The following is a 72,089-nucleotide window of genomic DNA, read 5'->3' on the forward strand; positions in this document are numbered from 1 at the left end:
AGTGACTTTCTGGAGGGACATTCTGTAGTGACATGGAGGTATCGACATGGAGGAGTGACAAGGAGGAGTGATATGGAGGATTAACATAGAGGATTGACATGGAGGAGGGACATGGAGGAGTGACGTTCTGGAATTAAATTCTGGAGAACCATTCTGGAGTGACATGGAGGAGCAGCATTCTGGGGTGACATGGAGGAGATACATGGAGGAGTGATATGGAGGAGCAGGGATGAGAGACCTAGAGGATCGACATGGAATAGTCACATGGAGGAGCAAAATGGACGAGTGACATGGAACACATGGTGGAGTGACATTGAGGATCGACATTGAGGATCGAAATGGAGGATTTACATGAAACAGTGACATGGAGGAGTGAAATGGAAGTGTGACATGGGTTAGGGTTAGGTGACATGGAGGAGCTCCATGGCGGATTGACATGGAGGAGAGACATGGCGGAGTGACATGGAGGAGTAACATGGAGGATTGACGTGTAAGACAGGAGTGACATGGAGGAGGGAAATAGAGGATCAACATGGAGGAGTGGCATTCTGGAGTGACATTCTTGAGGGACATTCTGGAGTGACATGGAGGAGCGACATGGAGGAGGAACATGGAGGAGTAACATTCTGGAGTGAAATTCTGGAGTGACATTTTGGAGTGACATGGAGGAGCGACATTCTGGAAGGACATGTAGGAGCGACCTAGAAGATCGACAAGGAGGAGTAATATGTTGGATCCACATGGAGGAATGACATGGAGGATCGACATGGAGGAGCGACATTGAGGATCGACAATGAGGAGCGACATTGAGGAGCTACAAGAAGGAGCGACATCACGGAGCGACATGGAAGTCTGACAACGAATGGGTACATTCTGGAGGTACAGGGTGGAGCGACATTTTGGAGTGACATGGAGGAGCGACATTCTGGATTGACATGGAAGATCGACATGGAGGAGTAACATGTAGGATCTAAATGGAGGAGTGACATGGAGGATTGACATGGAGGAGGAATATGGAGGAGTATCATGGAGGAGCGACATTGAGGAGTGACAAGAAGAAGTGACATGGAGGAGTGACATGGAGGAGTGACATTGAGGAGTGACAAGAAGAAGTGACATGGAGGAGTGACATGTAGGATCGACATGGAGGAGTGACATGGAGGAGTGACATGGAGGAGTGTCATGGAAGACATGGAGTAGTGACATGGAGGAGTTACATTGAGGAGTCACAGGAAGGAGGTACATAGAGGAGCGACATTCTGGAGTGACATTCTGGTGTGACATGGAGAAGCGATATGGAGGATCGATATGGAGCATTGATATGAAGGAGTGACATGGAGGAGCGTCTTGGAGGAGTGACATTTAGGACTGACATGGAGAAGTGACATGGAGGATCGATATGGAGCATTGATATGAAGGAGTGACATGGAGGAGCGACTTGGAGGAGTGACATGTAGGATCGACATGCAGGAGTGACATGGAGGAGTGTCATGGAAGACATGGAGTAGTGACACGGAGGAGTTACATTGAGGAGTCACAGGAAGGAGGGACATGGAGGAGCGACATTCTGGGTTGACATGGAGGAGTGACATGGAGGAGCAAGGATGAGGGACATGGTGGATCGACATGGAGGAGTGACATGGAGTATTAACTTGGAGGAGTGACATGGAGAATCGACATGAAGGAGCGACATGGAGGAGTGACATGTAGGATCGACATGCAGGAGTGACATGGAGGAGTGACATGGAGGAGTGTCATGGAAGACATGGAGTAGTGACATGGAGGAGTTGAATTGAGGAGTCACAGGAAGGAGGAACATAGAGGAGCAACCTTCTGGGGTGACATGGAGGAGTGACATGGAGGAGCAAGGATGAGCGACATGGAGGATCGACATGGAGTAGAGACATGGAGTAGCAAGTTGGAGGAGCAACATCTAGGATCTACATGGTGGATCGACATGGAGGAGAGACGTGGAGTAGCAACTTGGAGGAGTGACATGAAGGAGGGACATGGAGGAGCTACATTCTGGTTGACATTCTGGAATAACATTCTGGAGTGACATGTTGGAGTGACATTCTGGAGTGACATGGAGGAGTGACATGGAGGAGCAACTTGGTGGAGTGACATGGAGGATCTACATGGAGAAGCGACATGGAGGAGCGACATCTAGGATCTACATGGAGGAGCAACATGGAGGAGTGACATGGAGGAGTTACATGCAGGATCGACATGGAGTAGTGACATGGAGAATCGACATGGAGGACTGACATGGAGCAGTGATATGAAGGAGTGGAATGGAGGAGTGACATGGAGGAGCGACATGGAGGATAGACATGGAAGATTGACATGGAGGAACAACATGGAGGAGTGACATGTAGGATCGACATGCAGGAGTGACATGGAGGTGTGACATGGAAGAGTAACATGGAGGAGTAAGGATGAGCGACATGGACAATCGAAATGGAGGAGTGACATGGAGCAGTGACATGGAGGATCGACATGGAGCAGTGATATGAAGGAGTGGCATTGAGGAGCGACATGGAGGATTGACATGGAGGAACAACATGGAGGAGTGACATGTAGGATCGACATGCAGGAGTGACATGGAGTGACAGGAGGAGTGTCATGGAAGACACAGGAAGGAGGGACATGGCGGAGCAACATTCTGGGTTTACATTCTGGAGTGACATTCTGGAGTGACATGGAGGAGCGACATTCTGGAGTGACATAGAGGAGCGACATGGAGGAGTGACATTGAGCAGTGACATTGAGCAGTGACATGTCGGCGTGACATGGAGGATTGACATAGAGGATCGACATGGAGGATCGACATGGAGGAGTGACATGAAGGATCAACATGGAGGATCGAGATGGAGGAGTGACATGGAGGAGGGACAAGGAGGAGGGACATACTGGAGTGACATCCTTGAGTGACATCCTTGAGTGACATTATATATATATATTCTGGAGTGACATGGAGGATTGACATGGAGGAGCATGGAGGATCGACATGGAGCAGTGATACGAAGGAGTGACACGGAGGAGTGACATGGAGGAGTGTCATGGAGGAGTGACATGTAGGATCGACATGCAGGAGTGACATGGACGAGTGACATGGAGTAGTGACATGGAGGAGTGTCATGGAAGACATGGAGTAGTGACATGGAGGAGTTGAATTGAGGAGTCACAGGAAGGTGGAACATAGAGGAGCAACCTTCTGGAGTGACATGGAGGAGTGACATGGAGGAGCAAGGATGAGCGACATGGAGGATCGACATGGAGTAGAGACATGGAGTAGCAAGTTGGAGGAGCAACATCTAGGATCTACATGGTGGATCGACATGGAGGAGAGACATGGAGTAGCAACTTGGAGGAGTGACATGAAGGAGGGACATGGAGGAGCTACATTCTGGTTGACATTGTGGAATAACATTCTGGAGTGACATGTTGGAGTGACATTCTGGAGTGACATGTTGGAGTGACATTCTGGAGTGACATGGAGGAGTGACATGGAGGAGCAACTTGGTGGAGTGACATGGAGGATCTACATGGAGAAGCGACATGGAGGAGCGACATCTAGGATCTACATGGAGGAGCAACATGGAGGAGTGACATGGAGGAGTTACATGCAGGATCGACATGGAGTAGTGACATGGAAATCGACATGGAGGACTGACATGGAGCAGTGATATGAAGGAGTGGCATGGAGGAGTGACATGGAGGAGCGACATGGAGGATAGACATGGAAGATTGACATGGAGGAACAACATGGAGGAGTGACATGTAGGATCGACATGCAGGAGTGACATGGAGGTGTGACATGGAAGAGTAACATGGAGGAGTAAGGATGAACGACATGGACAATCGAAATGGAGGAGTGACATGGAGCAGTGACATGGAGGATCGACATGGAGCAGTGATATGAAGGAGTGGCATTGAGGAGCGACATGGAGGATTGACATGGAGGAACAACATCTAGGAGTGACATGTAGGATCGACATGCAGGAGTGACATGGAGTGACAGGAGGAGTGTCATGGAAGACACAGGATGGAGGGACATGGCGGAGCAACATTCTGGGTTTACATTCTGGAGTGACATTCTGGAGTGACATGGAGGAGCGACATTCTGGAGTGACATAGAGGATCAACATGGAGGAGTGATATTGAGGAGTGACATGGAGGAGGGACAAGGAGGAGTAACAAGGAAGACATGGAGGAGTGACATGTAAGATCGACATAGAGGATCGACATGGAGGATCGACATGGAGGAGTGACATGAAGGATCAACATGGAGGATCGAGATGGAGGAGTGACATGGAGGAGGGACAAGGAGGAGGGACATACTGGAGTGACATCCTTGAGTGACATCCTTGAGTGACATTATATATATATATTCTGGAGTGACATGGAGGATTGACATGGAGGAGTGACAAGGAGGATCGACATGCAGGAGTGACATGGAGGAGTGACATGGAAGAGTAACATGGAGGAGTGACATGGAGGAATTACATGGAGGAGTCACAGGAAGGAGGGACATGGGAAGGAGGGACTCCTCCATGTTGTTCCTCCATGTCAATCCTCCATGTCGATCCTCCATGTCACTGCTCCATGTCACTCCTCCATTTCGATTGTCCATGTCGTTCATCCTTACTCCTCCATGTCACTCTTCCAAGTATCAAATCTTCATTCTGAGCTCAATTCTATGCAAAACTCTTGTTTTAATCACTAAACTCGCTTAATATGTCTTTCTCATCCAAAACCACTCAGGAACGCATTTCTCCTCAAGAAACACTGAAACGTGCATTTATATGAAGAATATGTGATTTATTTACAGAAACACATCTGTTATACTGGAAACATACAAAAAAGAGACAGAATATGAAAAGAAACATTGTTTTCTCAAATTTTACATTAGAATTCGCTTCCCATCATCAAATCTTCATTCTGAGCTCAATTCTATGCAAAACTCTTGTTTTCATCACTAAACTCAGTTAATATCGCTTTCTCTCAAAAAAAACAAAAAAGAAAAAAAAGAAAAACATTTCTCCTCAAGAAACACTGAAAAGTGCATTTATATGAAAATGATGTGATTTCTTCAGAAAAGAAATCTCTTTTATTGGAAACATACAAAAGAGGATGAAAATGAAAGGGAATATATTTTTACAATTTTTTTACATAATAGTTGGCCTTTCTGCATCAAACCTTCACACTGACCTCAATTCCATGTAAAACTTCCACTTTCATACCTTCCACTGCCCGTACTTTGTGGAGGCAATGAGTCTGAATCATTGGCAAAAAAAAAGTCAATAGAAGTTTTTTCAGACTTCTGTGTCCGACATTTTTCAGATTTTTTTTCCCGACTTTTTTTGTCCGACATTCTTCAGATCTTTTTTTTCAGATCTTTTTTTTCAGATATTTTCAGATCATTTTTTTCGGACAGTTTTTTCAGACTTCTTTTGTACGACATTTTTCAGAATTTTTTTGTCCGACATTTTACATATCTTTTTTTCAGATCTTTTTTTTCAGACTTTTTTTTCCGACATTTTCAGATCTTTTTTTTCGGACAGTTTTTTCAGACTTCTTTTGTCCGAAATTTTTCAGATATTTTTTCAAGACTTTTTTTGTCCTACAATTTTCAGATCTTTTTTTTCAGACTTTTTTTTCATACATTTTCAGATCTTTTTTATCGGACAGTTATTTCAGACTTCTTTTGTCCGACATTTTCAGATTTTTTTTTCAGACTTTTTTTGTCCGACATTTTTCAGATATTCTTTCCAGACTTATTTGGTCCGACATTTTTCAGATCTTTTTTTTCAGACTTTTTTTATCCGACATTTTTCAGATATTTTTTTCAGACTTTTTTTTTCTGACATTTTTCAGACTTTTTTTTCAGACATTTTCAGATCTTTTTTTTCGGACAGTTTTTTCAGACTTCTTTTGTCCGACATTTTTCAGATATTCTTTCCAGACTTTTTTTGTCCGACATTTTCAGATCTTTTTTTTCAGACTTTTTTTTCATACATTTTCAGATCTTTTTTTTCGGACAGTTTTTTCAGACTTCTTTTGTCCGACATTTTTCAGATATTTTTTTCAGATCTTTTTTTTCAGACTTTTTTTTCAGACATTTTCAGATCTTTTTTTTCGGACAGTTTGGCGACATGGTATATATATGGAGGATCAAGGAGGAGCCACATGGAGGATCGACATGTGTCGACATGGAAGACATGGAGGAGTGACATGGAGGATCGACATGGAGGATCGACATGGAGCAGCGACATGGAGGAGTGACATGGAGAAGCAACATGGAGAATCGACATGGCGGAATTACATGCAGGACTGACATGGAAGACAGGGAGGAGTGACATGGAGGGGCGACATGGAGGTGTGAAATAGAGGATCGACATGGAGGAGGTATATGGAGGAGTGACATTCTGGAGTTACTTTCCTGAGGGACATTCTGGAGTGACATGGAGGTATCGACATGGAGGAGTGACAAGGAGGAGTGATATGGAGGATCAACATAGAGGATTGACATGGAAGCGGGACATGGAGGAGTGACGTTCTGGAGTTAAATTCTGGAGAGACATTCTGGAGTGACATGGAGGAGTGGCATTCTGGGGTGACATGGAGGAGATACATGGAGGAGTGATATGGAGGTGCAGGGACGAGAGACATAGAGGATGGACATGGAATAGTCACATGGAGGAGCAACACGAGGAGTGACATGGAACACATGGTGGAGTGACATTGAGGATCGACATGAAACAGTGACATGGAGGAGTGACATGGAAGTGTGTCATGGAGGAGTGACATGGAGGATCGACATGAAGGAGTGACATGGAGGAGCGACATGGCACAGTGACACGGAGGAGCGACATGGCGGAGTGACATGGAGGAGTAACATGGAGGAGTAACATGGAACATGGAGGATTGACGTAGAAGACAGGGAGGAGACACATGGAGGAGTGAAATAGAGGAATAAAGGGGTAACATTGAAGATCGAAATGGAGGAGTAACATATTGGATCCACATGGAGGAATGACATGGAGGATCGACATGGAGGAGCAACATTGAGGATCGACAATGAGGAGCTACATGGAGGAGCTACGTGGAGGAGTGACATGGAGGTCTGACAATGAGGAGGTACATTCTGGAAAGACAGGGTGGAGCGACATTCTGGAGTGACATGGAGGAGCGACATTCTGGATTGACATGGAGGAGCGATATGGAGGATCGACAAGGAGGAGCAACATTTAGGAGCAACATGGAGGACTGACATGGAGGAGTGATATGGAAGACAGAGAGGAGTGACATGGAGGGTCGACATGGAGGAGTGACATGGAGGAGGAATATGGAGGAGTGACATTCTGGAGTGACTTTCAGGAGGGACATTCTGGAGTGACATGGAGGTATCGACATTGAGTAGTGACATGGAGGAGTGACAAGAAGGAGCGACACGGAGCAGTGACATGGAGGAGTAACATGGAGGATTGACAAAGAGGTGTAATATGAAGGATCTGCATGAAGGAGCTACATGGAGGAGGTACATGGGGGAGTGAAATGGAAAACATAGAGTAGTGACATGGTGGAGCAACTTGGAGGATCGAAATGGAGGCTCGACATGGAGCAGTGACATGGAGGATTGACATGGAAGTGTGACATGGAGGAGTGACATGGAGGATCGACATGGAGGAGTGACTTTCAGGAGGGACATTCTGGAGTGACATGGAGATATCGACATTGAGTAGTGACATGGAGGAGTGACAAGAAGGAGCGATACGGAGGTGTAACATGAAGGATCTGCATGGAGGAGCTACATGGAGGAGGTACATGGGGGAATGAAATGGAAGACATGGAGGAGTGACATGGTGGAGTGACATGGAAGACATGGAGTAGTGACATGGTGGAGCAACATGGAGGATCGAAATGGAGGATCGACATGGAGCAGTGGTATGGAAGTGTGACATGGAGGAGTGACATGGAGGATCAACATGGATGAGTGACATGGAGGAGCAACATGGTGGAGTGACATGGAGGAGTGACATGTAGAATTGACATGGAGGAGTTACATGGAGGAGTGACATGGTGGAGAGACATGGAGGATCGACATGGAGGAGTGACATGGAGGAGCGACATGGAAGAGCGACATGGAGGAGTGACATGGAAGACATGGAGTAGTGACATGGTGGAGCAACATGGAGGATCGAAATGGAGGATTGACATGGAGCAGTGACATAGAGGAGTGACACGTAATTGTTACATGGAGGAGTGACATGGAGGATCGACATGGAGGAGTGACATGGAGGAGCGACATGGTGGAGTGACATGGAGGAGTGAAATGTAGGATTGACATGGAGGAGTTACATAGAGGAGTGACGTGGAAGACAGGGAGGAATGACATGGAGGAGCACAATTGATGATCGACATGGAGCAGTGACATGGAGGAAGGACATGGAGGAGTGACATGGAAGAGCGACATGGAGGAGTAACATGTAGGATCGACATGCAGGATTGACATGGAGGAGTGACATGGAGGAGTGTCATGGAAGACATGGAGGAGTGACATGGAGGAATTACTTGGAGAAGTCACAGGAAGGAGGGACATGGAGGAGCGACATTCTGGGTTGACATTCTGGAGTGACATGGAGGATAAATATTCTGGAGTAACATGGAGGAGTGACATGGAGGCACAAGGATGTGCGACATGGTGGATCGACATGGAGCAGTGACATGGAGGATTGATATGGAGGAGTGACATGGAGTAGCAAGTTGGAGGAGTGACATGGATGATCGACATGGAGGAGCGACATGGAGGAGGGACATGGAGGAGCTACATTCTGGGTTGACATTCTGGAGTGACATTCTGGAGTGACATGTAGTAGTGACATTCTGGAGTGACATGGAGGAGTGACATTCTGGAGTGACATGGAGGATTGACATGGAGGAACAAGGATGAGCGACATGGTGGGTCAACATGGAGGTGTGACATGGAGTAGCAACTTGTAGGAGTGACATGGAGGATCGACATGGAGGAGTGACATTGAGGCACTCCTCAATGTCGACATTAAGGAGTGACATGTCCCTCCTCCAAGTCTCTACTTGGAGGAGGGACATGGAGGAGGGAAATTTTGGAGTGACGAGGAGGAGCGACATGGAGGAGTGACATGGAGGAGCAAGGATGAGCGACATGGAGGATCAACATGGAGTAGAGACATGGAGGAGCGGCATAAAGCAGTGACATGGAGGAGTGACATGGAGGAGCGACATGCAGGATCAACATGGAGGAGTTACATGGAGCAGTGACTCACAGGATAAACATGAAGGAGTGACATGGACGATCAACATGGAGGAGCAACATGGAGGAGCGAAATGGAAGAGTGACATGGAGGATCAACATGGAGGAGCGACATGGAGGAGTGACATGGATGATCGACATGGAAGAGCGACATGGAGGATTGATATGGAGTAGTGACATGGAGGAGCGACATGGAGGAGTATCATGGAGGAGCGACATTGAGGAGTGACAAGAAGAAGTGACATGGAGGAGTGACATGGAGGAGTGACATTGAGGAGTGACAAGAAGAAGTGACATGGAGGAGTGACATGTAGGATCGACATGGAGGAGTGACATGGAGGAGTGACATGGAGGAGTGTCATGGAAGACATGGAGAAGTGACATGGAGGAGTTACATTGAGGAGTCACAGGAAGGAGGTACATAGAGGAGCGACATTCTGGAGTGACATTCTGGTGTGACATGGAGAAGCGATATGGAAGAGTAACATGGAGGAGTAAGAATGAGCGACATGGACGATCGACATGGAGGAGTGACATTTAGGACTGACATGGAGAAGTGACATGGAGGATCGATATGGAGCATTGATATGAAGGAGTGACATGGAGGAGCGACATGGAGGAGTGACATGTAGGATCGACATGCAGGAGTGACATGGAGTGTCATGGAAGACATGGAGTAGTGACACGGAGGAGTTACATTGAGGAGTCACAGGAAGGAGGGACATGGAGGAGCGACATTCTGGGTTGACATGGAGGAGTGACATGGAGGAGCAAGGATGAGGGACATGGTGGATCGACATGGAGGAGTGACATGGAGTATTAACTTGGAGGAGTGACATGGAGAATCGACATGGAGGAGTGACATGGAGGAGTGACTATGAGGAGTGACAAGAAGAACTGACATGGAGTATTGACATGGAGGATTGACATGGAGGAGTGACATGGAGGAGTGACATGTAGGATCGACATGGAGGAGTGACATGGAGGAGTGTCATGGAAGACATGGAGTAGTGACATGGAGGAGTTGAATTGAGGAGTCACAGGAAGGTGGAACATAGAGGAGCAACCTTCTGGAGTGACATGGAGGAGTGACATGGAGGAGCAAGGATGAGCGACATGGAGGATCGACATGGAGTAGAGACATGGAGTAGCAAGTTGGAGGAGCAACATCTAGGATCTACATGGTGGATCGATATGGAGGAGAGACATGGAGTAGCAACTTGGAGGAGTGACATGAAGGAGGGACATGGAGGAGCTACATTCTGGTTGACATTGTGGAATAACATTCTGGAGTGACATGGAGGAGTGACATGGAGGAGCAACTTGGTGGAGTGACATGGAGGATCTACATGGAGAAGCGACATGGAGGAGCGACATCTAGGATCTACATGGAGGAGCAACATGGAGGAGTGACATGGAGGAGTTACATGCAGGATCGACATGGAGTAGTGACATGGAAATCGACATGGAGGACTGACATGGAGCAGTGATATGAAGGAGTGGCATGGAGGAGTGACATGGAGGAGCGACATGGAAGAGTTACATGGAGGAGTAAGGATGAACGACATGGACAATCGAAATGGAGGAGTGACATGGAGCAGTGACATGGAGGATCGACATGGAGGATAGACATGGAAGATTGACATGGAGGAACAACATGGAGGAGTGACATGTAGGATCGACATGCAGGAGTGACATGGAGTGACAGGAGGAGTGTCATGGAAGACACAGGAAGGAGGGACATTGCGGAGCAACATTCTGGGTTTACATTATGGAGTGACATTCTGGAGTGACATGGAGGAGCGACATTCTGGAGTGACATAGAGGAGCGACATGGAGGAGTGACATTGAGCAGTGACATTGAGCAGTGACATGTCGGCGTGACATGGAGGATTGACATGGAAGATCGACATGGAGGAGTAACAAGGAAGACATGGAGGAGCGACATGTAAGATCGACATAGAGGATCGACATGGAGGATCGACATGGAGGAGTGACATGGAGGAGGGACAAGGAGGAGGGACATACTGGAGTGACATCCTTGAGTGACATCCTTGAGTGACATTATATATTATATATTATATATTCTGGAGTGACATGGAGGATTGACATGGAGGATCGACATGGAGCAGTGATACGAAGGAGTGACATGGAGGAGTGACATGGAGGAACGACATGGAGGAGTGACATATAGGATCGACATGCAGGAGTGACATGGAGGAGTGACATGGAAGAGTAACATGGAGGAGTGACATGGAGGAATTACATGGAGGAGTCACAGGAAGGAGGGACATGGGAAGGAGGGACTCCTCCATGTTGTTCCTCCATGTCAATCCTTCATGTCGATCCTCCATGTCACTGATCCATGTCACTCCTCCATTTCGATTGTCCATGTCGTTCATCCTTACTCCTCCATGTTACTCTTCCAAGTATCAAATCTTCATTCTGAGCTCAATTCTATGCAAAACTCTTGTTTTAATCACTAAACTCGCTTAATATGTCTTTCTCATCCAAAACCACTCAGGAACGCATTTCTCCTCAAGAAACACTGAAACGTGCATTTATATGAAGAATATGTGATTTATTTACAGAAACACATCTGTTATACTGGAAACATACAAAAAAGAGACAGAATATGAAAAGAAACATTGTTTTCTCAAACTTTACATTAGAATTCACTTCCAAGTATCAAATCTTCATTCTGAGCTCAATTCTATGCAAAACTCTTGTTTTCATCACTAAACTCGCTTAATATGTCTTTCTCATCCAAAACCACTCAGGAACGCATTTCTCCTCAAGAAACACTGAAAAGTGCATTTATATGAAAATGATGTGATTTCGTCAGAAAATCAATCTCTTATATTGGAATCATACAAAACAAGGCAGAATATGAAAAGAATCATTGTTTTCTCAAACTTTACATTAGAATTCGCTTCCCATCATTAAATCTTCATTCTGAGCCCAATTCTATGCAAAACTCTTGTTTTCATCACTAAATTCAGTTAATATCGCTTTCTCTCAAAAAAAACACACAGAAAAGCATTTCTCCTCAAGAAACACTGAAAAGTGCATTTATATGAAATTTTTACATGGAATTGAGGTCAGTGTGAAGGTTTGATGCAGAAAGGCCAACTATTATGTAAAACAATTGTAAAAATATATTCCCTTTCATTTTCATCCTGTTTTGTATGTTTCCAATAAAAGAGATTTCTTTTGTGAAGAAATCACATCATTTTCATATAAATGCATTTTTCAGTGTTTCTTGAGGAGAAATGCTTTTCTGTGTGGTTTATTGGAGAGAAAGAGATATTAACTGATTTTAGTGATGAAAACAAGAGTTTTGCATAGAATTGAGCTCAGAATGAAGATTTGATACTTGGAAGTGAATTCTAATGTCAGATTTGAGAAAACAATGTTTCTTTTCATATTCTGTCTCTTTTTTGTATGTTTCCAGTATAACAGATGTGTTTCTGTAAATAAATCACATATTCTTCATGTAAATGCACGTTTCAGTGTTTCTTGAGGAGAAATGCGTTCCTGAGTGGTTTTGGGTGAGAAAGACATATTAAGCGAGTTAGTGATGAAAACTAACGTTTTACATGGAATTCAGCTCAGACTGACAGTTTGATGCCTGGAGTCCAAAACTATCATTTTAGATTTTGGAAAACTGTGTTCCCTTTCATATTTATCTTTTTTTGTGTGTTTCCAATGCAAGAAATGTTTTTCTGTGAAGAAATTTCACATTTTTCATATGAATCCACTTTTCAGTGTTTCTTGAGGAGAAATGCATTCTTTGGCTTAGTGATGAAAACTAGAGTTGTACATTGTGATCGTACATTTCAAAACAGGTTACAATTACATTGTAAAAGAATAAACATGAAATATATAAAACATATTTCCACATCCACATAGTTATATCAATTTAAAATGAATTAAAGCCGCAAGCGCATTTCGCGGGTTATAGCCTTTATCGCTCAAAGCGCCCGCCTAGTGGTCGATTTGAATGAAACTTTCAGCGGATGTTTCAACTACTCTTGTGAACATATGCTGCAAGTTTGGAGATGATGGGCCAAAGGCTTAGGTCTATTGATGTGCTGAGCCCGCCCCTTAAAAATTAATTGGTCAATATCTTCACAACACAATAACATATCAACAAACTTTATGCAACCTTTGATGAGCCTGGTCCAATAATGATTCGCAGAAAATATGCCAGCAATCAGACCTACGGTTTAGGAGAAGATGTCAAAAATGTGTTTTTCAAAAAATTCAAAATGGCGGAAAATTTAGTCGGTGGACTTTCGTGGTCCAAGAGACTTTTTTGTAGATCACATTCAGCAGCACATGTCTGTCAAACATATACATAACATATCAACAAGCTTAATGCAACTTTTGATGAGCCTGGTCCAATAATGATTCGCAGAAAATATTCCAGCAATCGGACCTACGGTTTAGGAGGAGATGTCAAAAATCTGTTTTTCAAAAAATCCAATATGGCGGAAAATCTAGTTAGGCGGACGTTAGTGGTCTGAGCAGCTTTTTTGTAGATCACACGGAGCTAGACATGTGTGTCGAGTTTCACGTCAATCAAACTTACGGTGTTTGGGGCATGGCCTTTTCAAAATCGCGTGTTTGGGCGTTAATTACAGCGCCATCATGTGGCCGATTGGGGTCATAGTTCTTGAGAAGCAGCTGCACATCATTCCAGTTCCTATGCCAAGTTTCATGTTTCCATCTCATTCCAGCTCACGGCAAATTGCGCTTATTCGGCAGACAACGAATAATAATTAAAGCTGCAAGCAGCGATGATCGGGCCCTCGCCCACGCGCGCACGTCGGGGCACGTACATGTCTTCAGGGCAAGACTCTTATAAAACATGTCAAATTTGGGGAAGATTGGACAATGTACAGCCAATTTACAACAACTTCCTGTTTCCTGTAGGGGGCGCTATGACTATAATACCACATATATGTCTTCAGGCCTGGTCCATTATCCAGCTTGTGAAGTTTGGAGCAGATTGGACTTAGTCAAGTAACAACAGCCTCCTGTTTTTTGGCGAAGAAGCTTTTTCGCCGCCACGCCACGGCAACATGGTTCGATAACTTTTTGATCTTTTGATAACTTTTCATCCCAAAGGTCTTAATACTACTGACCAAGTTTCAGGTAGATGTGATTAATTTCTGAGGCAGAGTACATCAACGTGTAAAACATGATATTTCCTGTTACCACTAGGTGGCGCTATGACTGCGAGCCAAAATTTGCATATGGATGGTGTCAGAGAGGGACTTTTATCAGGCATGAGAAATTTGGAGCAGATTGGTTAATGTACGACAAAGTTACAACAACTTCCTGTTTCTTGGCGAAGAAGCTTTTTCGCCGCCACGCCACGGCAACATGGTTCGATAACTTTTTGATCTTTTGATAAGTTTTCATCCCAAAGGTCTTAAGATACTACTGACCAAGTTTCAGGTAGATGTGATTAATTTCTGAGGCAGAGTACATCAATGTGTAAAACATGATATTTCCTGTTACCACTAGGTGGCGCTATGACCGCGAGCCAAAATTTGCATATGGATGGTGTCAGAGAGGGACTTTTATCAGGCATGAGAAATTTGGAGCATATAGGTTAATGTACGACAAAGTTACAACAACTTCCTGTTTCTTGGCGAAAGGCGCTTTTTCGCCGCCACGCCACGGCAACATAGTTCGATAACTTTTTGATCTTTGAGTAACTTTTCATCCCAAAGGTCTTAAGATACTACTGACCAAATTTGAAGTTGATCGGGTTAAATCTCTAGGAGGAGTTCGTTAAAGTACAGCGCCTGGATATGGAAAAAAACGCCATAAAATCCAATATGGCCGACTTCCGGTTGGGTTTACGGTATACCTCCAAGAGGGTTTTATTTACGTCTCATCATGGTACACTGACAACGAGGAGGTACATTCTGGAGGGACATGGTGGAGCGACATTCTGGAGTGACATGGAGGAGCTACATAGAGGATCGACATGGAGGAGCAACATGGTGGATCGACAAGGAGGAGTGACATGGAGGAGTGACATGGTAGAGATGGAGGGGTGACATGGAGGAGAGACATAGAAGATTGACATGGAGGATCGACATGGAGGAGTGACATTCTGGAGTTAAATCTGGATTGAAATTCTGGAGTGACATGGAGTAGTGACATTCTGGAGTGACATGGTGGAGTGATATGGATGAGCAAGGAGGAGCGACATGGAGGATCGACAAGTGTCGACATGGAAGACATGGAGGAGTGACATGGAGGATCGATATTGAGCAGTGACATGGAGGAGTGACAAAGAGGAGCGACATGAAGGGTCTACATGGAGGAGCTACATAGAGGAGGTACATGGGGGAGTGACATGGAAGACATGGATGAGTGACATGGAGGAGTGACAAGGAGGAGCGACATGAAGGAGTAACAAGGAGGAGCGACATGGAGGATCGACATGGAGCGACATCGAGCAGTGACTTTGAAGTGTGACATGGAGGAGTGACATTGAGGATCAACATGGAGGAGTGACATGGAGGAGCGACATGGAGGATCGACATGGAGGAGTGACATGGAGAATCAACATGGAGGAGTGACATGGAGGAGCGACATGGATGATCGACATGGAGGAGTGACATGGAGGAGTGATATGGAAGACAGGGAGGAGTGACAAGGAGGAGGAATATGGAGGAGTGACATTCTGGAGTGACTTTCAGGAGGGACATTCTGGAGTGACATGGAGGTAACGACATTGAGTAGTGACATGGAGCAGTGATAAGGAGGAGCGACACGGAGGAGTGACATGGAGGAGCGACATGGAGGATTGACATAGAGGAGTAACATGAAGGATCTACATGGAGGAGGTACATGGGGGAGTGGAGGAGTGACATGGAAGACATGGAGGAGTGACATGGTGGAGTGACATGGAAGACATGGAGTAGTGACATGGTGGAGCAACATGGAGGATCGAAATGGAGGATCGACATGGAGCAGTGACACGGAGGAGTGACATCAAAGTTCTACTTGGAGGAGCGACATGGTGGAGTGACATGGAGGAGTGACATGTAGGATTGACGTGGAGGAGTTACATGGAGGAGTGACGTGGAAGACAGGGAGGAATGACATGGAGGAGCGAAATAGAGGATCGACATGGAGCAGTGACATGGAGGAGGGATCTGGAGGAGTAGCATTCTGGAGCGACATTCTGGAGTGACATGGCAGAGTGACATGGAGGATCGACATGGAGGAGTGACATGTAGCATTGACATGGAGGAGTTACATAGAGGAGTGATATGGAGGAGCAAGGAGGAGCGACATGTAGGATAAACATGGGGGAGTGACTAGGAGGAGCGACATTCTGGAGTGACATGGAGGAGTGAAATGGAGGAGCGAAATGGAGGATCGAGATGGAGGAGTGACATGGAGGAGAAACATAGAAGAGTTAAATGGAGGAGCTACATAAGGAGCAACATCACGGAGCGATTTGGAGGACTGACATGGAGGAATGACATTCTGGAGGGACAAGGAGGAGCGACATTGTGGAATGACATGGAGGAGCGACATTCTGGAGCGACATGGAAGACATGGAGCAACATGGAGTAGGGAGGAGGAGCGACATGGAGGAGCGACATGGCGGAATGAGATGGAGGAGTGACAGGGAGGATTGACATGGAGGAGTTACATAGAGGTGTGACGTGGAAGAAAGGGAGGAGTGACATGGAGGAGCGACTGGAGGAGCGAAATAGAGGATCGACATGGAGGAGTGACATGGAGGAGGGACATGGAGGAGTGACATTCTGGAGTGACATGGAGGAGCGACATGGAGGAGGGACATGGAGGAGTAACATTCTGGAGTTAAATTCTGAAGTGACATTCTTGAGTGACATGGAGGAGCGACATTCTGGAGTGACATGGAGGAGTGAAATGGAGGAGCGAAATTGAGGATCGAGATGGAGGAGTGACATGGAGGAGAAACATAGAAGAGTAACATGGAGGAGCTACATGAGGAGCAACATTACGGATCGACTTGGAGGACTGACATTGAGGAATGACATTCTGGAGTGACATGGAGGAGCGACATTCTGGAGTGACATGGATGAGCGACATTCTGGAGTGACATGGAGGAGCAACCTTCTGTAGTGACATTGAGGAGCGACATGGGGGATTGACATGGAGTAGTAACATGAAGGATCTAGATGGCGGAGCGACATTGAGGAGGTACATGAGAGAGTGACATGGAAGACATGGAGGAGTGACATGGAGTAGCAACATGGAGGATCAACATGGACGATCGACGATCGATATGGAGCAGTGACATGGAGGAGTGACAAGAATGAGCCACATGAAGGAGTAACAAGGAGGAGCGACATGGAGGAGTGATATAGAGGAGGGACATGGAGGAGTGACATGGAGGAGTGACATAGGAGACGGAGGAGTGACATGTAGGAGCGAAATGTAGGTGTTAAATTGAACATTGACATGGAGGAGTGATATTAAGGAGGGATATGGAGGAATTACATTCTAGAGTGACATTCTGGATGAATATTCCGGAGTTACGTGGAGGAGTGATATGGAGGATGGACATATACGATTGACATGGAGGAGGTACATGGAGGAGTTACATTCTGGAGTTAAATTCTGGAGTGACTTCTGGAGTGACATGGAGGAGCAACATTCTAGAGTGACATGGAGGAGTGATATGGATGAGCAATTAGGGGCGACATGGAGGAGCGACATGGAGCAATGACATGGAGGATTGACATGGAAGAGGGACATGGAGGACTGACATTCTGGAGTTATATTCTGGAGGGACATTCTGGAGTGACATGAAGGAGTGACATGGAGGATGGACATAGAGGATTGACATGGAGGAGGGACATGGAGGAGTGACATTCTGGAGTTAAATTCTGTAGTGAAATTCTGGAATGGCATGGAGGAGCAACATTCTAGAGCGACATGGAGGAGTAACAAGGAGGAGCAACATGGAGGATCGACATGGAGGAGCGACATTGAGCAGTCACATGGAGGATTGACGAGGATGACTGACATGGAGGATCAACAGGGAGTAGTGACAAGGAGGAGTGACATGAAGAAGTAACAAGGAGGAGTAACATGGAGGATCGACATGGAGGAGCCACATGAAGGAGTAACAAGGAGTAGTGACATGGATGACTGACATGGGTGATAGACATGGAGGAGTGACATGGAGGATCGACATGGAAGATTGACATGGAGGACTGACATGGAATAGTGACATGCTTGACATGGAAGATCGACATGGAAGATCGACATGGAGGAGCGACGTGGAGGAGCAACATTGAGGAGCGACATGGAGGACTGACATGGAGGATCGACAATTAGGACTGACATGGAGGATTGACATGGAGAAAGGACATGGAGGAGTGACATTCTGGAGTTAAATTCTGGAGTGACATTCTGGAATAGAATTGAGGAGGGACATGGAGGAGTGACATTCTGGAGTTAAATTTTGGAATGACATTCTGGAGTGACATGGAGGAGCGACATGGAGGAGTGAAATGGAGGAATAACATGGAGGATCAACATGGAAGATTGACATGGAGGATCAACATGGAGGAGTGACATGGAGGACTGACATGGAGGATTGACATGGAGGAGTGACAAGGAGGAGCAACATGAAGGAGTAACAAGGAGGAGCGACATGGAGGATCAACATGGAAGATTGACATGGAGGATCAACATGGAGGAGTGACATGGAGGACTGACATGGAGGATTGACATGGAGGAGTGACAAGGAGGAGCAACATGAAGGAGTAACAAGGAGGAGCGACATGGAGGATCGACATGGAGGATCGACATGGAGGAGCGACATGGAGGAATGACATGGAAGACAGTTAGGAGTGACATGGAGGAGCGACATTCTGGACTGACATTCTGGAGTGACATTGATGAGACATATGGAGGATTGACATAGAGGAGTAACATGAAGGATCTACACGGAGGAGCTACATGGAGGAGGTACATAGGGGAGTGACATGGAAGACATGGAGGAGTGAAATGGAGGTGCAACATGGAAGATCGACTTGGAGGATCGACATGGAGCAGTTACATGGATGAGTGACATGGAGGATCGACATGGAGGATCGACTTGGAGGATCGACATGGAGGAGGGACATTGAAGACAGGGAGGAGTGACATGGAGGGGCGACATGGAGGTGTGAAATAGAGGATCAACTTGGAGGAGTGACATGGAGGAGGTTTATGGAGGAGTGACATTATGGAGTGACTTTCTGGAGGGACATTCTGGAGTGAGATGGAGGTATCGACATTGAGGAGTGACAAGGAGGAGTTATATGGAGGATCTACATAGAGGATTGACATGGAGGAGTGACATTCTGGAGTTAAATTCTGGAGTGACATTCTGGAGTGACATGGAGGAGCAACATTCTTGGGTGACATGGAGGAGTGATATGGACGAGCAGGGAAGAGCAACATGGAGGACCGACACGGATGAGGTACATGGGGGAGTGACATGGAAGACATGGAGGAGTGACATGGTGGAGCAACAAGTAGGATCAAAATGGAGGATCAACATGGTGAAGTGACATGGAGGAGTGACAAGGAGGAGTGACATGGAGGAGTCACAAGGAGGAGCGACATGGAGGAAATATATGGAGGAGCGACATCGAGCAGTGACATGGAAGTGTGACATGGAGGATCAACATGGAGGATCGACATGTAGGATTGACATGGATGAGCGACATGGCGAAGTGACGTGGAAGACAGGGAGGAGTGACATGGAGGAGCGACATAGAGGATCGATATGGAGGAGTGATATAGAGGAGGGACATGGAGGAGTGACATGGAGGAGTGACATTCTGGAGGGACTTTCTGGAGTGACATGGAGGAGCAACATGGAGGAGGGACATGGAGGAGTAACATTCTGGAGTTAAATTCTGGAGAGACATTCTGGATTGACATGGAGGAGCGACATAGTGGAGTGATTTGGAGGATCAAAGAGGAGTGACATGGAGGATCGACATGTGTCGACATGGAAGACCGAAATTGATTAGTGACTTGGAGGAGTGACAAAGAGGAGCGACATGGAGGAGTTACATGGAGGAGTGACATTTTGGAGGGACATTCTGGAGGGAGATTCTGGAGTGACATGGAGGAGCGACATTCTGGAGTGACATTCTGGAGTGACATTGATGAGAGATATGGAGGTTTGATATAGAAGAGTAACATGAAGGATCTAAATGGAGGAGCTACATGTAGGAGGTACATGGGGGAGTGACATGGAAGACATGGAAGAGTGACATGGTGTAGCAACATGGAGGATCGACATGGAGGAGCGACATCGAGCAGTGACATGGAAGTGTGACAAGGACAAGTGAGATGGAGGATCGACATGGAGGAGTGACATGGAGGAGTGACATTCTGGAGTTAAATCTTGAGTGATATTCTGGAGTGACAATAGGAGCGACATTCTGGAGTGACATGGAGGAGCGACATGGTGGAGTGATATGGAGGAGCAATGAGGAGCCATAGGGAGGATCGACATGTGTCGACATGGAAGACATGGAAGAGTGACATGGAGGATCGACATGGAGGATCGACATGGAGGATCGACATGGAGGAGTTACATGGAGGACTGACATGGAAGACAGGGAGAAGTTACCGAGGGGCGACATGGAGGTCTGAAATAGCGGATCGACATGGAGGAGGTATATGGAGGAGTGAAATTCTGGAGTGACTTTCTGGAGGGACATTCTGTAGTGACATGGAGGTATCGACATGGAGGAGTGACAAGGAGGAGTGATATGGAGGATTAAAATAGAGGATTGACATGGAGGAGGGACATGGAGGAGTGACGTTCTGGAATTAAATTCTGGAGAACCATTCTGGAGTGACATGGAGGAGCAGCATTCTGGGGTGACATGGAGGAGATACATGGAGGAGTGATATGGAGGAGCAGGGATGAGAGACCTAGAGGATCGACATGGAATAGTCACATGGAGGAGCAAAATGGACGAGTGACATGGAACACATGGTGGAGTGACATTGAGGATCGACATTGAGGATCGAAATGGAGGATTTACATGAAACAGTGACATGGAGGAGTGAAATGGAAGTGTGACATGGGTTAGGGTTAGGTGACATGGAGGAGCTCCATGGCGGATTGACATGGAGGAGAGACATGGCGGAGTGACATGGAGGAGTAACATGGAGGATTGACGTGGAAGACAGGAGTGACATGGAGGAGGAAAATAGAGGATCAACATGGAGGAGTGGCATTCTGGAGTGACATTCTTGAGGGACATTCTGGAGTGACATGGAGGAGCGACATGGAGGAGGAACATGGAGGAGTAACATTCTGGAGTTAAATTCTGGAGTGACATTTTGGAGTGACATGGAGGAGCGACATTCTGGAAGGACATGGAGGAGCGACCTAGAAGATCGACATGGAGGAGTAACATGTTGGATCCACATGGAGGAATGACATGGAGGATCGACATGGAGGAGCGACATTGAGGATCGACAATGAGGAGCGACATTGAGGAGCTACATGAAGGAGCGACATCACGGAGCGACATGGAAGTCTGACAACGAATGGGTACATTCTGGAGGTACAGGGTGGAGCGATATTTTGGAGTGACATGGAGGAGCGACATTCTGGATTGACATGGAAGATCGACATGGAGGAGTAACATGTAGGATCTAAATGGAGGAGTGACATGGAGGATTGACATGGAGGAGCGATATGGAGGAGCTATATGGAGGAGTGACATAGAAGACTGACATGGAGGAGTGATATGGAAGACAGGGAGGAGTGACATGGAGGGTCGACATGGAGGAGTGACATGGAGGAGGAATATGGAAGAGTGACATTCTGGAGTGACTTTCAGGAGGGACATTCTGGAGTGACATGGAGGTATCAACATTGAGTAGTGACAAGGAGGAGTGACAAGGAGGAGTGACAAAAAGGAGCGACACGGAGGAGTGACATGGACGAGGAGGATCGAAATGGAGGATCGACATGGAGAAGTGACATGGAGGATTGACATGGAAGTGTGACATGGAGGAGTGACATGGAGGAGCGACATGGTGGAGTGACATGGAGGATTGATATGTAGGATTTACATGGAGGAGTTACATGGAGGAGTGACGTGGAAGACAGGGAGGAATGACATGGAGGAGCGCAATAGAGGATCGACATGGAGCAGTGACATTCTGGAGTGACATGGAGGAGCGACATTCTGAAGTGACATGGTGGAATGACATGGAGGAGTGATATGGAGGAGCAAGGAGGAGTGACATGGAGGATCGATATGAATAAGTGACATGGAGGAGCGACACGGTGCAGTGACATGGAAGAAATGGAGGAGTGACAAGGAGGAGCAACATGGAGTATCGACCTGGAGGATCAACATGGAGGAGTGACTTGGAGGAACGACATGGAGGAGTGAAATGGAGGAGCGACATGGAGGATTGACATGGAGGAGTGACTAGGAGGAGCGACATGGAATAGCGACATGGAGGAGCGACATCGCGGAGCAACATGGAATACTGACAACGAGGAGGTTCATTCTGGATGAACATGGTGGAGCGACATTCTGGAGTGACATGGAGGAGCAATATGGAAGATCGACATGGAGGAGTAACATGTAGGATCTAAATGGAGGAGTGACATGGAGGATCGACATGGAGGAGTGACATAGAGGATCGACATGGAGGAGTGTCAAGGTTGATCGACATGGAGAAGTGACATGGAGGAGTGACATGGTAGAGATGGAGGAGTGACATGGAGGAGAGACATGGAAGATCGACATGGAGGAGTGATATTCTGGAGTTAAATCTGGATTGACATGGAGGAGCGACATTCTGGAGTGACATGGAGGAGCGACATGGTGGAGTGATATGGATGAGGAAGGAGGAGCGACATGGAGGATCAACATGTGTCGACATGGAAGACATGGAGGAGTGACATGGAGTAGCGACATGGAGGAGTGACATGGTAGAGCAACATGGAGGATCGAAATGGAGGATCGATGTGGAGGAGTAACAAGGAGGAGCGACATGGAGGATCGACATGGAGGAGCGACATCAAGCAGTAACATGGAGGAGTGACATTCTGGAGTTAAATCTGGAGTGATATTCTGGAGTGACATGGAGGAGCGACATTCTGGAGTGACATGGAGTAGCGACATGGTGGAGTGATATGGAGGAGCAAGGAGGAGCCACATGGAGGATCGACATGTGTCGACATGGAAGACATGGAGGAGTGACATGGAGGATCGACATGGAGGATCGACATGGAGCAGCGACATGGAGGAGTGACATGGAGAAGCAACATGGAGAATCGACATGGCGGAATTACATGCAGGACTGACATGGAAGACAGGGAGGAGTGACATGGAGGGGCGACATGGAGGTGTGAAATAGAGGATCGACATGGAGGAGGTATATGGAGGAGAGACATTCTGGAGTTACTTTCCTGAGGGACATTCTGGAGTGACATGGAGGTATCGACATGGAGGAGTGACAAGGAGGAGTGATATGGAGGATCAACATAGAGGATTGACATGGAAGAGGGACATGGAGGAGTGACGTTCTGGAGTTAAATTCTGGAGAGACATTCTGGAGTGACATGGAGGAGTGGCATTCTGGGGTGACATGGAGGAGATACATGGAGGAGTGATATGGAGGTGCAGGGACGAGAGACATAGAGGATGGACATGGAATAGTCACATGGAGGAGCAACACGAGGAGTGACATGGAACACATGGTGGAGTGACATTGAGGATCGACATGAAACAGTGACATGGAGGAGTGACATGGAAGTGTGTCATGAAGGAGTGACATGGAGGATCGACATGAAGGAGTGACATGGAGGAGCGACATGGCACAGTGACACGGAGGAGCGACATGGCGGAGTGACATGGAGGAGTAACATGGAGGAGTAACATGGAACATGGAGGATTGACGTAGAAGACAGGGAGGAGACACATGGAGGAGTGAAATAGAGGAATAAAGGGGTAACATTGAAGATCGAAATGGAGGAGTAACATATTGGATCCACATGGAGGAATGACATGGAGGATCGACATGGAGGAGCAACATTGAGGATCGACAATGAGGATCGACGTTGAGGAGCTACATGGAGGAGCTACGTGGAGGAGTGACATGGAGGTCTGACAACGAGGAGGTACATTCTGGAAAGACAGGGTGGAGCGACATTCTGGAGTGACATGGAGGAGCGACATTCTGGATTGACATGGAGGAGCGATATGGAGGATCGACAAGGAGGAGCAACATTTAGGAGCAACATGGAGGACTGACATGGAGGAGTGATATGGAAGACAGAGAGGAGTGACATGGAGGGTCGACATGGAGGAGTGACATGGAGGAGGAATATGGAGGAGTGACATTCTGGAGTGACTTTCAGGAGGGACATTCTGGAGTGACATGGAGGTGTAATATGAAGGATCTGCATGAAGGAGCTACATGGAGGAGGTACATGGGGGAGTGAAATGGAAAACATAGAGTAGTGACATGGTGGAGCAACTTGGAGGATCGAAATGGAGGCTCGACATGGAGCAGTGACATGGAGGATTGACATGGAAGTGTGACATGGAGGAGTGACATGGAGGATCGACATGGAGGAGTGACTTTCAGGAGGGACATTCTGGAGTGACATGGAGATATCGACATTGAGTAGTGACATGGAGGAGTGACAAGAAGGAACGATACGGAGGTGTAACATGAAGGATCTGCATGGAGGAGCTACATGGAGGAGGTACATGGGGGAATGAAATGGAAGACATGGAGGAGTGACATGGTGGAGTGACATGGAAGACATGGAGTAGTGACATGGTGGAGCAACATGGAGGATCGAAATGGAGGATCGACATGGAGCAGTGGCATGGAAGTGTGACATGGAGGAGTGACATGGAGGATCGACATGGATGAGTGACATGGAGGAGCAACATGGTGGAGTGACATGGAGGAGTGACATGTAGGATTGACATGGAGGAGTTACATGGAGGAGTGACGTGGAGGAGCGACATTCTGGAGTGACATGGAGGAGTGAAATGGAGGAGCGACAACGAGGAGTGACATGGAGGAGTGACATGGTGGAGAGACATGGAGGATCGACATGGAGGAGTGACATGGAGGAGCGACATGGAAGAGCGACATGGAGGAGTGACATGGAAGACATGGAGTAGTGACATGGTGGAGCAACATGGAGGATCGAAATGGAGGATTGACATGGAGCAGTGACATAGAGGAGTGACACGTAATTGTTACATGGAGGAGTGACATGGAGGAAGGACATGGAGGAGTGACATGGAGGAGCGACATGGTGGAGTGACATGGAGGAGTGAAATGTAGGATTGACATGGAGGAGTGACATGGAGGAGTGTCATGGAAGACATGGAGGAGTGACATGGAGGAATTACTTGGAGAAGTCACAGGAAGGAGGGACATGGAGGAGCGACATTCTGGGTTGACATTCTGGAGTGACATGGAGGATAAATATTCTGGAGTAACATGGAGGAGTGACATGGAGGCACAAGGATGTGCGACATGGTGGATCGACATGGAGCAGTGACATGGAGGATTGATATGGAGGAGTGACATGGAGTAGCAAGTTGGAGGAGTGACATGGATGATCGACATGGAGGAGCGACATGGAGGAGGGACATGGAGGAGCTACATTCTGGGTTGACATTCTGGAGTGACATGTAGGAGTGACATTCTGGAGTGACATGGAGGAGTGACATTCTGGAGTGACATGGAGGATTGACATGGAGGAACAAGGATGAGCGACATGGTGGGTCAACATGGAGGTGTGACATGGAGTAGCAACTTGTAGGAGTGACATGGAGGATCGACATGGAGGAGTGACATTGAGGCACTCCTCAATGTCGACATTAAGGAGTGACATGTCCCTCCTCCAAGTCTCTACTTTGAGGAGGGACATGGAGGAGGGAAATTTTGGAGTGACGAGGAGGAGCGACATGGAGGAGTGACATGGAGGAGCAAGGATGAGCGACATGGAGGATCAACATGGAGTAGAGACATGGAGGAGCGGCATAAAGCAGTGACATGGAGGAGTGACATGGAGGAGCGACATGCAGGATCAACATGGAGGAGTTACATGGAGCAGTGACTCACAGGATAAACATGAAGGAGTGACATGGACGATCAACATGGAGGAGCGACATGGAGGAGCGAAATGGAAGAGTGACATGGAGGATCAACATGGAGGAGCGACATGGAGGAGTGACATGGATGATCGACATGGAGCATTGATATGAAGGAGTGACATGGAGGAGCGACATGGAGGATTGATATGGAGTAGTGACATGGAGGAGCGACATGGAGGAGTGACATGGAGGAGTGACATTGAGGAGTGACAAGAAGAAGTGACATGGAGGAGTGACATGTAGGATCGACATGGAGGAGTGACATGGAGGAGTGACATGGAGGAGTGTCATGGAAGACATGGAGTAGTGACATGGAGGAGTTACATTGAGGAGTCACAGGAAGGAGGTACATAGAGGAGCGACATTCTGGAGTGACATTCTGGTGTGACATGGAGAAGCGATATGGAAGAGTAACATGGAGGAGTAAGAATGAGCGACATGGACGATCGACATGGAGGAGTGACATTTAGGACTGACATGGAGAAGTGACATGGAGGATCGATATGGAGCATTGATATGAAGGAGTGACATGGAGGAGCGACATGGAGGAGTGACATGTAGGATCGACATGCAGGAGTGACATGGAGGAGTGTCATGGAAGACATGGAGTAGTGACACGGAGGAGTTACATTGAGGAGTCACAGGAAGGAGGGACATGGAGGAGCGACATTCTGGGTTGACATGGAGGAGTGACATGGAGGAGCAAGGACTGAGGGACATGGTGGATCGACATGGAGGAGTGACATGGAGTATTAACTTGGAGGAGTGACATGGAGAATCGACATGGAGGAGTGACATGGAGGAGTGACTATGAGGAGTGACAAGAAGAACTGACATGGAGTATTGACATGGAGGATTGACATGGAGGAGCGACATGGAGGAGTGACATGTAGGATCGACATGCAGGAGTGACATGGACGAGTGACATGGAGGAGTGACATGGAGGAGTGTCATGGAAGACATGGAGTAGTGACATGGAGTAGTTGAATTGAGGAGTCACAGGAAGGAGGAACATAGAGGAGCAACCTTCTGGAGTGACATGGAGGAGTGACATGGAGGAGCAAGGATGAGCGACATGGAGGATCGACATGGAGTAGAGACATGGAGTAGCAAGTTGGAGGAGCAACATCTAGGATCTACATGGTGGATCGACATGGAGGAGAGACATGGAGTAGCAACTTGGAGGAGTGACATGAAGGAGGGACATGGAGGAGCTACATTCTGGTTGACATTCTGGAATAACATTCTGGAGTGACATGTTGGAGTGACATTCTGGAGTGACATGGAGGAGTGACATGGAGGAGCAACTTGGTGGAGTGACATGGAGGATCTACATGGAGAAGCGACATGGAGGAGCGACATCTAGGATCTACATGGAGGAGCAACATGGAGGAGTGACATGGAGGAGTTACATGCAGGATCGACATGGAGTAGTGACATGGAGGACTGACATGGAGCAGTGATATGAAGGAGTGGCATGGAGGAGTGACATGGAGGAGCGACATGGAGGATAGACATGGAAGATTGACATGGAGGAACAACATGGAGGAGTGACATGTAGGATCGACATGCAGGAGTGACATGGAGGTGTGACATGGAAGAGTAACATGGAGGAGTAAGGATGAACGACATGGACAATCGAAATGGAGGAGTGACATGGAGCAGTGACATGGAGGATCGACATGGAGCAGTGATATGAAGGAGTGGCATTGAGGAGTGACATGGAGGAGCGACATGGAGGATTGACATGGAGGAACAACATGGAGGAGTGACATGTAGGATCGACATGCAGGAGTGACATGGAGTGACAGGAGGAGTGTCATGGAAGACACAGGAAGGAGGGACATGGCGGAGCAACATTCTGGGTTTACATTCTGGAGTGACATTCTGGAGTGACATGGAGGAGCGACATTCTGGAGTGACATAGAGGAGCGACATGGAGGAGTGACATTGAGCAGTGACATTGAGCAGTGACATGTCGGCGTGACATGGAGGATTGACATGGAAGATCGACATGGAGGAGTAACAAGGAAGACATGGAGGAGCGACATGTAGGATCGACATAGAGGATCGACATGGAGGATCGACATGGAGGAGTGACATGAAGGATCAACATGGAGGATCGAGATGGAGGAGTGACATGGAGGAGGGACAAGGAGGAGGGACATACTGGAGTGACATCCTTGAGTGACATCCTTGAGTGACATTATATATATATATTCTGGAGTGACATGGAGGATTGACATGGAGGAGCATGGAGGATCGACATGGAGCAGTGATACGAAGGAGTGACATGGAGGAGTGACATGGAGGAACGACATGGAGGAGTGACATATAGGATCGACATGCAGGAGTGACATGGAGGAGTGACATGGAAGAGTAACATGGAGGAGTGACATGGAGGAATTACATGGAGGAGCAACATGGAAGGAGGGACATGGTCATGTCACTGCTCCATGTCACTCCTCCATTTCGATTGTCCATGTCGTTCATCCTTACTCCTCCATGTTACTCTTCCAAGTATCAAATCTTCATTCTGAGCTCAATTCTATGCAAAACTCTTGTTTTCATCAGTAAACTCGCTTAATATGTCTTTCTCATCCAAAACCACTCAGGAACGCATTTCTCCTCAAGAAACACTGAAACGTGCATTTACATGAAGAATATGTGATTTATTTACAGAAACACATCTGTTATACTGGAAACATACAAAAAAGAGACAGAATATGAAAAGAAACATTGTTTTCTCAAATCTGACATTAGAATTCACTTCCAAGTATCAAATCTTCATTCTCAGCTCAATTCTATGCAAAACTCTTGTTTTAATCACTAAACTCGCTTAATATGTCTTTCTCATCCAAAACCACTCAGGAACGCATTTCTCCTCAAGAAACACTGAAAAGTGCATTTATATGAAAATGATGTGATTTCGTCAGAAAATCAATCTCTTATATTGGAATCATACAAAACAAGGCAGAATATGAAAAGAATCATTGTTTTCTCAAACTTTACATTAGAATTCGCTTCCCATCATTAAATCTTCATTCTGAGCTCAATTCTATGCAAAACTCTTGTTTTCATCACTAAATTCAGTTAATATCGCTTTCTCTCAAAAAAAACACACAGAAAAGCATTTCTCCTCAAGAAACACTGAAAAGTGCATTTATATGAAATTTTTACATGGAATTGAGGTCAGTGTGAAGGTTTGATGCAGAAAGGCCAACTATTATGTAAAAAAATTGTAAAAATATATTCCCTTTCATTTTCATCCTGTTTTGTATGTTTCCAATAAATAGATTTCTTTTGTGAAGAAATCACATCATTTTCATATAAATGCATTTTTCAGTGTTTCTTGAGGAGAAATGCTTTTCTGTGTGGTTTATTGGAGAGAAAGAGATATTAACTGATTTTAGTGATGAAAACAAGAGTTTTGCATAGAATTGAGCTCAGAATGAAGATTTGATACTTGGAAGTGAATTCTAATGTCAGATTTGAGAAAACAATGTTTCTTTTCATATTCTGTCTCTTTTTTGTATGTTTCCAGTATAACAGATGTGTTTCTGTAAATAAATCACATATTCTTCATGTAAATGCACGTTTCAGTGTTTCTTGAGGAGAAATGCGTTCCTGAGTGGTTTTGGGTGAGAAAGACATATTAAGCGAGTTAGTGATGAAAACTAACGTTTTACATGGAATTCAGCTCAGACTGACAGTTTGATGCCTGGAGTCCAAAACTATCATTTTAGATTTTGGAAAACTGTGTTCCCTTTCATATTTATCCTTTTTTGTGTGTTTCCAATGCAAGAAATGTTTTTCTGTGAAGAAATTTCACATTTTTCATATGAATCCACTTTTCAGTGTTTCTTGAGGAGAAATGCATTCTTTGGCTTAGTGATGAAAACTAGAGTTGTACATTGTGATCGTACATTTCAAAACAGGTTACAATTACATTGTAAAAGAATAAACATGAAATATATAAAACATATTTCCACATCCACATAGTTATATCAATTTAAAATGAATTAAAGCCGCAAGCGCATTTCGCGGGTTATAGCCTTTATCGCTCAAAGCGCCCGCCTAGTGGTCGATTTGAATGAAACTTTCAGCGGATGTTTCAACTACTCTTGTGAACATATGCTGCAAGTTTGGAGATGATGGGCCAAAGGCTTAGGTCTATTGATGTGCTGAGCCCGCCCCTTAAAAATTAATTGGTCAATATCTTCACAACACAATAACATATCAACAAACTTTATGCAACCTTTGATGAGCCTGGTCCAATAATGATTCGCAGAAAATATGCCAGCAATCAGACCTACGGTTTAGGAGGAGATGTCAAAAATGTGTTTTTCAAAAAATTCAACATGGCGGAAAATTTAGTCGGTGGACTTTCGTGGTCCAAGAGACTTTTTAGTAGATCACATTCAGCAGCACATGTCTGTCAAATTTCAAATTGATAGGACTTATGGTGTGAGGGGGCTGGCCTTGAAAATTTTATAGCGCCACCATGTGGCCAATTGTTTTCACATTTTATGTGAAGCATTATGACATCATGTACAGTTATGGTACCAAGTCTCATGTCTCTAGCTCGTTCCAGCTCACAGCAAATTGAGCAAAGGCATAATTTAGCATAAAACGCTAAATAGGCCACGCCCACATGCACCGATCAATATGACACTTCACATCTGTGTTAATACTTGCCCCCAGAGTATGTGCACCAAATTTGATAAAATTCTGTCCACCGGATCTTGCGATACAAGTTTCTGATATTTGTGGCGCCCCCTATGTGTCAAGCAGAAAACGCTTTGGTATGCCTCTTCCCAAATATGCACTGAAGATATCTACCAAGATTTATGATGATTTGACTAATGGTCAATGAATTATGGCTAATTTCCTGCTAAGCCCCTCCAACTGAAAAGTTTGTTGGTCAACAGATTCATAACGCAATGAGGTATCAACACGCTTTATGAAACTTTAGATGACATTAGTCCAATAAAGATCCACATAAAATTTGGTAGCAATCGGACCTACGGTTTAGGAGGAGATGTCAAAAATCTGTTTTTCAAAAAATCCAATATGGCGGAAAATCTAGTTAGGCGGACGTTAGTGGTCTGAGCAGCTTTTTTGTAGATCACACGGAGCTAGACATGTGTGTCGAGTTTCATGTCAATCAACACAGCGCCATCATGTGGCCGATTGGGGTCATAGTTCTTGAGAAGGAGCTGCACATCATTCCAGTTCCTATGCCAAGTTTCATGTTTCCATCTCATTCCAGCTCACGGCAAATTGCACTTATTCGGCAGACAACGAATAATAATTAAAGCTGCAAGCAGCGATGATCGGGCCCTCGCCCACGCGTGCACGTCGGGGCACGTACATGTCTTCAGGGCAAGACTCTTATAAAACATGTCAAATTTGGGGAAGATTGGACAATGTACAGCCAATTTACAACAACTTCCTGTTTCCTGTAGGGGGCGCTATGACTATAATACCACACCACTCCTCTTCAGGCCTGCTCCATTATCCAGCTTGTGAAGTTTGGAGCAGATTGGACTTATGTAAAGTCAAGTAACAACAGCCTCCTGTTTTTTGGCGAAGAAGCTTTTTCGCCGCCACGTCACGGCAACATGGTTCGATAACTTTTTGATCTTTTGATAACTTTTCATCCCAAAGGTCTTAAGATACTACTGACCAAGTTTCAGGTAGATGTGATTAATTTCTGAGGCAGAGTACATCAACGTGTAAAACATGATATTTCCTGTTACCACTAGGTGGCGCTATGACTGCGAGCCAAAATTTGCATATGGATGGTGTCAGAGAGGGACTTTTATCAGGCATGAGAAATTTGGAGCAGATTGGTTAATGTACGACAAAGTTACAACAACTTCCTGTTTCTTGGCGAAGAAGCTTTTTCGCCGCCACGCCACGGCAACATGGTTCGATAACTTTTTGATCTTTTGATAAGTTTTCATCCCAAAGGTCTTAAGATACTACTGACCAAGTTTCAGGTAGATGTGATTAATTTCTGAGGCAGAGTACATCAATGTGTAAAACATGATATTTCCTGTTACCACTAGGTGTCGCTATGACTGCGAGCCAAAATTTGCATATGGATGGTGTCAGAGAGGGACTTTTATCAGGCATGAGAAATTTGGAGCATATCGGTTAATGTACGACAAAGTTACAACAACTTCCTGTTTCTTGGCGAAAGGCGCTTTTTCGCCGCCACGCCACGGCAACATAGTTCGATAACTTTTTGATCTTTGAGTAACTTTTCATCCCAAAGGTCTTAAGATACTACTGACCAAATTTGAAGTTGATCGGGTTAAATCTCTAGGAGGAGTTCGTTAAAGTACAGCGCCTGGATATGGAGAAAAACGCCATAAAATCCAATATGGCCGACTTCCGGTTGGGTTTACGGTATACCTCCAAGAGGGTTTTATTTACGTCTCATCATGGTACATATACCTACCAAATTTCATAAATTTAGGTGAAACGTGTCGTCGGGGCTACTCAATAGGGGGCGCTAGCGAGCCAATTTGCCACACCCGAGCACGAAACCCATATCAGATATTTATTTCACGCACGTTTTATCTTGCATGAGAAATTTGGAGCAGATTGGTTACTATACGCCAAAGTTACAACAACTTCCTGTTTTTTGGCGAAGAAGCTTTTTCGCCGCCACGCCACGGCAACATGGTTCGATAACTTTTTGATCTTTTGATAAGTTTTCATCCCAAAGGTCTTAAGATACTACTGACCAAGTTTCAGGTAGATGTGATTAATTTCTGAGGCAGAGTACATCAATGTGTAAAACATGATATTTCCTGTTACCACTAGGTGGCGCTATGACTGCGAGCCAAAATTTGCATATGGATGGTGTCAGAGAGGGACTTTTATCAGGCATGAGAAATTTGGAGCATATAGGTTAATGTACGACAAAGTTACAACAACTTCCTGTTTCTTGGCGAAAGGCGCTTTTTCGCCGCCACGCAACATAGTTCGATAACTTTTTGATCTTTGAGTAACTTTTCATCCCAAAGGTCTTAAGATACTACTGACCAAATTTGAAGTTGATCGGGTTAGATCTCTAGGAGGAGTTCGTTAAAGTACAGCGCCTGGATATGGAGAAAAACGCCATAAAATCCAATATGGCCGACTTCCGGTTGGGTTTACGGTATACCTCCAAGAGGGTTTTATTTACGTCTCATCATGGTACACTGACAACGAGGAGGTACATTCTGGAGGGACATGGTGGAGCAACATTCTGGAGTGACATGGAGGAGCGACATTCTGGAGTGACATGGAGGAGCTACATAGAGGATCGACATGGAGGAGCAACATGGTGGATCGACAAGGAGGAGTGACATGGAGGAGTGACATGGTAGAGATGGAGGGGTGACATGGAGGAGAGACATAGAAGATTGACATGGAGGATCGACATGGAGGAGTGACATTCTGGAGTTAAATCTGGATTGAAATTCTGGAGTGACATGGAGTAGTGACATTCTGGAGTGACATGGTGGAGTGACAAAGAGGAGCGACATGGAGGAGTGACACGGAGAAGTTACATTTTGGAGGGACATTCTGGAGGGACATTCTGGAGTGACATGGAGGAGCAACATTCTGGTTTGACATGGAGGAGCAACATTCTGGAGTGACATTGGTGAGAGATATGGAGGATTGACATAGAGGAGTAACATGAAGGGTCTACATGGAGGAGCTACATAGAGGAGGTACATGGGGGAGTGACATGGAAGACATGGATGAGTGACATGGAGGAGTGACAAGGAGGAGCGACATGAAGGAGTAACAAGGAGGAGCGACATGGAGGATCGACATGGAGCGACATCGAGCAGTGACTTTGAAGTGTGACATGGAGGAGTGACATTGAGGATCAACATGGAGGAGTGACATGGAGGAGCGACATGGTGGAGCGACATGGAGGATCGACATGGAGGAGTGACATGGAGAATCAACATGGAGGAGTGACATGGAGGAGCGACATGGATGATCGACATGGAGGAGTGACATGGAGGAGTGATATGGAAGACAGGGAGGAGTGACAAGGAGGAGGAATATGGAGGAGTGACATTCTGGAGTGACTTTCAGGAGGGACATTCTGGAGTGACATGGAGGTAACGACATTGAGTAGTGACATGGAGCAGTGATAAGGAGGAGCGACACGGAGAAGTGACATGGAGGAGCGACATGGAGGATTGACATAGAGGAGTAACATGAAGGATCTACATGGAGGAGGTACATGGGGGAGTGACATGGAAGACATGGAGGAGTGACATGGTGGAGTGACATGGAAGACATGGAGTAGTGACATGGTGGAGCAACATGGAGGATCGAAATGGAGGATCGACATGGAGCAGTGACACGGAGGAGTGACATCAAAGTTCTACTTGGAGGAGCGACATGGTGGAGTGACATGGAGGAGTGACATGTAGGATTGAAATGGAGGAGTTACATGGAGGAGTGACGTGGAAGACAGGGAGGAATGACATGGAGGAGCGAAATAGAGGATCGACATGGAGCAGTGACATGGAGGAGGGATCTGGAGGAGTAGCATTCTGGAGCGACATTCTGGAGTTACATGGCAGAGTGACATGGAGGAGAGACATGGAGGATCGACATGGAGGAGTGACATGTAGCACTGACATGGAGGAGTTACATAGAGGAGTGATATGGAGGAGCAAGGAGGAGCGACATGTAGGATAAACATGGGGGAGTGACTAGGAGGAGCGACATTCTGGAGTGACATGGAGGAGTGAAATGGAGGAGCGAAATGGAGGATCGAGATGGAGGAGTGACATGGAGGAGAAACATAGAAGAGTTAAATGGAGGAGCTACATAAGGAGCAACATCACGGAGCGATTTGGAGGACTGACATGGAGGAATGACATTCTGGAGGGACAAGGAGGAGCGACATTGTGGAATGACATGGAGGAGCGACATTCTGGAGCGACATGGAAGACATGGAGCAACATGGAGTAGGGAGGAGGAGCGACATGGAGGAGCGACATGGCGGAATGAGATGGAGGAGTGACATGGAGGATTGACATGGAGGAGTTACATAGAGGTGTGACGTGGAAGAAAGGGAGGAGTGACATGGAGGAGCGACTGGAGGAGCGAAATAGAGGATCGACATGGAGGAGTGACATGGAGGAGGGACATGGAGGAGTGACATTCTGGAGTGACATGGAGGAGCGACATGGAGGAGGGACATGGAGGAGTTAAATTCTGAAGTGACATTCTTGAGTGACATGGAGGAGCGACATTCTGGAGTGACATGGAGGAGTGAAATGGAGGAGCGAAATTGAGGATCGAGATGGAGGAGTGACATGGAGGAGAAACATAGAAGAGTAACATGGAGGAGCTACATGAGGAGCAACATTACGGATCGACTTGGAGGACTGACATTGAGGAATGACATTCTGGAGTGACATGGAGGAGCGACATTCTGGAGTGACATGGATGAGCGACATTCTGGAGTGATATGGAGGAGCAACCTTCTGTAGTGACATTGAGGAGCGACATGGGGGATTGACATGGAGTAGTAACATGAAGGATCTAGATGGCGGAGCGACATTGAGGAGGTACATGAGAGAGTGACATGGAAGACATGGAGGAGTGACATGGAGTAGCAACATGGAGGATCAACATGGACGATCGACGATCGATATGGAGCAGTGACATGGAGGAGTGACAAGAATGAGCCACATGAAGGAGTAACAAGGAGGAGCGACATGGAGGAGTGATATAGAGGAGGGACATGGAGGAGTGACATGGAGGAGTGACATAGGAGACGGAGGAGTGACATGTAGGAGCGAAATGTAGGTGTTAAATTGAACATTGACATGGAGGAGTGATATTAAGGAGGGATATGGAGGAATTACATTCTAGAGTGACATTCTGGATGAATATTCCGGAGTTACGTGGAGGAGTGATATGGAGGATGGACATATACGATTGACATGGAGGAGGTACATGGAGGAGTTACATTCTGGAGTTAAATTCTGGAGTGACTTCTGGAGTGACATGGAGGAGCAACATTCTAGAGTGACATGGAGGAGTGATATGGATGAGCAATTAGGGGCGACATGGAGGAGCGACATGGAGCAATGACATGGAGGATTGACATGGAAGAGGGACATGGAGGACTGACATTCTGGAGTTATATTCTGGAGGGACATTCTGGAGTGACATGAAGGAGTGACATGGAGGATGGACATAGAGGATTGACATGGAGGAGGGACATGGAGGAGTGAAATTCTGGAGTTAAATTCTGTAGTGAAATTCTGGAATGGCATGGAGGAGCAACATTCTAGAGCGACATGGAGGAGTAACAAGGAGGAGCAACATGGAGGATCGACATGGAGGAGCGACATTGAGCAGTCACATGGAGGATTGACGAGGATGACTGACATGGAGGATCAACAGGGAGTAGTGACAAGGAGGAGTGACATGAAGAAGTAACAAGGAGGATCGACATGGAGGAGCCACATGAAGGAGTAACAAGGAGTAGTGACATGGATGACTGACATGGGTGATAGACATGGAGGAGTGACATGGAGGATCGACATGGAAGATTGACATGGAGGACGGACATGGAATAGTGACATTTGACATGGAAGATCGACATGGAAGATCGACATGGAGGAGCGACGTGGAGGAGCAACATTGAGGAGCGACATGGAGGACTGACATGGAGGATCGACAATTAGGACTGACATGGAGGATTGACATGGAGAAAGGACATGGAGGAGTGACATTCTGGAGTTAAATTCTGGAGTGACATTCTGGAATAGAATTGAGGAGGGACATGGAGGAGTGACATTCTGGAGTTAAATTTTGGAATGACATTCTGGAGTGACATGGAGGAGCGACATGGAGGAGTGAAATGGAGGAATAACATGGAGGATCAACATGGAGGAGTGACATGGAGGACTGACATGGAGGATTGACATGGAGGAGTGACAAGGAGGAGCAACATGAAGGAGTAACAAGGAGGAGCGACATGGAGGATCGACATGGAGGATCGACATGGAGGAGCGACATGGAGGAATGACATGGAAGACAGTTAGGAGTGACATGGAGGAGCGACATTCTGGACTGACATTCTGGAGTGACATTGATGAGACATATGGAGGATTGACATAGAGGAGTAACATGAAGGATCTACACGGAGGAGCTACATGGAGGAGGTACATAGGGGAGTGACATGGAAGACATGGAGGAGTGAAATGGAGGTGCAACATGGAAGATCGACTTGGAGGATCGACATGGAGCAGTTACATGGATGAGTGACATGGAGGATCGACATGGAGGATCGACTTGGAGGATCGACATGGTGGAGGGACATTGAAGACAGGGAGGAGTGACATGGAGGGGCGACATGGAGGTGTGAAATAGAGGATCAACTTGGAGGAGTGACATGGAGGAGGTTTATGGAGGAGTGACATTATGGAGTGACTTTCTGGAGGGACATTCTGGAGTGAGATGGAGGTATCGACATTGAGGAGTGACAAGGAGGAGTTATATGGAGGATCTACATAGAGGAATGACATGGAGGAGTGACATTCTGGAGTTAAATTCTGGAGTGACATTCTGGAGTGACATGGAGGAGCAACATTCTTGGGTGACATGGAGGAGTGATATGGACGAGCAGGGAAGAGCAACATGGAGGACCGACACGGATGAGGTACATGGGGGAGTGACATGGAAGACATGGAGGAGTGACATGGTGGAGCAACATGTAGGATCAAAATGGAGGATCAACATGGAGAAGTGACATGGAGGAGTGACAAGGAGGAGTGACATGGAGGAGTCACAAGGAGGAGCGACATGGAGGAAATATATGGAGGAGCGACATCGAGCAGTGACATGGAAGTGTGACATGGAGGATCAACATGGAGGATCGACATGTAGGATTGACATGGATGAGCGACATGGCGAAGTGACGTGGAAGACAGGGAGGAGTGACATGGAGGAGCGACATAGAGGATCGATATGGAGGAGTGATATAGAGGAGGGACATGGAGGAGTGACATGGAGGAGTGACATTCTGGAGGGACTTTCTGGAGTGACATGGAGGAGCAACATGGAGGAGGGACATGGAGGAGTGATTTGGAGGATCAAAGAGGAGTGACATGGAGGATCGACATGTGTCGACATGGAAGACCGAAATTAATTAGTGACTTGGAGGAGTGACAAAGAGGAGCGACATGGAGGAGTTACATGGAGGAGTTTAATTTTGGAGGGACATTCTGGAGGGAGATTCTGGAGTGACATGGAGGAGCGACATTCTGGAGTGACATTCTGGAGTGACATTGATGAGAGATATGGAGGTTTGATATAGAAGAGTAACATGAAGGATCTAAATGGAGGAGCTACATGTAGGAGGTACATGGGGGAGTGACATGGAAGACATGGAAGAGTGACATGGTGTAGCAACATGGAGGATCGACATGGAGGAGCGACATCGAGCAGTGACATGGAAGTGTGACATGGACAAGTGAGATGGAGGATCGACATGGAGGAGTGACATGGAGGAGTGACATTCTGGAGTTAAATCTTGAGTGATATTCTGGAGTGACATCAGGAGCGACATTCTGGAGTGACATGGAGGAGCGACATGGTGGAGTGATATGGAGGAGCAATGAGGAGCCATAGGGAGGATCGACATGTGTCGACATGGAAGACATGGAAGAGTGACATGGAGGATCCACATGGAGGAGTTACATGGAGGACTGACATGGAAGACAGGGAGAAGTTACCGAGGGGCGACATGGAGGTCTGAAATAGCGGATCGACATGGAGGAGGTATATGGAGGAGTGAAATTCTGGAGTGACTTTCTGGAGGGACATTCTGTAGTGACATGGAGGTATCGACATGGAGGAGTGACAAGGAGGAGTGATATGGAGGATTAACATAGAGGATTGACATGGAGGAGGGACATGGAGGAGTGACGTTCTGGAATTAAATTCTGGAGAACCATTCTGGAGTGACATGGAGGAGCAGCATTCTGGGGTGACATGGAGGAGATACATGGAGGAGTGATATGGAGGAGCAGGGATGAGAGACCTAGAGGATCGACATGGAATAGTCACATGGAGGAGCAAAATGGACGAGTGACATGGAACACATGGTGGAGTGACATTGAGGATCGACATTGAGGATCGAAATGGAGGATTTACATGAAACAGTGACATGGAGGAGTGAAATGGAAGTGTGACATGGGTTAGGGTTAGGTGACATGGAGGAGCTCCATGGCGGATTGACATGGAGGAGAGACATGGCGGAGTGACATGGAGGAGTAACATGGAGGATTGACGTGGAAGACAGGAGTGACATGGAGGAGGGAAATAGAGGATCAACATGGAGGAGTGGCATTCTGGAGTGACATTCTTGAGGGACATTCTGGAGTGACATGGAGGAGCGACATGGAGGAGGAACATGGAGGAGTAACATTCTGGAGTGAAATTCTGGAGTGACATTTTGGAGTGACATGGAGGAGCGACATTCTGGAAGGACATGGAGGAGCGACCTAGAAGATCGACAAGGAGGAGTAATATGTTGGATCCACATGGAGGAATGACATGGAGGATTGACATGGAGGAGCGACATTGAGGATCGACAATGAGGAGCGACATTGAGGAGCTACAAGAAGGAGCGACATCACGGAGCGACATGGAAGTCTGACAACGAATGGGTACATTCTGGAGGTACAGGGTGGAGCGACATTTTGGAGTGACATGGAGGAGCGACATTCTGGATTGACATGGAAGATCGACATGGAGGAGTAACATGTAGGATCTAAATGGAGGAGTGACATGGAGGATTGACATGGAGGAGCGATATGGAGGAGCTATATGGAGGAGTGACATAGAAGACTGACATGGAGGAGTGATATGGAAGACAGAGAGGAGTGACATGGAGGGTCGACATGGAGGAGTGACATGGAGGAGGAATATGGAGGAGTATCATGGAGGAGCGACATTGAGGAGTGACAAGAAGAAGTGACATGGAGGAGTGACATGGAGGAGTGACATTGAGGAGTGACAAGAAGAAGTGACATGGAGGAGTGACATGTAGGATCGACATGGAGGAGTGACATGGAGGAGTGACATGGAGGAGTGTCATGGAAGACATGGAGTAGTGACATGGAGGAGTTACATTGAGGAGTCACTGGAAGGAGGTACATAGAGGAGCGACATTCTGGAGTGACATTCTGGTGTGACATGGAGAAGCGATATGGAAGAGTAACATGGAGGAGTAAGAATGAGCGACATGGACGATCGACATGGAGGAGTGACATTTAGGACTGACATGGAGAAGTGACATGGAGGATCGATATGGAGCATTGATATGAAGGAGTGACATGGAGGAGCGAATTGGAGGAGTTACATGTAGGATCGACATGCAGGAGTGACATGGAGGAGTGTCATGGAAGACATGGAGTAGTGACACGGAGGAGTTACATTGAGGAGTCACAGGAAGGAGGGACATGGAGGAGCGACATTCTGGGTTGACATGGAGGAGTGACATGGAGGAGCAAGGATGAGGGACATGGTGGATCGACATGGAGGAGTGACATGGAGTATTAACTTGGAGGAGTGACATGGAGAATCGACATGGAGGAGTGACATGGAGGAGTGACTATGAGGAGTGACAAGAAAAACTGACATGGAGTATTGACATGGAGGATTGACATGGAGGAGCGACATGGAGGAGTGACATGTAGGATCGACATGCAGGAGTGACATGGACGAGTGACATGGAGGAGTGACATGGAGGAGTGTCATGGAAGACATGGAGTAGTGACATGGAGGAGTTGAATTGAGGAGTCACAGGAAGGAGGAACATAGAGGAGCAACCTTCTGGGGTGACATGGAGGAGTGACATGGAGGAGCAAGGATGAGCGACATGGAGGATCGACATGGAGTAGAGACATGGAGTAGCAAGTTGGAGGAGCAACATCTAGGATCTACATGGTGGATCGACATGGAGGAGAGACATGGAGTAGCAACTTGGAGGAGTGACATGAAGGAGGGACATGGAGGAGCTACATTCTGGTTGACATTCTGGAATAACATTCTGGAGTGACATGTTGGAGTGAAATTCTGGAGTGACATGGAGGAGTGACATGGAGGAGCAACTTGGTGGAGTGACATGGAGGATCTACATGGAGAAGCGACATGGAGGAGCGACATCTAGGATCTACATGGAGGAGCAACATGGAGGAGTGACATGGAGGAGTTACATGCAGGATCGACATGGAGTAGTGACATGGAGAATCGACATGGAGGACTGACATGGAGCAGTGATATGAAGGAGTGGAATGGAGGAGTGACATGGAGGAGCGACATGGAGGATAGACATGGAAGATTGACATGGAGGAACAACATGGAGGAGTGACATGTAGGATCGACATGCAGGAGTGACATGGAGGTGTGACATGGAAGAGTAACATGGAGGAGTAAGGATGAACGACATGGACAATCGAAATGGAGGAGTGACATGGAGCAGTGACATGGAGGATCGACATGGAGCAGTGATATGAAGGAGTGGCATTGAGGAGCGACATGGAGGATTGACATGGAGGAACAACATGGAGGAGTGACATGTAGGATCGACATGCAGGAGTGACATGGAGTGACAGGAGGAGTGTCATGGAAGACACAGGAAGGAGGGACATGGCGGAGCAAAATTCTGGGTTTACATTCTGGAGTGACATTCTGGAGTGACATGGAGGAGCGACATTCTGGAGTGACATAGAGGAGCGACATGGAGGAGTGACATTGAGCAGTGACATTGAGCAGTGACATGTCGGCGTGACATGGAGGATTGACATAGAGGATCGACATGGAGGATCGACATGGAGGAGTGACATGAAGGATCAACATGGAGGATCGAGATGGAGGAGTGACATGGAGGAGGGACAAGGAGGAGGGACATACTGGAGTGACATCCTTGAGTGACATCCTTGAGTGACATTATATATATATATTCTGGAGTGACATGGAGGATTGACATGGAGGAGCATGGAGGATCGACATGGAGCAGTGATACGAAGGAGTGACACGGAGGAGTGACATGGAGGAACGACATGGAGGAGTGACATATAGGATCGACATGCAGGAGTGACATGGAGGAGTGACATGGAAGAGTAACATGGAGGAGTGACATGGAGGAATTACATGGAGGAGTCACAGGAAGGAGGGACATGGGAAGGAGGGACTCCTCCATGTTGTTCCTCCATGTCAATCATCCATGTCGATCCTCCATGTCACTGCTCCATGTCACTCCTCCATTTCGATTGTCCATGTCGTTCATCCTTACTCCTCCATGTTACTCTTCCAAGTATCAAATCTTCATTCTGAGCTCAATTCTATGCAAAACTCTTGTTTTCATCACTAAACTCGCTTATTATGTCTTTCTCATCCAAAACCACTCAGGAACGCATTTCTCCTCAAGAAACACTGAAACGTGCATTTACATGAAGAATATGTGATTTATTTACAGAAACACATCTGTTATACTGGAAACATACAAAAAAGAGACAGAATATGATTCATTGTTTTCTCAAATTTTACATTAGAATTCGCTTCCCATCATCAAATCTTCATTCTGAGCTCAATTCTATGCAAAACTCTTGTTTTCATCACTAAACTCAGTTAATATCGCTTTCTCTCAAAAAAAACAAAAAAGAAAAAAGAGAAAAGCATTTCTCCTCAAGAAACACTGAAAAGTGCATTTATATGAAAATGATGTGATTTCTTCAGAAAAGAAATCTCTTTTATTGGAAACATACAAAAGAGGATGAAAATGAAAGGGAATATATTTTTACAATTTTTTTACATAATAGTTGGCCTTTCTGCATCAAACCTTCACACTGACCTCAATTCCATGTAAAACTTCAACTTTCAAACCTTCCACTGCCCGTACTTTGTGGAGGCAATGAGTCTGAATCATTGGCAAAAAAAAAAGTCAATAGAAGTTTTTTCAGACTTCTGTGTCCGACATTTTTCAGATTTTTTTTCCCGACTTTTTTTGTCCGACATTCTTCAGATCTTTTTGTTCAGACATTTTCAGATCATTTTTTTCGGACAGTTTTTTCAGACTTCTTTTGTACGACATTTTTCAGAATTTTTTTGTCCGACATTTTACATATCTTTTTTTCAGATCTTTTTTTTCAGACTTTTTTTTCAGACATTTTCAGATCTTTTTTTTCGGACAGTTTTTTCAGACTTCTTTTGTCCGAAATTTTTCAGATATTTTTTCAAGACTTTTTTTGTCCTACAATTTTCAGATCTTTTTTTTCAGACTTTTTTTTCATACATTTTCAGATCTTTTTTATCGGACAGTTATTTCAGACTTCTTTTGTCCGACATTTTCAGATTTTTTTTTCAGACTTTTTTTGTCCGACATTTTTCAGATATTCTTTCCAGACTTATTTGGTCCGACATTTTTCAGATCTTTTATTCAGATCTTTTTTTTCAGACTTTTTTTATCCGACATTTTTCAGATATTTTTTTCAGACTTTTTTTGTCTGACATTTTTCAGACTTTTTTTTCAGACATTTTCAGATCTTTTTTTTCAGATTTTTTTTTCAGACATTTTCAGATCTTTTTTTTCGGACAGTTTTTTCAGACTTCTTTTGTCCGACATTTTTCAGATATTCTTTCCAGACTTTTTTTGTCCAACATTTTCAGATCTTTTTTTTCAGACTTTTTTTTCATACATTTTCAGATCTTTTTTTTCGGACAGTTTTTTCAGACTTCTTTTGTCCGACATTTTTCAGATATTTTTTTCAGATCTTTTTTTTCAGACTTTTTTTTCAGACATTTTCAGATCTTTTTTTTCGGACAGTTTTTTCAGACTTCTTTTGTCCGACATTTTTCAGATATTCTTTCCAGACTTTTTTTGTCCGACATTTTCAGATCTTTTTTTTCAGACTTTTTTTTCATACATTTTCAGATCTTTTTTTTCGGACAGTTTTTTCAGACTTCTTTTGTCCGACATTTTTCAGATATTTTTTTCAGATCTTTTTTTTCAGACTTTTTTTTCAGACATTTTCAGATCTTTTTTTTCGGACAGTTTTTTCAGACTTCTTTTGTCCGACATTTTTCAGATATTCTTTCCAGACTTTTTTTGTCCGACATTTTCAGATCTTTTTTTTCAGACTTTTTTTTCATACATTTTCAGATCTTTTTTTTCGGACAGTTTTTTCAGACTTCTTTTGTTCGACATTTTTCAGATATTTTTTTCAGATCTTTTTTTTCAGACTTTTTTTTCAGACATTTTCAGATCTTTTTTTTCGGACAGTTTGGCGACATGGTGGAGTGATATGGAGGATCAAGGAGGAGCCACATGGAGGATCGACATGTGTCGACATGGAAGACATGGAGGAGTGACATGGAGGATCGACATGGAGGATCGACATGGAGCAGCGACATGGAGGAGTGACATGGAGAAGCAACATGGAGAATCGACATGGCGGAATTACATGCAGGACTGACATGGAAGACAGGGAGGAGTGACATGGAGGGGCGACATGAAGGTGTGAAATAGAGGATCGACATGGAGGAGGTATATGGAGGAGTGACATTCTGGAGTTACTTTCCTGAGGGACATTCTGGAGTGACATGGAGGTATCGACATGGAGGAGTGACAAGGAGGAGTGATATGGAGGATCAACATAGAGGATTGACATGGAAGAGGGACATGGAGGAGTGACGTTCTGGAGTTAAATTCTGGAGAGACATTCTGGAGTGACATGGAGGAGTGGCATTCTGGGGTGACATGGAGGAGATACGTGGAGGAGTGATATGGAGGTGCAGGGACGAGAGACATAGAGGATGGACATGGAATAGTCACATGGAGGAGCAACACGAGGAGTGACATGGAACACATGGTGGAGTGACATTGAGGATTGACATGAAACAGTGACATGTAGGAGTGACATGGAAGTGTGTCATGGAGGAGTGACATGGAGTATCGACATGAAGGAGTGACATGGAGGAGCGACATGGCACAGTGACACGGAGGAGCGACATGGCGGAGTGACATGGAGGAGTAACATGGAGGAGTAACATGGAACATGGAGGATTGACGTAGAAGACAGGGAGGAGACACATGGAGGAGTGAAATAGAGGAATAAAGGGGTAACATTGGAGATCGAAATGGAGGAGTAACATATTGGATCCACATGGAGGAATGACAAGGAGGATCGACATGGAGGAGCAACATTGAGGATCGACAATGAGGATCGACGTTGAGGAGCTACATGGAGGAGCTACGTGGAGGAGGAATATGGAGGAGTGACATTCTGGAGTGACTTTCAGGAGGGACATTCTGGAGTGACATGGAGGTATCGACATTGAGTAGTGACATGGAGGAGTGACAAGAAGGAGCGACACGGAGCAGTGACATGGAGGAGTAACATGGAGGATTGACAAAGAGGTGTAATATGAAGGATCTGCATGAAGGAGCTACATGGAGGAGGTACATGGGGGAGTGAAATGGAAAACATAGAGTAGTGACATGGTGGAGCAACTTGGAGGATCGAAATGGAGGCTCGACATGGAGCAGTGACATGGAGGATTGACATGGAAGTGTGACATGGAGGAGTGACATGGAGGATCGACATGGAGGAGTGACTTTCAGGAGGGACATTCTGGAGTGACATGGAGATATCGACATTGAGTAGTGACATGGAGGAGTGACAAGAAGGAGCGATACAGAGGTGTAACATGAAGGATCTGCATGGAGGAGCTACATGGAGGAGGTACATGGGGGAATGAAATGGAAGACATGGAGGAGTGACATGGTGGAGTGACATGGAAGACATGGAGTAGTGACATGGTGGAGCAACATGGAGGATCGAAATGGAGGATCGACATGGAGCAGTGGCATGGAAGTGTGACATGGAGGAGTGACATGGAGGATCGACATGGATGAGTGACATGGAGGAGCAACATGGTGGAGTGACATGGAGGAGTGACATGTAGGATTGACATGGAGGAGTTACATGGAGGAGTGATGTGGAGGAGCGACATTCTGGAGTGACATGGAGGAGTGAAATGGAGGATCGACATGGAGGAGTGACATGGAGGAGCGACATGGAAGAGCGACATGGAGGAGTGACATGGAAGACATGGAGTAGTGACATGGTGGAGCAACATGGAGGATCGAAATGGAGGATTGACATGGAGCAGTGACATAGAGGAGTGACACGTAATTGTTACATGGAGGAGTGACATGGAGGATCGACATGGAGGAGTGACATGGAGGAGCGACATGGTGGAGTGACATGGAGGAGTGAAATGTAGGATTGACATGGAGGAGTTACATAGAGGAGTGACGTGGAAGACAGGGAGGAATGACATGGAGGAGCACAATTGATGATCGACATGGAGCAGTGACATGGAGGAAGGACATGGAGGAGTGACATGGAAGAGCGACATGGAGGAGTAACATGTAGGATCGACATGCAGGATTGACATGGAGTAGAGACATGGAGGAGCGGCATAAAGCAGTGACATGGAGGAGTGACATGGAGGAGCGACATGCAGGATCAACATGGAGGAGTTACATGGAGCAGTGACTCACAGGATAAACATGAAGGAGTGACATGGACGATCAACATGGAGGAGCGAAATGGAAGAGTGACATGGAGGATCAACATGGAGGAGCGACATGGAGGAGTGACATGGATGATCGACATGGAGCATTGATATGAAGGAGTGACATGGATGATCGACATGGAGGAGCGACATGGAGGATTGATATGGAGTAGTGACATGGAGGAGCGACATGGAGGAGTATCATGGAGGAGCGACATTGAGGAGTGACAAGAAGAAGTGACATGGAGGAGTGACATGGAGGAGTGACATTGAGGAGTGACAAGAAGAAGTGACATGGAGGAGTGACATGTAGGATCGACATGGAGGAGTGACATGGAGGAGTGACATGGAGGAGTGTCATGGAAGACATGGAGTAGTGACACGGAGGAGTGACATTGAGGAGTCACAGGAAGGAGGGACATGGAGGAGCGACATTCTGGGTTGACATGGAGGAGTGACATGGAGGAGCAAGGATGAGGGACATGGTGGATCGACATGGAGGAGTGACATGGAGTATTAACTTGGAGGAGTGACATGGAGAATCGACATGGAGGAGCGACATGGAGGAGTGACATGTAGGATCGACATGCAGGAGTGACATGGACGAGTGACATGGAGGAGTGACATTGAGGAGTGTCATGGAATACATGGAGTAGTGACATGGAGGAGTTGAATTGAGGAGTCACAGGAAGGAGGAACATAGAGGAGCAACCTTCTGGAGTGACATGGAGGAGTGACATGGAGGAGCAAGGATGAGCGACATGGAGGATCGACATGGAGTAGAGACATGGAGTAGCAAGTTGGAGGAGCAACATCTAGGATCTACATGGTGGATCGACATGGAGGAGTGACATGGAGGAGTGACATTCTGGAGTTAAATCTTGAGTGATATTCTGGAGTGACAATAGGAGCGACATTCTGGAGTGACATGGAGGAGCGACATGGTGGAGTGATATGGAGGAGCAATGAGGAGCCATAGGGAGGATCGACATGTGTCGACATGGAAGACATGGAAGAGTGACATGGAGGATCGACATGGAGGATCGACATGGAGGATCGACATGGAGGAGTTACATGGAGGACTGACATGGAAGACAGGGAGAAGTTACCGAGGGGCGACATGGAGGTCTGAAATAGCGGATCGACATGGAGGAGGTATATGGAGGAGTGAAATTCTGGAGTGACTTTCTGGAGGGACATTCTGTAGTGACATGGAGGTATCGACATGGAGGAGTGACAAGGAGGAGTGATATGGAGGATTAAAATAGAGGATTGACATGGAGGAGGGACATGGGGGAGTGACGTTCTGGAATTAAATTCTGGAGAACCATTCTGGAGTGACATGGAGGAGCAGCATTCTGGGGTGACATGGAGGAGATACATGGAGGAGAGATATGGAGGAGCAGGGATGAGAGACCTAGAGGATCGACATGGAATTGTCACATGGAGGAGCAAAATGGACGAGTGACATGGAACACATGGTGGAGTGACATTGAGGATCGACATTGAGGATCGAAATGGAGGATTTACATGAAACAGTGACATGGAGGAGTGAAATGGAAGTGTGACATGGGTTAGGGTTAGGTGACATGGAGGAGCTCCATGGCGGATTGACATGGAGGAGAGACATGGCGGAGTGACATGGAGGAGTAACATGGAGGATTGACGTGGAAGACAGGAGTGACATGGAGGAGGAAAATAGAGGATCAACATGGAGGAGTGGCATTCTGGAGTGACATTCTTGAGGGACATTCTGGAGTGACATGGAGGAGCGACATGGAGGAGGAACATGGAGGAGTAACATTCTGGAGTTAAATTCTGGAGTGACATTTTGGAGTGACATGGAGGAGCGACATTCTGGAAGGACATGGAGGAGCGACCTAGAAGATCGACATGGAGGAGTAACATGTTGGATCCACATGGAGGAATGACATGGAGGATCGACATGGAGGAGCGACATTGAGGATCGACAATGAGGAGCGACATTGAGGAGCTAATGAAGGAGCGACATCACGGAGCGACATGGAAGTCTGACAACGAATGGGTACATTCTGGAGGTACAGGGTGGAGCGATATTTTGGAGTGACATGGAGGAGCGACATTCTGGATTGACATGGAAGATCGACATGGAGGAGTAACATGTAGGATCTAAATGGAGGAGTGACATGGAGGATTGACATGGAGGAGCGATATGGAGGAGCTATATGGAGGAGTGACATAGAAGACTGACATGGAGGAGTGATATGGAAGACAGGGAGGAGTGACATGGAGGGTCGACATGGAGGAGTGACATGGAGGAGGAATATGGAAGAGTGACATTCTGGAGTGACTTTCAGGAGGGACATTCTGGAGTGACATGGAGGTATCAACATTGAGTAGTGACAAGGAGGAGTGACAAGGAGGAGTGACAAAAAGGAGCGACACGGAGGAGTGACATGGACGAGGAGGATCGAAATGGAGGATCGACATGGAGAAGTGACATGGAGGATTGACATGGAAGTGTGACATGGAGGAGTGACATGGAGGAGCGACATGGTGGAGTGACATGGAGGATTGATATGTAGGATTTACATGGAGGAGTTACATGGAGGAGTGACGTGGAAGACGGAGGAATGACATGGAGGAGCGCAATAGAGGATCGACATGGAGCAGTGACATTCTGGAGTGACATGGAGGAGCGACATTCTGAAGTGACATGGTGGAATGACATGGAGGAGTGATATGGAGGAGCAAGGAGGAGTGACATGGAGGATCGATATGAATAAGTGACATGGAGGAGCGACACGGTGCAGTGACATGGAAGAAATGGAGGAGTGACAAGGAGGAGCAACATGGAGTATCGACCTGGAGGATCAACATGGAGGAGTGACTTGGAGGAACGACATGGAGGAGTGAAATGGAGGAGCGACATGGAGGATTGACATGGAGGAGTGACTAGGAGGAGCGACATGGAATAGCGACATGGAGGAGCGACATCGCGGAGCAACATGGAATACTGACAACGAGGAGGTTCATTCTGGATGAACATGGTGGAGCGACATTCTGGAGTGACATGGAGGAGCAATATGGAAGATCGACATGGAGGAGTAACATGTAGGATCTAAATGGAGGAGTGACATGGAGGATCGACATGGAGGAGTGACATAGAGGATCGACATGGAGGACTGTCAAGGTTGATCGACATGGAGAAGTGACATGGAGGAGTGACATGGTAGAGATGGAGGAGTGACATGGAGGAGAGACATGGAAGATCGACATGGAGGAGTGATATTCTGGAGTTAAATCTGGATTGACATGGAGGAGCGACATTCTGGAGTGACATGGAGGAGCGACATGGTGGAGTGATATGGATGAGGAAGGAGGAGCGACATGGAGGATCAACATGTGTCGACATGGAAGACATGGAGGAGTGACATGGAGTAGCGACATGGAGGAGTGACATGGTAGAGCAACATGGAGGATCGAAATGGAGGATCGATGTGGAGGAGTAACAAGGAGGAGCGACATGGAGGATCGACATGGAGGAGCGACATCAAGCAGTAACATGGAGGAGTGACATTCTGGAGTTAAATCTGGAGTGATATTCTGGAGTGACATGGAGGAGCGACATTCTGGAGTGACATGGAGTAGCGACATGGTGGAGTGATATGGAGGAGCAAGGAGGAGCCACATGGAGGATCGACATGTGTCGACATGGAAGACATGGAGGAGTGACATGGAGGATCGACATGGAGGATCGACATGGAGCAGCGACATGGAGGAGTGACATGGAGAAGCAACATGGAGAAACGACATGGCGGAATTACATGCAGGACTGACATGGAAGACAGGGAGGAGTGACATGGAGGGGCGACATGGAGGTGTGAAATAGAGGATCGACATGGAGGAGGTATATGGAGGAGAGACATTCTGGAGTTACTTTCCTGAGGGACATTCTGGAGTGACATGGAGGTATCGACATGGAGGAGTGACAAGGAGTGATATGGAGGATCAACATAGAGGATTGACATGGAAGAGGGACATGGAGGAGTGACGTTCTGGAGTTAAATTCTGGAGAGACATTCTGGAGTGACATGGAGGAGTGGCATTCTGGGGTGACATGGAGGAGATACATGGAGGAGTGATATGGAGGTGCAGGGACGAGAGACATAGAGGATGGACATGGAATAGTCACATGGAGGAGCAACACGAGGAGTGACATGGAACACATGGTGGAGTGACATTGAGGATCGACATGAAACAGTGACATGGAGGAGTGACATGGAAGTGTGTCATGAAGGAGTGACATGGAGGATCGACATGAAGGAGTGACATGGAGGAGCGACATGGCACAGTGACACGGAGGAGCGACATGGCGGAGTGACATGGAGGAGTAACATGGAGGAGTAACATGGAACATGGAGGATTGACGTAGAAGACAGGGAGGAGACACATGGAGGAGTGAAATAGAGGAATAAAGGGGTAACATTGAAGATCGAAATGGAGGAGTAACATATTGGATCCACATGGAGGAATGACATGGAGGATCGACATGGAGGAGCAACATTGAGGATCGACAATGAGGATCGACGTTGAGGAGCTACATGGAGGAGCTACGTGGAGGAGTGACATGGAGGTCTGACAACGAGGAGGTACATTCTGGAAAGACAGGGTGGAGCGACATTCTGGAGTGACATGGAGGAGCGACATTCTGGATTGACATGGAGGAGCGATATGGAGGATCGACAAGGAGGAGCAACATTTAGGAGCAACATGGAGGACTGACATGGAGGAGTGATATGGAAGACAGAGAGGAGTGACATGGAGGGTCGACATGGAGGAGTGACATGGAGGGGGAATATGGAGGAGTGACATTCTGGAGTGACTTTCAGGAGGGACATTCTGGAGTGACATGGAGGTGTAATATGAAGGATCTGCATGAAGGAGCTACATGGAGGAGGTACATGTGGGAGTGAAATGGAAAACACAGAGTAGTGACATGGTGGAGCAACTTGGAGGATCGAAATGGAGGCTCGACATGGAGCAGTGACATGGAGGATTGACATGGAAGTGTGACATGGAGGAGTGACATGGAGGATCGAAATGGAGGAGTGACTTTCAGGAGGGACATTCTGGAGTGACATGGAGATATCGACATTGAGTAGTGACATGGAGGAGTGACAAGACGGAACGATACGGAGGTGTAACATGAAGGATCTGCATGGAGGAGCTACATGGAGGAGGTACATGGGGGAATGAAATGGAAGACATGGAGGAGTGACATGGTGGAGTGACATGGAAGACATGGAGTAGTGACATGGTGGAGCAACATGGAGGATCGAAATGGAGGATCGACATGGAGCAGTGGCATGGAAGTGTGACATGGAGGAGTGACATGGAGGATCGACATGGATGAGTGACATGGAGGAGCAACATGGTGGAGTGACATGGAGGAGTGACATGTAGGATTGACATGGAGGAGTTACATGGAGGAGTGACGTGGAGGAGCGACATTCTGGAGTGACATGGAGGAGTGAAATGGAGGAGCGACAACGAGGAGTGACATGGAGGAGTGACATGGTGGAGAGACATGGAGGATCGACATGGAGGAGTGACATGGAGGAGCGACATGGAAGAGCGACATGGAGGAGTGACATGGAAGACATGGAGTAGTGACATGGTGGAGCAACATGGAGGATCGAAATGGAGGATTGACATGGAGCAGTGACATAGAGGAGTGACACGTAATTGTTACATGGAGGAGTGACATGGAGGAAGGACATGGAGGAGTGACATGGAGGAGCGACATGGTGGAGTGACATGGAGGAGTGAAATGTAGGATTGACATGGAGGAGTGACATGGAGGAGTGTCATGGAAGACATGGAGGAGTGACATGGAGGAATTACTTGGAGAAGTCACAGGAAGGAGGGACATGGAGGAGCGACATTCTGGGTTGACATTCTGGAGTGACATGGAGGATAAATATTCTGGAGTAACATGGAGGAGTGACATGGAGGCACAAGGATGTGCGACATGGTGGATCGACATGGAGCAGTGACATGGAGGATTGATATGGAGGAGTGACATGGAGTAGCAAGTTGGAGGAGTGACATGGATGATCGACATGGAGGAGCGACATGGAGGAGGGACATGGAGGAGCTACATTCTGGGTTGACATTCTGGAGTGACATTCTGGAGTGACATGTAGGAGTGACATTCTGGAGTGACATGGAGGAGTGACATTCTGGAGTGACATGGAGGATTGACATGGAGGAACAAGGATGAGCGACATGGTGGGTCAACATGGAGGTGTGACATGGAGTAGCAACTTGTAGGAGTGACATGGAGGATCGACAGGGAGGAGTGACATTGAGGCACTCCTCAATGTCGACATTAAGGAGTGACATGTCCCTCCTCCAAGTCTCTACTTGGAGGAGGGACATGGAGGAGGGAAATTTTGGAGTGACGAGGAGGAGCGACATGGAGGAGTGACATGGAGGAGCAAGGATGAGCGACATGGAGGATCAACATGGAGTAGAGACATGGAGGAGCGGCATAAAGCAGTGACATGGAGGAGTGACATGGAGGAGCGACATGCAGGATCAACATGGAGGAGTTACATGGAGCAGTGACTCACAGGATAAACATGAAGGAGTGACATGGACGATCAACATGGAGGAGCGACATGGAGGAGCGAAATGGAAGAGTGACATGGAGGATCAACATGGAGGAGCGACATGGAGGAGTGACATGGATGATCGACATGGAGCATTGATATGAAGGAGTGACATGGAGGAGCGACATGGAGGATTGATATGGAGTAGTGACATTGAGAAGTGACAAGAAGAAGTGACATGGAGGAGTGACATGTATGATCGACATGGAGGAGTGACATGGAGGAGTGACATGGAGGAGTGTCATGGAAGACATGGAGTAGTGACATGGAGGAGTTACATTGAGGAGTCACAGGAAGGAGGTACATAGAGGAGCGACATTCTGGAGTGACATTCTGGTGTGACATGGAGAAGCGATATGGAAGAGTAATATGGAGGAGTAAGAATGAGCGACATGGACGATCGACATGGAGGAGTGACATTTAGGACTGACATGGAGAAGTGACATGGAGGATCGATATGGAGCATTGATATGAAGGGGTGACATGGAGGAGCGACATGGAGGAGTGACATGTAGGATCGACATGCAGGAGTGACAAGGAGGAGTGTCATGGAAGACATGGAGTAGTGACACGGAGGAGTTACATTGAGGAGTCACAGGAAGGAGGGACATGGAGGAGCGACATTCTGGGTTGACATGGAGGAGTGACATGGAGGAGCAAGGACGAGGGACATGGTGGATCGACATGGAGGAGTGACATGGAGTATTAACTTGGAGGAGTGACATGGAGAATCGACATGGAGGAGTGACATGGAGGAGTGACTATGAGGAGTGACAAGAAGAACTGACATGGAGTATTGACATGGAGGATTGACATGGAGGAGCGACATGGAGGAGTGACATGTAGGATCGACATGCAGGAGTGACATGGACGAGTGACATGGAGGAGTGACATGGAGGAGTGTCATGGAAGACATGGAGTAGTGACATGGATTAGTTGAATTGAGGAGTCACAGGAAGGAGGAACTAGAGGAGCAACCTTCTGGAGTGACATGGAGGAGTGACATGGAGGAGCAAGGATGAGCGACATGGAGGATCGACATGGAGTAGAGACATGGAGTAGCAAGTTGGAGGAGCAACATCTAGGATCTACATGGTGGATCGACATGGAGGAGAGACATGGAGTAGCAACTTGGAGGAGTGACATGAAGGAGGGACATGGAGGAGCTACATTCTGGTTGACATTCTGGAATAACATTCTGGAGTGACATGTTGGAGTGACATTCTGGAGTGACATGGAGGAGTGACATGGAGGAGCAACTTGGTGGAGTGACATGGAGGATCTACATGGAGAAGCGACATGGAGGAGCGACATCTAGGATCTACATGGAGGAGCAACATGGAGGAGTGACATGGAGGAGTTACATGCAGGATCGACATGGAGTAGTGACATGGAGGACTGACATGGAGCAGTGATATGAAGGAGTGGCATGGAGGAGTGACATGGAGGAGCGACATGGAGGATAGACATGGAAGATTGACATGGAGGAACAACATGGAGGAGTGACATGTAGGATCGACATGCAGGAGTGACATGGAGGTGTGACATGGAAGAGTAACATGGAGGAGTAAGGATGAACGACATGGACAATCGAAATGGAGGAGTGACATGGAGCAGTGACATGGAGGAGCGACATGGAGGATTGACATGGAGGAACAACATGGAGGAGTGACATGTAGGATCGACATGCAGGAGTGACATGGAGTGACAGGAGGAGTGTCATGGAAGACACAGGAAGGAGGGACATGGCGGAGCAACATTCTGGGTTTACATTCTGGAGTGACATTCTGGAGTGACATGGAGGAGCGACATTCTGGAGTGACATAGAGGAGCGACATGGAGGAGTGACATTGAGCAGTGACATTGAGCAGTGACATGTCGGCGTGACATGGAGGATTGACATGGAAGATCGACATGGAGGAGTAACAAGGAAGACATGGAGGAGCGACATGTAGGATCGACATAGAGGATCGACATGGAGGATCGACATGGAGGAGTGACATGAAGGATCAACATGGAGGATCGAGATGGAGGAGTGACATGGAGGAGGGACAAGGAGGAGGGACATACTGGAGTGACATCCTTGAGTGACATCCTTGAGTGACATTATATATATATATTCTGGAGTGACATGGAGGATTGACATGGAGGAGCATGGAGGATCGACATGGAGCAGTGATACGAAGGAGTGACATGGAGGAGTGACATGGAGGAACGACATGGAGGAGTGACATATAGGATCGACATGCAGGAGTGACATGGAGGAGTGACATGGAAGAGTAACATGGAGGAGTGACATGGAGGAATTACATGGAGGAGCAACATGGAAGGAGGGACATGGTCATGTAGTGACATGTCACTCCTCCATTTCGATTGTCCATGTCGTTCATCCTTACTCCTCCATGTTACTCTTCCAAGTATCAAATCTTCATTCTGAGCTCAATTCTATGCAAAACTCTTGTTTTCATCAGTAAACTCGCTTAATATGTCTTTCTCATCCAAAACCACTCAGGAACGCATTTCTCCTCAAGAAACACTGAAACGTGCATTTACATGAAGAATATGTGATTTATTAACAGAAACACATCTGTTATACTGGAAACATACAAAAAAGAGACAGAATATGAAAAGAAACATTGTTTTCTCAAATCTGACATTAGAATTCACTTCCAAGTATCAAATCTTCATTCTCAGCTCAATTCTATGCAAAACTCTTGTTTTAATCACTAAACTCGCTTAATATGTCTTTCTCATCCAAAACCACTCAGGAACGCATTTCTCCTCAAGAAACACTGAAAAGTGCATTTATATGAAAATGATGTGATTTCGTCAGAAAATCAATCTCTTATATTGGAATCATACAAAACAAGGCAGAATATGAAAAGAATCATTGTTTTCTCAAACTTTACATTAGAATTCGCTTCCCATCATTAAATCTTCATTCTGAGCTCAATTCTATGCAAAACTCTTGTTTTCATCACTAAATTCAGTTAATATCGCTTTCTCTCAAAAAAAACACACAGAAAAGCATTTCTCCTCAAGAAACACTGAAAAGTGCATTTATATGAAATTTTTACATGGAATTGAGGTCAGTGTGAAGGTTTGATGCAGAAAGGCCAACTATTATGTAAAAAAATTGTAAAAATGTATTCCCTTTCATTTTCATCCTGTTTTGTATGTTTCCAATAAAGAGATTTCTTTTGTGAAGAAATCACATCATTTTCATATAAATGCATTTTTCAGTGTTTCTTGAGGAGAAATGCTTTTCTGTGTGGTTTATTGGAGAGAAAGAGATATTAACTGATTTTAGTGATGAAAACAAGAGTTTTGCATAGAATTGAGCTCAGAATGAAGATTTGATACTTGGAAGTGAATTCTAATGTCAGATTTGAGAAAACAATGTTTCTTTTCATATTCTGTCTCTTTTTTGTATGTTTCCAGTATAACAGATGTGTTTCTGTAAATAAATCACATATTCTTCATGTAAATGCACGTTTCAGTGTTTCTTGAGGAGAAATGCGTTCCTGAGTGGTTTTGGGTGAGAAAGACATATTAAGCGAGTTAGTGATGAAAACTAACGTTTTACATGGAATTCAGCTCAGACTGACAGTTTGATGCCTGGAGTCCAAAACTATCATTTTAGATTTTGGAAAACTGTGTTCCCTTTCATATTTATCCTTTTTTGTGTGTTTCCAATGCAAGAAATGTTTTTCTGTGAAGAAATTTCACATTTTTCATATGAATCCACTTTTCAGTGTTTCTTGAGGAGAAATGCATTCTTTGGCTTAGTGATGAAAACTAGAGTTGTACATTGTGATCGTACATTTCAAAACAGGTTACAATTACATTGTAAAAGAATAAACATGAAATATATAAAACATATTTCCACATCCACATAGTTATATCAATTTAAAATGAATTAAAGCCGCAAGCGCATTTCGCGGGTTATAGCCTTTATCGCTCAAAGCGCCCGCCTAGTGGTCGATTTGAATGAAACTTTCAGCGGATGTTTCAACTACTCTTGTGAACATATGCTGCAAGTTTGGAGATGATGGGCCAAAGGCTTAGGTCTATTGATGTGCTGAGCCCGCCCCTTAAAAATTAATTGGTCAATATCTTCACAACACAATAACATATCAACAAACTTTATGCAACCTTTGATGAGCCTGGTCCAATAATGATTCGCAGAAAATATGCCAGCAATCAGACCTACGGTTTAGGAGGAGATGTCAAAAATGTGTTTTTCAAAAAATTCAACATGGCGGAAAATTTAGTCGGTGGACTTTCGTGGTCCAAGAGACTTTTTTGTAGATCACATTCAGCAGCACATGTCTGTCAAATTTCAAATTGATAGGACTTATGGTGTGAGGGGGCTGGCCTTGAAAATTTTATAGCGCCACCATGTGGCCAATTGTTTTCACATTTTATGTGAAGCATTATGACATCATGTACAGTTATGGTACCAAGTCTCATGTCTCTAGCTCGTTCCAGCTCACAGCAAATTGAGCAAAGGCATAATTTAGCATAAAATGCTAAATAGGCCACGCCCACATGCACCGATCAATATGACACTTCACATCTGTGTTAATACTTGCCCCCAGAGTATGTGCACCAAATTTGATAAAATTCTGTCCACCGGATCTTGCGATACAAGTTTCTGATATTTGTGGCGCCCCCTATGTGTCAAGCAGAAAACGCTTTGGTATGCCTCTTCCCAAATATGCACTGAAGATATCTACCAAGATTTATGATGATTTGACTAATGGTCAATGAATTATGGCTAATTTCCTGCTAAGCCCCTCCAACTGAAAAGTTTGTTGGTCAACAGATTCATAACGCAATGAGGTATCAACACGCTTTATGAAACTTTAGATGACATTAGTCCAATAAAGATCCACATAAAATTTGGTAGCAATCGGACCTACGGTTTAGGAGGAGATGTCAAAAATCTGTTTTTCAAAAAATCCAATATGGCGGAAAATCTAGTTAGGCGGACGTTAGTGGTCTGAGCAGCTTTTTTGTAGATCACACGGAGCTAGACATGTGTGTCGAGTTTCATGTCAATCAAACTTACGGTGTGAGGGGCATGGCCTTTTCAAAATCGCATGTTTGGGCGTTAATTACAGCGCCATCATGTGGCCGATTGGGGTCATAGTTCTTGAGAAGCAGCTGCACATCATTCCAGTTCCTATGCCAAGTTTCATGTTTCCATCTCATTCCAGCTCACGGCAAATTGCGCTTATTCGGCAGACAACGAATAATAATTAAAGCTGCAAGCAGCGATGATCGGGCCCTCGCCCACGCGCGCACGTCGGGGCACGTACATGTCTTCAGGGCAAGACTCTTATAAAACATGTCAAATTTGGGGAAGATTGGACAATGTACAGCCAATTTACAACAACTTCCTGTTTCCTGTAGGGGGCGCTATGACTATAATACCACACCACTCCTCTTCAGGCCTGGTCCATTATCCAGCTTGTGAAGTTTGGAGCAGATTGGACAAGAACAACAGCCTCCTGTTTCTTGGCGAAAGGCGCTTTTTCGCCGCCACGCCACGGCAACATAGTTCGATAACTTTTTGATCTTTTGATAAGTTTTCATCCCAAAGGTCTTAAGATACTACTGACCATGTTTCATGTAGATGTGATTAATTTCTGAGGCAGAGTACATCAATGTGTAAAACATGATATTTCCTGTTACCACTAGGTGGCGCTATGACTGTGAGTCAAAATTTGCATATGGATGTCGTCAGACAGGGACCTTTATCAGGCATGAGAAATTTGGAGCATATAGGTTAATGTACGTCAAAGTTACAACAACTTCCTGTTTCTTGGCGAAAGGCGCTTTTTCGCCGCCACGCCACGGCAACATAGTTCGATAACTTTTTGATCTTTGAGTAACTTTTCATCCCAAAGGTCTTAAGATACTACTGACCAAATTTGAAGTTGATCAGGTTAAATCTCTAGGAGGAGTTCGTTAAAGTACAGCGCCTGGAAATGGTAAAAAAACGCCATAAAATCCAATATGGCCGACTTCCGGTTGGGTTTACGGTATACCTCCAAGAGGGTTTTATTTACGTCTCGTCATGGTACATATACCTACCAAATTTCGTAAATTTAGGGGAAACGTGTCGTCGGGGCTACTCAATAGGGGGCGCTAGCGAGCCAATTTGCCACACCCGAGCACGAAACCCATATCAGATATTTATTTCACGTACGTTTTATCTTGCATGAGAAATTTGGAGCAGATTGGTTACTATACGCCAAAGTTACAACAACTTCCTGTTTTTTGGCGATGAAGCTTTTTCGCCGCCACGCCACGGCAACATGGTTCGATAACTTTTTGATCTTTTGATAAGTTTTCTTCCCAAAGGTCTTAAGATACTACTGACCAAGTTTCAGGTAGATGTGATTAATTTCTGAGGCAGAGTACATCAATGTGTAAAACATGATATTTCCTGTTACCACTAGGTGGCGCTATGACTGTGAGTCAAAATTTGCATATGGATGTCGTCAGACAGGGACCTTTATCAGGCATGAGAAATTTGGAGCATATAGGTTAATGTACGACAAAGTTACAACAACTTCCTGTTTCTTGGCGAAAGGCGCTTTTTCGCCGCCACGCCACGGCAACATAGTTCGATAACTTTTTGATCTTTGAGTAACTTTTCATCCCAAAGGTCTTAACATACTACTGACCAAATTTGAAGTTGATCGGGTTAAATCTCTAGGAGGAGTTCGTTAAAGTACAGCGCCTGGAAATGGTAAAAAAACGCCATAAAATCCAATATGGCCGACTTCCGGTTGGGTTTACGGTATACCTCCAAGAGGGTTTTATTTACGTCTCGTCATGGTACATATACCTACCAAATTTCGTAAATTTAGGGGAAACGTGTCGTCGGGGCTACTCAATAGGGGGCGCTAGCGAGCCAATTTGCCACACCCGAGCACGAAACCCATATCAGATATTTATTTCACGTACGTTTTATCTTGCATGAGAAATTTGGAGCAGATTGGTTACTATACGCCAAAGTTACAACAACTTCCTGTTTCTTGGCGAAGAAGCTTTTTCGCCGCCACGCCACGGCAACATGGTTCGATAACTTTTTGATCTTTTGATAAGTTTTCATCCCAAAGGTCTTAAGATACTACTGACCAAGTTTCAGGTAGATGTGATTAATTTCTGAGGCAGAGTACATCAATGTGTAAAACATGATATTTCCTGTTACCACTAGGTGGCGCTATGACTGCGAGCCAAAATTTGCATATGGATGGTGTCAGAGAGGGACTTTTATCAGGCATGAGAAATTTGGAGCATATAGGTTAATGTACGACAAAGTTACAACAACTTCCTGTTTCTTGGCGAAAGGTGCTTTTTCGCCGCCACGCCACGACAACATAGTTCGATAACTTTTTGATCTTTGAGTAACTTTTCATCCCAAAGGTCTTAAGATACTACTGACCAAATTTGAAGTTGATCGGGTTAAATCTCTAGGAGGAGTTCGTTAAAGTACAGCGCCTGGATATGGTAAAAAAACGCCATAAAATCCAATATGGCCGACTTCCGGTTGGGTTTACGGTATACCTCCAAGAGGGTTTTATTTACGTCTCATCATGGTACATATACCTACCAAATTTCGTAAATTTAGGAGAAACGTGTCGTCGGGGCTACTCAATAGGGGGCGCTAGCGAGCCAATTTGCCACACCCGAGCACGAAACCCATATCAGATATTCATTTCACGCACGTCTGACACATGTGCAAAATTTCAAAAAAAGTTCATTATCCCAAGCACCTCGTTTTCACGCTCAAAGACATAATAGAATAATAATAATAATAATAATAATAATAATAAGAATAATAATCATTTGAATTACAATAGGTCCTCGGACCGACTTTGTCGGTGCTCGGGCCCTAATAATAATCATTTGAAATACAATAGGTCCTCGGACCGACTTTGTCGGTGCTCGGGCCCTAATAATCATTTGAAATACAATAGGTCCTCGGACCGACTTTGTCGGTGCTCGGGCCCTAATAATAAGAATAAGAATAATAATCATTTGAAATACAATAGGTCCTCGGACCGACTTTGTCGGTGCTCGGGCCCTAATAATAATCATTTGAAATACAATAGGTCCTCGGACCGACTTTGTCGGTGCTCGGGCCCTAATAATAATCATTTGAAATACAGTAGGTCCTCGGACCGACTTTGTCGGTGCTCGGGCCCTAATAATAATAAGAATAATTAAAGCTGCAAGCAGCGATGATCGGGCCCTCGCCCACGCGCGCACGTCGGGGGAACGCGCACGTCGGGGCACGTACATGTCTTCAGGGCAAGACTCTTATAAAACATGTCAAATTTGGGGAAGATTGGACAATGTACAGCCAATTTACAACAACTTCCTGTTTCCTGTAGGGGGCGCTATGACTATCACGCATAATACCACATATATGTCTTCAGGCCTGGTCCATTATCCAGCTTGTGAAGTTTGGAGCAGATTGGACTATGTAAAGTCAAGTAACAACAGCCTCCTGTTTCTTGGCGAAAGGCGCTTTTTCGCCGCCACGCCACGGCAACATAGTTCGATAACTTTTTGATCTTTTGATAAGTTTTCATCCCAAAGGTCTTAAGATACTACTGACCAAGTTTCACGTAGATGTGATTAATTTCTGAGGCAGAGTACATCAATGTGTAAAACATGATATTTCCTGTTACCACTAGGTGGCGCTATGACTGTGAGTCAAAATTTGCATATGGATGTCGTCAGACAGGGACCTTTATCAGGCATGAGAAATTTGGAGCATATAGGTTAATGTACGTCAAAGTTACAACACCTTCCTGTTTCTTGGCGAAAGGCGCTTTTTCGCCGCCACGCCACGGCAACATAGTTCGATAACTTTTTGATCTTTGAGTAACTTTTCATCCCAATGTTCTTAAGATACTACTGACCAAATTTGAAGTTGATCGGGTTAAATCTCTAGGAGGAGTTCGTTAAAGTACAGCGCCTGGAAATGGTAAAAAAACGCCATAAAATCCAATATGGCCGACTTCCGGTTGGGTTTACGGTATACCTCCAAGAGGGTTTTATTTACGTCTCGTCATGGTACATATACCTACCAAATTTCGTAAATTTAGGGGAAACGTGTCGTCGGGGCTACTCAATAGGGGGCGCTAGCGAGCCAATTTGCCACACCCGAGCACGAAACCCATATCAGATATTTATTTCACGTACGTTTTATCTTGCATGAGAAATTTGGAGCAGATTGGTTACTATACGCCAAAGTTACAACAACTTCCTGTTTTTTGGCGATGAAGCTTTTTCGCCGCCACGCCACGGCAACATGGTTCGATAACTTTTTGATCTTTTGATAAGTTTTCTTCTCAAAGGTCTTAAGATACTACTGACCAAGTTTCAGGTAGATGTGATTAATTTCTGAGGCAGAGTACATCAATGTGTAAAACATGATATTTCCTGTTACCACTAGGTGGCGCTATGACTGTGAGTCAAAATTTGCATATGGATGTCGTCAGACAGGGACCTTTATCAGGCATGAGAAATTTGGAGCATATAGGTTAATGTACGACAAAGTTACAACAACTTCCTGTTTCTTGGCGAAAGGCGCTTTTTCGCCGCCACGCCACGGCAACATAGTTCGATAACTTTTTGATCTTTGAGTAACTTTTCATCCCAAAGGTCTTAAGATACTACTGACCAAATTTGAAGTTGATCGGGTTAAATCTCTAGGAGGAGTTCGTTAAAGTACAGCGCCTGGATATGGTAAAAAAAACGCCATAAAATCCAATATGGCCGACTTCCGGTTGGGTTTACGGTATACCTCCAAGAGGGTTTTATTTACGTCTCATCATGGTACATATACCTACCAAATTTCGTAAATTTAGGAGAAACGTGTCGTCGGGGCTACTCAATAGGGGGCGCTAGCGAGCCAATTTGCCACACCCGAGCACGAAACCCATATCAGATATTCATTTCACGCACGTCTGACACGTGTGCAAAATTTCAAAAAAAGTTCATTATCCCAAGCACCTCGTTTTCACGCTCAAAGACATAATAGAATAATAATAATAAGAATAATAATAATAATAATAATAAGAATAATAATCATTTGAATTACAATAGGTCCTCGGACCGACTTTGTCGGTGCTCGGGCCCTAATAATCATTTGAATTACAATAGGTCCTCGGACCGACTTTGTCGGTGCTCGGGCCCTAATAATCATTTGAAATACAATAGGTCCTCGGACCGACTTTGTCGGTGCTCGGGCCCTAATTAAAGCTGCAAGCAGCGATGATCGGGCCCTCGCCCACGCGCGCACGTCGGGGGAACGCGCACGTCGGGGCACATACATGTCTTCAGGGCAAGACTCTTATAAAACATGTCAAATTTGGGGAAGATTGGACAATGTACAGCCAATTTACAACAACTTCCTGTTTCCTGTAGGGGGCGCTATGACTATCACGCATAATACCACATATATGTCTTCAGGCCTGGTCCATTATCCAGCTTGTGAAGTTTGGAGCAGATTGGACTATGTAAAGTCAAATAACAACAGCCTCCTGTTTTTTGGCGAAGAAGCTTTTTCGCCGCCACGCCACGGCAACATGGTTCGATAACTTTTTGATCTTTTAATATCAAATCTAATATGTGTCCTTGTCGTGATGTGTTTTTACTATACATATTACAATTAACGTCATGACATTAACTTTTATATAACTTAACATTGTATATATTATATATATATATATATATATATATGTATATATATATATGGAAAAGTTAGAAGGAAAAGTTTTAAAGTTATTATTTTTTGGGGTGATTTTTGAAGTATTTTATTGATAGGACAGTGGATAGAGTGTTGGAAAGGGGGAGAGAGAGAAATGACATGCGGAAAGGATTACAGGCCGGATTCGAACCCGGGTCCACCGCTGCTAGGTCGCTCGCTCTACCGACTGAGCTAAACCTGAGCTAACCAGCCGCCGAAGGAAAAGTTTTGTTTCATCATTGGAGGTTACAAGATTTGTATTTCTTCATATGTTCTTAGTATTTTTCTCACGGATTAACCCACAAGAAAAGATTATATTCATTAGGGCCCGAGCACCGACAAAGTCGGTCCGAGGACCTATTGTATTTCAAATGATTATTAGGGCCCGAGCACCGACAAAGTCGGTCCGAGGACCTATTGTATTTCAAATGATTATTAGGGCCCGAGCACCGACAACGTCGGTCCGAGGACCTATTGTAATTCAAATGATTATTAGGGCCCGAGCACCGACAAAGTCGGTCCGAGGACCTATTGTAATTCAAATGATTATTAGGGCCCGAGCACCGACAAAGTCGGTCCGAGGACCTATTGTAATTCAAATGATTATTATTCTTATTATTATTATTAGGGCCCGAGCACCGACAAAGTCGGTCCGAGGACCTATTGTATTTCAAATGATTATTATTATTAGGGCCCGAGCACCGACAAAGTCGGTCCGAGGACCTATTGTATTTCAAATGATTATTATTCTTATTATTATTCTTATTATTCTATTATGTCTTTGAGCGTGAAAACGAGGTGCTTGGGATAATGAACTTTTTTTGAAATTTTGCACACGTGTCAGACGTGCGTGAAATGAATATCTGATATGGGTTTCGTGCTCGGGTGTGGCAAATTGGCTCGCTAGCGCCCCCTATTGAGTAGCCCCGACGACACGTTTCTCCTAAATTTACGAAATTTGGTAGGTATATGTACCATGATGAGACGTAAATAAAACCCTCTTGGAGGTATACCGTAAACCCAACCGGAAGTCGGCCATATTGGATTTTATGGCGTTTTTTTACCATATCCAGGCGCTGTACTTTAACGAACTCCTCCTAGAGATTTAACCCGATTTACTTCAAATTTGGTCAGTAGTATCTTAAGACCTTTGGGATGAAAAGTTACTCAAAGATCAAAAAGTAATCGAACTATGTTGCCGTGGCGTGGCGGCGAAAAAGCGCCTTTCGCCAAGAAACAGGAAGTTGTTGTAACTTTGTCGTACATTAACCTATATGCTCCAAATTTCTCATGCCTGATAAAGGTCCCTGTCTGACGACATCCATATGCAAATTTTGACTCACAGTCATAGCGCCACCTAGTGGTAACAGGAAATATCATGTTTTACACATTGATGTACTCTGCCTCAGAAATTAATCACATCTACCTGAAACTTGGTCAGTAGTATCTTAAGACCTTTGGGAAGAAAACTTATCAAAAGATCAAAAAGTTATCGAACCATGTTGCCGTGGCGTGGCGGCGAAAAAGCTTCTTCGCCAAGAAACAGGAAGTTGTTGTAACTTTGGCGTATAGTAACCAATCTGCTCCAAATTTCTCATGCAAGATAAAACGTCCGTGAAATAAATATCTGATATGGGTTTCGTGCTCGGGTGTGGCAAATTGGCTCGCTAGCGCCCCCTATTGAGTAGCCCCGACGACACGTTTCACCTAAATTTACGAAATTTGGTAAGTATATGTACCATGATGAGACGTAAATAAAAGCCTCTTGGAGGTATACCGTAAACCCAACCGGAAGTCGGCCATATTGGATTTTATGGCGTTTTTTCACCATTTCCAGGCGCTGTACTTTAACGAACTCCTCCTAGAGATTTAACCCGATCAACTTCAAATTTGGTCAGTAGTATCTTAAGACCTTTGGGATGAAAAGTTACTCAAAGATCAAAAAGTTATCGAACTATGTTGCCGTGGCGTGGCGGCGAAAAAGCGCCTTTCGCCAAGAAACAGGAAGTTGTTGTAACTTTGGCGTATAGTAACCAATCTGCTCCAAATTTCTCATGCAAGATAAAACGTACGTGAAATAAATATCTGATATGGGTTTCGTGCTCGGGTGTGGCAAATTGGCTCGCTAGCGCCCCCTATTGAGTAGCCCCGACGACACGTTTCCCCTAAATTTACGAAATTTGGTAGGTATATGTACCATGACGAGACGTAAATAAAACCCTCTTGGAGGTATACCGTAAACCCAACCGGAAGTCGGCCATATTGGATTTTATGGCGTTTTTTTACCATTTCCAGGCGCTGTACTTTAACGAACTCCTCCTAGAGATTTAACCCGATCAACTTCAAATTGGGTCAGTAGTATCTTAAGACCTTTGGGATGAAAAGTTACTCAAAGATCAAAAAGTTATCGAACTATGTTGCCGTGGCGTGGCGGCGAAAAAGCGCCTTTCGCCAAGAAACAGGAAGTTGTTGTAACTTTGTCGTACATTAACCTATATGCTCCAAATTTCTCATGCCTGATAAAGGTCCCTGTCTGACGACATCCATATGCAAATTTTGACTCACAGTCATAGCGCCACCTAGTGGTAAAAGGAAATATCATGTTTTACACATTGATGTACTCTGCCTCAGAAATTAATCACATCTACCTGAAACTTGGTCAGTAGTATCTTAAGACCTTTGGGAAGAAAACTTATCAAAAGATCAAAAAGTTATCGAACCATGTTGCCGTGGCGTGGCGGCGAAAAAGCTTCATCGCCAAAAAACAGGAAGTTGTTGTAACTTTGGCGTATAGTAACCAATCTGCTCCAAATTTCTCATGCAAGATAAAACGTACGTGAAATAAATATCTGATATGGGTTTCGTGCTCGGGTGTGGCAAATTGGCTCGCTCGCGCCCCCTATTGAGTAGCCCCGACGACACGTTTCCCCTAAATTTACGAAATTTGGTAGGTATATGTACCATGACGAGACGTAAATAAAACCCTCTTGGAGGTATTCCGTAAACCCAACCGGAAGTCGGCCATATTGGATTTTATGGCGTTTTTTTACCATTTCCAGGCGCTGTACTTTAACGAACTCCTCCTAGAGATTTAACCCGATCAACTTCAAATTTGGTCAGTAGTATCTTAAGACCTTTGGGATGAAAAGTTACTCAAAGATCAAAAAGTTATCGAACTATGTTGCCGTGGCGTGGCGGCGAAAAAGCGCCTTTCGCCAAGAAACAGGAAGTTGTTGTAACTTTGTCGTACATTAACCTATATGCTCCAAATTTCTCATGCCTGATAAAGGTCCCTGTCTGACAACATCCATATGCAAATTTTGACTCACAGTCATAGCGCCACCTAGTGGTAACAGGAAATATCATGTTTTACACATTGATGTACTCTGCCTCAGAAATTAATCACATCTACCTGAAACTTGGTCAGTAGTATCTTAAGACCTTTGGGAAGAAAACTTATCAAAAGATCAAAAAGTTATCGAACCATGTTGCCGTGGCGTGGCGGCGAAAAAGCGCCTTTCGCCAAGAAACAGGAGGCTGTTGTTACTTGACTTTACATAGTCCAATCTGCTCCAAACTTCACAAGCTGGATAATGGACCAGGCCTGAAGACATATATGTGGTATTATGCGTGATAGTCATAGCGCCCCCTACAGGAAACAGGAAGTTGTTGTAAATTGGCTGTACATTGTCCAATCTTCCCCAAATTTGACATGTTTTATAAGAGTCTTGCCCTGAAGACATGTACGTGCCCCGACGTGCGCGTTCCCCCGACGTGCGCGCGTGGGCGAGGGCCCGATCATCGCTGCTTGCAGCTTTAATTCTTATTATTATTATTCTATTATGTCTTTGCGCGTAAAAATGAGGTGCTTGGGATAATGAACTTTTTTTGAAATTTTGCACACGTGTCAGACGTGCGTGAAATAAATATCTGATATGGGTTTCGTGCTCGGGTGTGGCAAATTGGCTCGCTAGCGCCCCCTATTGAGTAGCCCCGACGACACGTTTCCCCTAAATTTACGAAATTTGGTAGGTATATGTACCATGACGAGACGTAAATAAAACCCTCTTGGAGGTATACCGTAAACCCAACCGGAAGTCGGCCATATTGGATTTTATGGCGTTTTTTTACCATTTCCAGGCGCTGTACTTTAACGAACTCCTCCTAGAGATTTAACCCGATCAACTTCAAATTTGGTCAGTAGTATCTTAAGACCTTTGGGATGAAAAGTTACTCAAAGATCAAAAAGTTATCGAACTATGTTGCCGTGGCGTGGCGGCGAAAAAGCGCCTTTCGCCAAGAAACAGGAAGTTGTTGTAACTTTGTCGTACATTAACCTATATGCTCCAAATTTCTCATGCCTGTTAAAGGTCCCTGTCTGACGACATCCATATGCAAATTTTGACTCACAGTCATAGCGCCACCTAGTGGTAACAGGAAATATCATGTTTTACACATTGATGTACTCTGCCTCAGAAATTAATCACATCTACCTGAAACTTGGTCAGTAGTATCTTAAGACCTTTGGGAAGAAAACTTATCAAAAGATCAAAAAGTTATCGAACCATGTTGCCGTGGCGTGGCGGCGAAAAAGCTTCATCGCCAAAAAACAGGAAGTTGTTGTAACTTTGGCGTATAGTAACCAATCTGCTCCAAATTTCTCATGCAAGATAAAACGTACGTGAAATAAATATCTGATATGGGTTTCGTGCTCGGGTGTGGCAAATTGGCTCGCTAGCGCCCCCTATTGAGTAGCCCCGACGACACGTTTCCCCTAAATTTACGAAATTTGGTAGGTATATGTACCATGACGAGACGTAAATAAAACCCTCTTGGAGGTATACCGTAAACCCAACCGGAAGTCGGCCATATTGGATTTTATGGCGTTTTTTTACCATATCCAGGCGCTGTACTTTAACGAACTCCTCCTAGAGATTTAACCCGATCAACTTCAAATTTGGTCAGTAGTATCTTAAGACCTTTGGGATGAAAAGTTACTCAAAGATCAAAAAGTTATCGAACTATGTTGCCGTGGCGTGGCGGCGAAAAAGCGCCTTTCGCCAAGAAACAGGAAGTTGTTGTAACTTTGTCGTACATTAACCTATATGCTCCAAATTTCTCATGCCTGATAAAGGTCCCTGTCTGACAACATCCATATGCAAATTTTGACTCGCAGTCATAGCGCCACCTAGTGGTAACAGGAAATATCATGTTTTACACATTGATGTACTCTGCCTCAGAAATTAATCACATCTACCTCAAACTTGGTCAGTAGTATCTTAAGACCTTTGGGATGAAAACTTATCAAAAGATCAAAAAGTTATCAAACCATATTGCCGTGGCGTGGCGGCGAAAAAGCGCCTTCGCCAAGAAACAGGAAGTTGTTGTAACTTTGTCGTACATTAACCTATATGCTCAAAATTTCTCATGCCTGATAAAAGTCCCAGTCTGACACCATCCACATGCAAATTTTTACTCGCAGTCATAGCGCCACCTAGTGGTAACAGGAAATATCATGTTTTACACATTGATGTACTCTGCCTCAGAAATTAATCACATCTACCTGAAACTTGGTCAGTAGTATCTTAAGACCTTTGGGAAGAAAACTTATCAAAAGATCAAAAAGTTATCGAACCATGTTGCCGTGGCGTGGCGGCGAAAAAGCTTCATCGCCAAAAAACAGGAAGTTGTTGTAACTTTGGCGTATAGTAACCAATCTGCTCCAAATTTCTCATGCAAGATAAAACGTACGTGAAATAAATATCTGATATGGGTTTCGTGCTCGGGTGTGGCAAATTGGCTCGCTAGCGCCCCCTATTGAGTAGCCCCGACGACACGTTTCCCCTAAATTTACGAAATTTGGTAGGTATATGTACCATGACGAGACGTAAATAAAACCCTCTTGGAGGTATACCGTAAACCCAACCGGAAGTCGGCCATATTGGATTTTATGGCGTTTTTTTACCATATCCAGGCGCTGTACTTTAACGAACTCCTCCTAGAGATTTAACCCGATCAACTTCAAATTTGGTCAGTAGTATCTTAAGACCTTTGGGATGAAAAGTTACTCAAAGATCAAAAAGTTATCGAACTATGTTGCCGTGGCGTGGCGGCGAAAAAGCGCCTTTCGCCAAGAAACAGGAAGTTGTTGTAACTTTGTCGTACATTAACCTATATGCTCCAAATTTCTCATGCCTGATAAAGGTCCCTGTCTGACAACATCCATATGCAAATTTTGACTCGCAGTCATAGCGCCACCTAGTGGTAACAGGAAATATCATGTTTTACACATTGATGTACTCTGCCTCAGAAATTAATCACATCTACCTCAAACTTGGTCAGTAGTATCTTAAGACCTTTGGGATGAAAACTTATCAAAAGATCAAAAAGTTATCAAACCATATTGCCGTGGCGTGGCGGCGAAAAAGCGCCTTCGCCAAGAAACAGGAAGTTGTTGTAACTTTGTCGTACATTAACCTATATGCTCAAAATTTCTCATGCCTGATAAAAGTCCCAGTCTGACACCATCCACATGCAAATTTTTACTCGCAGTCATAGCGCCACCTAGTGGTAACAGGAAATATCATGTTTTACACGTTGATGTACTCTGCCTCAGAAATGAATCACATCTACCTCAAATTTGGTCAGTAGTATCTTAAGACCTTTGGGATGAAAAGTTATCAAAAGATCAAAAAGTTATCGAACCGTGTTGCCATGGCGTGGCGGCGAAAAAGCTTCTTCGCCAAAAAACAGGAGGCTGTTGTTACTTGACTTTACATAGTCCAATCTGCTCCAAACTTCACAAGCTGGATAATGGACCAGGCCTGAAGACATATATGTGGTATTATGCGTGATAGTCATAGCGCCCCCTACAGGAAACAGGAAGTTGTTGTAAATTGGCTGTACATTGTCCAGTCTTCCCCAAATTTGACATGTTTTATATGAGTCTTGCCCTGAAGACATGTACGTGCCCCGACGTGCGCGTTCCCCCGACGTGCGCGCGTGGGCGAGGGCCCGATCATCGCTGCTTGCAGCTTTAATTATTATTATTATTCTTATTATTATTATTCTATTATGTCTTTGAGCGTGAAAACGAGGTGCTTGGGATAATGAACTTTTTTTGAAATTTTGCACACGTGTCAGACGTGCGTGAAATGAATATCTGATATGGGTTTCGTGCTCGGGTGTGGCAAATTGGCTCGCTAGCGCCCCCTATTGAGTAGCCCCGACGACACGTTTCCCCTAAATTTATGAAATTTGGTAGGTATATGTACCATAATGAGACGGAAATAAAACCCTCTTGGAGGTATACCGTAAACCCAACCGGAAGTCGGCCATGTTGGATTTTATGGCGTTTTTTTACCATTTCCAGGCGCTGTACTTTAACGAACTCCTCCTAGAGATTTAACCCGATCAACTTCAAATTTGGTCAGTAGTATCTTAAGACCTTTGGGATGAAAAGTTACTCAAAGATCAAAAAGTTATCGAACTATGTTGCCGTGGCGTGGCGGCGAAAAAGCGCC

General features: G+C 45.4%; 1 long non-coding RNA gene across 1 annotated transcript; it reads left to right on the forward strand.

Moving 5' to 3' along the window:
* Window positions 1–13,445: 13,445 nt before the first annotated feature.
* LOC119501150 lies at window positions 13,446–30,987 on the forward strand. The gene is made up of 3 exons (XR_005209770.1): window positions 13,446–13,615; window positions 13,817–13,818; window positions 30,908–30,987. It is a non-coding gene; the product is annotated as an uncharacterized LOC119501150 (long non-coding RNA).
* The last annotated feature ends 41,102 nt before the right edge of the window (window positions 30,988–72,089 follow it).

Source organism: Sebastes umbrosus, chromosome 14 (assembly GCF_015220745.1).
Source record: "Sebastes umbrosus isolate fSebUmb1 chromosome 14, fSebUmb1.pri, whole genome shotgun sequence".
Classification (NCBI taxonomy): Eukaryota; Metazoa; Chordata; class Actinopteri; order Perciformes; family Sebastidae; genus Sebastes; species Sebastes umbrosus.